The sequence below is a fragment of the Homo sapiens genome, chromosome 9 (assembly GCF_000001405.40).
Source record: "Homo sapiens chromosome 9, GRCh38.p14 Primary Assembly".
NCBI lineage: Eukaryota > Metazoa > Chordata > Mammalia > Primates > Hominidae > Homo > Homo sapiens.
The window spans coordinates 62,577,395-62,649,483 of NC_000009.12; the positions used below are offsets into that span (position 1 = coordinate 62,577,395).

Consider the following 72,089-nt stretch of genomic DNA (forward strand, 5'->3'; position numbering starts at 1 on the left):
GATATTATGTTTAGATTTTTAATCCATTTGGGTTGATTTTTGTATGTGGTATAAAATATGGATCTGATTTCATTCTCCTTCATGTGGATAGCTAGTTTTCCCCACACTATTTTTTGAAGATATTGTCCTTTCCCCATTGTGTGTTCTTGGCACCTTGGTCAAAAATCAATTGATCATACATGCATGGGTTGATTTCTGGGCTTTCTATCCTGTTTCATCAGTCAGCTTATTTTTATGCCAGTGTCATGCTATTTTCATTACAATAACTTCATAAGATTTTTGAAATTAGGGAGTGTAATGACACCAGCTTTTTTCCTTTTGCCCAAGATCGTTTTGACTCTTTAGGGTCTTTTGAATTCCACATAAATTTAAGGATATTTTATATTGCTGTGAAAAATGACATTGGAATTTTGAGAGAGATTACATTGACACTGTAGATCATTTTGGGTTGTATGGACATTTTTGAAAGAGCGGTGTTGAGGTTCCATAATATTGTAGTATTGCCATTTATTTATCCCTTCATGTCATTTAATAATTGCTTTACGTATTTAGGTGCTCTGATGTTGGGTGCATATATAATTACAACTGTTATGCCCTCTTGGTGAACTGACCCCTTTCTCATTATTTAATGACCTTCTTTATCTCTTTTTACAGTTTTTGATTTAAAGACGATTTTGATTGATATAAATATAGATACTCCTGGTCTCTGTTGGTGTCTATTTGCAATGAGTATCTTTTTCCATACCTTCAGTTTCAGTCTGTATGTGTCCTCACTAGTAGAGTGAGTCTCTTGTAGGCAGCATATGGTTCTTTAAAAAGAAAATTTATTCAGCTGTCCTGAGTCTCTTGGTTGGAGAATTTAATCTGTTTACATTCAAAGTAATTACTGATAGGTAAGCACTTGCTACTGCTGTTTTGTCATTCATTTTCTGAATTTTTTGTAAGTCCCTCTTTCTTTATTTCTCTCTTGTTGTTTTCTTTTTGCTTTGTGGTTACCATGAGGCTTACATAAAATATCTGAGCTTTATAACATGCTACATTAAGCTGATAATAATTGAACTTTAATCTCATACTCTCACTCCCCCCTTTTATAATTTTGATGTAAAATTTTTAATTTGTTTTTGTAATTTGTATTCCTTAACAATTGCAGCTACAGTTGCTTTTAATAGTTTTTCCTTTTAATCATCACAGTAAGGATACGATTGCTTTATGTATCACCCATACAGTGTTAGAGAATGAGTTTGATTATGTATTACTTAATACCATTGAGTTATTGAGATTTTTACATGCATTTTTTTTTGTTATTAAGTAGAAACCTTCCATTTCAGCTTAAAGAACTGCCTTTAGCCATTCCTGTAAAGCAGGGATAATGTAATAGACTCCCTTAGGATTTGTTTGTCTGGGGAAGTTGGAATTCTCTCTTATTTCTTTTTTTATCTTTTTTTTTTTTTGAGATGGAGTCTTGCTCTGCTGCTGCAATCTTGGCTCACTGCAACCTCTCCCTCCCAAGTTCAAGTGATTCTCCTGCCTCAGGCTCCCAAGTAGCTGGGAATACAGGTGCATGCCACCACACCCAGCTAATTTTTGTATTTTTAGTAGAGATGGGGTTTCACCGTGTTGGCCAGAATGGTCTTGATCTCCTCACCTCGTGATCTGCCCACCTAGGCCTCCCAAAGTGCTGGGATTACAGGCGTGAACCACCCTGCCCAGCCAATTCTCTCTTATTTTTTAAGGACAACTTTGCCAAGTAAAAAATTCCTGGTTGGCAGTTCTTTTTCTTCAGCACTTTGAATATATCACCCCAATCTCTCTTGGCCTGCCGAGTTTTTGCTAAGAAGTCAACTGAAAGTCATATTGTGGTTTCTTGAATGTGATATGTTTCTTATCTCTTGCTGCTTTCAGTTTTGTTTCTTTGTCTTTGATTTTTGATAAATTGATTATGTTTTATCTTGGTAAATTCCTTTTTGAGTGGAATTTGATTGGAGACTTTTGAGCTTCCTGTATTTAGATGTTGTCATCTTTCCCCAGATTGGGGAAATGTTCAGCCATTTTCTTAAATATCCTTTTTGGGCCTTCTTCTCTATCTTCTTCTGAATCTCCGATTATGTGAATATTAGTTTGCCTGATGGTATCTCATAATTCCTGTAGGCCTCCTTTATTCTTTTTCTTTTTGCTCTTCAGACTGGATAATTTCAATATACCTATCTTTGAATTCAGTGATCCTTTCTTTTGCTTGATCAAGTCTGCTGTCAAAGCTTTCCATTGACATTTTCAGTTAAACTATTGTATTCTTTATACCTCAGATTTCTATTTGGTTTCTATTTATCATCTCTAGTTCTTTGTCAATTTCTCATTTTGTTCATGAATTGGTTTCAAACTTAATTTAATTTAACTGGAGTTCCCTGAACTTCTTTAAGGGGGTTATCCTGAACTCTTTGTCAGTCATTTTATAGATCACCTTATATTCCAGAGCTATTATCTGATCTTTATTATTTTCTTTTAGTGGTGTCATATTTCCCTGACTTTTCATAATACTTCTGTCTTGCATTGATGCTTCTGTGTTTGAGGAGACGGCCACCTCTTCCAGGCTTTGACAGATCTTTACTACTTCGTAGGAAGGGATTCTGGATGTGTTAGCTGGCAATGACCCTGGACGGGCAGAGCTTGGTGTCAGGTTCTCTAGTTGGGCTGTGTCACTTCCTGAGACCTAAGGTTGAATGGTACTGCTAACTGGACTCTGCAGTTCACTCTGATCCAGCAGGATTGTAGGCTGTCTCCGCTGGTTGGATGGTATTGTTGTTTAGAATCTATAGTTGAGCAGGCCTTTGTGCTGAGCTCTATGGTCTACTAAAGACTCTGGTGTTGTTGCTCAGCTACACAGGGCTGATCAGGGCTAGAAGCCATTATGCCCCACACATATGTGCGGACTTGATCTTGTCTCCTGGCCTAAGGTAGGCTTAAACAAAGCTTAGTGGAGTCCCTGGTCAGCTGCTGGTGCTGGGTGGGGACCAGATGTACCCTCTGCAGAGAAGTGCTGACTTTCACTTGCCTTCTAGCCTGGGCAATGCTGTAGAAAGCACCAGGTCTATGTAGGAAAGCTGGCGAGGGATGCGAGCTGGGTACATCTGTGAGCTGTACTTCCTGCGGTACAATGCTGTTGGCTAGTCTCTCTCATATGATGCCTCCATTAGCCAGAATGCAGACTAACTACATGCTAGTCTCTGTGAGATCTACTCCCATTCTTTGTTTCTAGCTGACTCCAGGTGGTCTAGCCCCGATGGCACTCCTAATGTTTCCTGTGGTATAAGACAAGGATGAGCCTCCTGTGAAGGGTCCTAGAATGGTGGGCAAGCTGAATGTCCACCTCCAACTTTCTTTTCCCACTGTAGAAATTGTGGGTCTGGTGAAATCCTCTGTGTGTCGTGCTGTGCCAGCTTGGTGGAGGGGTGACATGCTCAAAATGAACTGTTCCTCTTACCCTTCAAAGCACAGCTTTTCTTAGTTCTGCAGTACAATTGGGTGTCTCAGTCTCACTCCTGAGTTCTGGGATATTCAGAAAGGTATTCTTGCCTGTGGATAGTTGCTAGTTGGATTTCCGTGTGGGGGTGTGGAGCTGGAGAAATTCTATTCTGCCACCTTGTGAAGTCATTCTCTGGAATAATTTTAGATTTACATAGAGTTGCAAAGATGGTAAAGACAGTTCCTATACACTCTTCACTTAGTTTCTTCTGATGTTAACCTCTTACGTTACCATGGCACATTTATTAAAAACGAGAAATTAACATTGTACAATACTATTACCTAAATGACAGGCTATATTTAACCAGTTTTTCATTTTTGAGAGGAAGTCTCACTCTAATGCCTAGGCTGGAGTGCAGTGGTGCGATCTTGGCTCACTGTAACCTCAACCTCCTGGTTTCAAGTGATTTTCATTCCTCAGCCACCCGAGCAGCTGGGATTACAGGTGCCCAACACCACATCCGGCTAATTTTTGTATTTTTAGTAGAGATGGGATTTCACCACGCTGGCCAGGCTGGTCTCAGACTCCTGACCTCAGGTGATCCACCTGCCTTGCCTCCCAAAGTGCTGGGATTACAGGAGTGAGCCACCGTGCCCGGCCCACATTTCACCAGTTTGTTTTTGTTTTTGTTTTTGTTTTTGTTTTTAACTAATTTCTTCTCTTTGTTCCCAGGTACCATCCAGGATCTCATATTGTGTTTAGTCTTCATGTCTCCTTAGTCTACTTCAATTAGGGACAATCTCTCTGTCTTTCCTGGCTTTGACACCTTGAAGACCACTGACCAGATATTTTTTTAGAATGTGCATCAAATGATTTGAGTTCATCTGATGTTTTCTCTTGATTAAAGTGGGGTTGTAAATTTTGAGGAAGAATTTCACATAGCTGAAGTGACCTTCCCATTGTGTCACGGTGGTGTGAGGTAGCCATATGACTTTTCATTGTTGATGTTAACCTTGATTACTTGGCTGTGTTGGTGACTTGATGGTTTCTTCCACTACAAAACTACAGTTTTTACTTTTCCATATTCCATTTCTTAAAAGTCAGTCATTAAGACCAACCTGCAAGACTGGGCACAGTGGCTCATGTCTGTAATTCCAGGACTTTGAGAGACCAAGGTGGGCAGATTGCTTGAGCCCAGAAGTTCAAAACCAGCCTGGGCAACATGGTGAAACCCCATCTTTACAAAAGTTACAAAAATTAGCCAGGTGTGGTGGAGTGCACCTGTAGTCTCAGCAATGTGGGAGGCTGAGGTGGGAGGATCACTTGAGTCTGGGATGTTGGGGTTGCAGTGAGCTGTGATTGTGCCAATGCACTTCGGCCTGGATGACAGAGGAAGACCTTATCTCAAAAACAAAAACCCAAACCACAAAAACAAGACTAACTTGCAAGCCACATGAGGGGAATTCAACTTCACCTTAATTCAAAGACACCAGAGTAATTAACAAATATTTAAAGAATTTTTCAATGGTTATAGAATTCTGGATTGATAGGTTTTTAAAAATTCTTTTATGACTTCAAAAGTGTCACTTTGTTTCTTGCTTGCATGGTTTCTGATATGAAGTCAGCTCCCATTCTTAACCTTGTTTCTTGTTTGATAATGCCTTTTTTCCTCTAGCTTCCTCAAGATGTTTCTCTTTTGAGAAAAATGAGAGATTTTCAGTTTTTGTGTTGATTTCTCTTTGTCTCTGGTTTTCAGCAATTTGAACACATTCCATATCATTTTAAGAGTTCTTCATCGGGGGTCACTGGACACATGTGTCACAATTAACAAAGGGGAACACATTCTCCAAATGTGTTCTGTTTCCCCAGGAAGCCAGCTGGAAATACAACAAAATGCCTCTCCCTCTCCTTTAGCAAAACACGTGTCAGAGCAATGCAAGATTTGATTGGGACTGCTTTGCTTCGTTAACTATTACAGTGAGCTGTTTTTCTTTCTAGTAACAACCCAGTAATAGTTATTAAATTATTTGGAGCTAAATAAGTGTAATGGTAATTTTCATTTAAATTTTGCTATATGGTAGCTTAGAGCATCTTACCTGTACACAGTTCCAAACGCAGAAAACCTAAATGAAATTAACATATATGTATCATTACAGGTTCTCAAAACCATCATAAATGGCTCTATTTTACATCTCTGAGCTCTTCTATGATGTTTCCTTTAACTATGTCACAAGACCTAAGACTATGGTTTGAAATATATACCTACTATAAAAAAGTAAGCCTTCCTGCTAGTGTCAATAGATAAAAACAAAACAGACAAAACGACAACCAAAAATGCCCAGAAATCCTTTTTTTTTTTTTGAGATGGAGTCTCACTCTGTCACCCAGGCTGGAGTGCAGTGGCATGATCTCAGCTCACTGCAACCTCCACCTCCCAGGTTCAAGCAGTTCTCCTACCTCAGCCTCCTGAGTAGCTGGGACTACAAGTGCCCACCACCATGCCTGGCTATTTTTTGTGTGTATTTTTATAGATACAGGGTTTCACTGTGTTAGCCAGGATGGTCTCGATCTCCTGATCTCGTGATCTTCCCGCCTCGGCCTCCCAAAGTGCTGGAAACCCTATTTTTAAATGCATATTTGCATTCCTAATAACCCGTGAATACATACATCTATTGATCTATGTATTCATGCATCTCTATATGTAAATGTCTGTCCAAAATGCCACTATATATATATTTATATGTTAAACTTTTATTTTAAGTTTGGGTTACATGGGCAGGTTTGTTATATAGGTAAACGCGTGTCATAGGGGTTTGTTGTACAGATTATGTCATCACTCAGGTATTAAGCCTAGTAACCAATAGTTATTTTTTGTACCCCTTTCCCTCCTCCCACCCTCCAATCTCAGGTAGGCCCCAGTGTGTGTCGTTCCCCTCTATGTATCCATGTGTTCTCATCATTTAACTCCCACTTGTAGGTGAGAAGATGCGGTATTTTGTTTTCAGTTCCTCTGTTAGTTTGCTAAGGATAATGGCCTCCAGCTTCATCATGTTCCTGAAAAGGACATGATCTCATTCTTTTTTATAGTTGCATAGTATTCTACTATTCCACGGTGTATATATACCACAATATGTTAAATTTTAGTTTATTACAACTTATATGCAACATACAATGGCAAGATGAATCAGATCAGAAGATAAACAATTGAGTGTGAAAAGACAGCAGATTTTTCCTGTTTTATTCTCTGCAGATGTAATTTTCAACGAGAATACATTTTATTGCATTAGTAGTGCTTTTAGAAGAGACATCTATATGATGCCCAGGCTGGTCTTGAACTCCTGGTCTTAAGCGATGCTCCCTCCTAAGCTTCCCAAAGTGGTAAATTGTACTTCCTGAGGGCATAGAAAAGAGACATAGAAGCAAGTGAAATTGGTATTACCCTTTTTTCTGTTATTCTTTATTAGTAAAACAAATTAGGTTTTTCTTTCCTTGGTTTTCATGTGTCCAAGCTCCTTTCTCTTTCATTTCACATGTGCACAAATATAATAGCATACTTTTGAACATCAAAAGTTGAATGATGAAAGATCATTCCTTAGCCCAAATCAACCTGCAGATGACTTTTTTTTTATTCCTCTGAGAGTTAGCCTGTGGAAAGGTGGCAGGGTTTCACTGCATTGTCCCCTGCAGATGGAAAGGTCAATGACAACATGTGTAATTGCTTCAGTCCTGATTTTCTACCTACACTTACTGCTGTGGGGTTGTTTCACCTGACCAAGGCAGTTTCTGTGGCAGCAGGTCCTAGCTCTCTCGACCAGGTCCACTGACAAAGCCACTTTGCTGAGTGGCCAATTTACTGATGACTATTTTGTTAAATTTGTTTCTGCTAACTATTTAAGGTTGACTAATTTTCTTGTGTCATAGTCTCAGCAAATGTGAAGGGATGGCTGGTCTATCTCTGACCTGGCTTTCTGCTTTGACAGATGGAAGCTAAAAGAAAAAAGGAAAAACTGATGGTGCAAAAGATAAACATATTTATATGAGTTTATTCTTGAATAAAATGATTTATTTTTAAAATATATTCTTGATATGATTTGGCTGTGTCCCCACCCAAATCTCATCTTAACTTGTAGTTCCCATAATCCCCATGTGTTGTGGGAAGGACCCAGTAGGAGGTAATTGAATCATGGGGGCGGTTACTTCCATGCTGCTGTTCTCATAATAGTGAGTGAGTTCTCATGAGAACTGATGGTTTTATAAGGGGCTTTTCCCCCGTTTGCTCAGCACTTCTCCTTTCTGCCATCATGTGAAGGAGGACATGTTTGCTTCCCCTTCTGCCATGATTTTAAGTTTCCTGAGGCCTCCCCAGCCATGCTGAACTGTGAGTCAATTAAACCTCCCTTTTACAAATTACCCAGTCTCGGGTATGCCTTTATTAGCAGCGTGAGAACGGACTAATACAATTCTTCCGATGAATATATTCTTCTCATTGATAAATGCTTGATGTAAATGCTTAATTTTTCCTCTAGCTGCCTTCGAGATTTTTCTCATTGTCTGTGGTTTTCAGCAGTTCGGATACCTTACATATCGTTTTTATGAATCTTCCACAGAAATCAGTGGACACATGTGGCACAAAGAACATGTGAATTAAGAACGCACTCCTGAATAACATATTTTACATATATGTTATTGAGTATATTCTTAAATATAAATAATTTCTTGTGAATATATTTGGATTAATAAAAATATATTAATAAATATTAACTCATGCATATTCTTCTTACTCAAAAATATGTTCTTATAAATATATTAATTACTCCCTCTCTCTTCCCCCTAGTCTCCAAAGGTAACATCAGGGGCCAGAACAGAGACACAGAAATGTTCCTTAAAATGTCAAAATGAAATATTATCTATTAAAACAGAAGAATTAAAATAAACAAGAGAAGTTAGGTATTGGTCATCTGATGTTTGTAACCTCCAGCTTTCCCAGGAAACTTGGTTGGACCCTTTTCTTGTGTTCAGCTGTCAGAAGCTAAATGTTCCCTTCCTCTCTCTCTTTGCAGTCTGTTCGTGACATTTGGTATTCCTAATATGCCCACTTGGAGGAAATTGCCAGCTTAGGCCAACCAGGGTGAAATGCATGCGCTTATAAACTCATAAGCCCAATAATAATTTTCAGAAGGAGGCACTCATTCACTTCGGCTTATAAACTTGCAAATCTGTAGATTCATTAGTCTATCACTTACATGGAAAGACAAAATTTATATTTAATTGTTGAGACTTGACTTGAAAATTTTCAAGAATATCAACATTTGTTTTTGTTGTGCACCTCTCTGTCAAAAGATAAATACGTAGTACAGAATCATTATTTATTTATTAATAATATACTCTGCATGGTCTTACATTTCATAGTTCATGCATTGTTTATTCATTAATATAACCTGTTAACGTTAATATGCACCACATTACCAAGAGCCCTTGTCAACTCCTCAGAAGCCACTAACTCCCAAGGTAACTATGACAACAAATCTCTTAATGCTTAAAGTGTAACAAAAAGATTGTGTGATTTGGATGTTAATTCAAATATTTCCCATACAACCCCATACAGCCACTTTGGAAGGGAAGTGGTTTCTCACAAAACTAAGTATACTGTCACTATAAGATCCAGTAATTGTGTCTTGGCATTTAACCAAAGGTATGGAAAACTGAGGTCAACACAAAAATCTGCACATTGATGTTTATAGGAGTTTTATTCATAATTGCGCAAAGGTGGAAGCAACTTCAGTAAGTGAATGGATAAACAAACTCTGGTACACTCATACAATAGAATGTTATTAAGTGATAAAAAGGTACACACTATTTAACTATGAGAAGACATGGAAAAAAAAAAAAAACCTTAAAAGCCCATCGCTAAGTGAAAGAAGCCGATCTGAAAAGACTACATACTGTGTAAGCCGAACTATATGACATTCTTTAAAAGGCAGAACGATGAAGACAATGAAAAGTACAGTTGTTGCCAGGGATTTGCAGGGAGAAGGAGGGATCAATAGGTGGAGCACAGGGGACTTTTAAGGCAGTGAAACCATTCTGTAAAATGTCATGGTGGATATATGACATTACACATTTTCCAAACCCATAGAATATACAACACAAACAGTGCACCTTAATGAAACTGTTAATTTTAGTTAATAATAATAATGTATCAATATTGGCTCATTAATTGTAACAAATACACCAGACGAATGCAAGATATCTTAATAATAGGCATGATGAGCTAAGGAGGGTTTAAGGAACTCTCTGTATTGTCTGCTCAATTTTCTTGTAAATGTAAAACTGCCTCCCAAAATAATGTCTTTTTATTAAAGGAAAACATGCTGCTACCACTATGTGCTTAGTGTCCTATGCATTTCAAGTCTGGGTGGTATGTCTAGCAGAAATATATTAACATGTCCCAGGCTGATGGTACTGAATAAAGGATTTAGATGGCCATAAAAAGTGGATTTTGTATAATGGATTTCTGAGTTGATAAGAAAGCAGTATGAGTATATCACCATAATACAAAACTTAGTGATTTGAAATAAGGCAAACATATCATCCATTTTGCCAGTGTAATGATAACACACACGTTGTATAAACAGATATTGGAACATCAGTTTGTCACTGGGTGTTCAGGATGTAGAATATACATCAACTTAAATTTTCACATTTAGTAAAGCTCTAGCTTCCTCTTATGCTAGCTCCATAAATAAGACAAATTTTTTCTCTCATCCTCTCTGATGGCCAATGCCGGCCTAAACTCTTGCCTGTTAGGAATTAGTACACATCTCCTAGCTCAGAGACACCTACACGAGTGACTCTTGGCCAGTGGAACCTGGTTCACTGTGCCCTCCAGTGTGGGGCCAGGCATTGTTCGTGATCTGCCCGTCTCGGCCTCTCAAAGTGTTGGGATTACAGGCGTGAGCCACCGCGTCCGGCCCCATCTGTTATTATTCAAGGTATTTTAGTGCATCACCGCACACACGATTTTGGGTCTTGCCATTATTTTGTTATCCCAGTACTTGAAAAAGAGAGACATTCTGACTGGCATTAACTCAACATTTTGTGTGATGGACTATTACATATGGCTCGGAACGCATTTTTGTTTGCTATATAGAAATGATCTTCTCTTCCGTGTGATAAATAATACAGCTAAAAGTCTCAGAATTAATCAAACTTACCATCAATTAATTTCAAATTTTTGACTAGCTTCCTTAAGTATTTAAATTATTATGATTTGCAAAATAACCTTGAAAGTCATTCAGTCAAAATGGCTTTGAAATAAAATCATCATATGTTAAAGTAAGAAATTATATCCTACATAATAAGGACAATAGATACATTAAAATAGTCTCATCAAGTATTTGTCTTTAGTTAGTAGTTATTTCTCCAAGAAAGTATTAACTTCAATTTTGAACAAAGTTTTCTTTCTTTTTCTGGCAGTATCAGCCTTTTGCCAAGCTGAACACAAGAGGATGAAAAGAAAATCTGGGCTCGAATGTGCAATTTCATATTTTCTGTTAAGGCAATTTACAACATATCATAAAGCTGCATTAATAAACAGATGTTCCACAGTCTGCAGAATATAAAATAAATGTCTTGAATAAGCTACGAAGACCAAGGCACTTTTTGGAGCAGATTTTTTTGTCTTAAAGTTTTATCTCATGCAAACACTGCATATAATATGAACTTATATAATCAATGCTTTTAGCAATATGTCATAGTAGAACTGAGGCCCAGTTGTTAGCTGAAATCTATATAAATATAGGTATGTAGAATAGTTAGGAAATATAAATGTTAGCATATGCTCTTTATTGTTGATGATATCAATAATTCTTTCATGAACTCAGAAAAGTTTTTTCTCTTTATATTCAAAATGAAGTTTTCTAATTACTCTCTTTTTCACAGGGTTCTCCCCCTCTGCAAATTATACCCATTACAGCTATTTCTTTTAAGTAAATATCTCCTTCAAGTCAGTCTTAGTTTCTCCAACACCTAGACAATGCCTGGCACATGTAAAGGCATTCAGAATACAAGTAAATGCATGCATAAAATGAATAAATATATTTAGAAGATATTTATAGACATGTCATAGGAATTTGGGGGCCAAGAAGAGGGATTCTAGCTTTTGGGTAGATACAATTGCAGATAATAACAATAACTTACAAGGTGCCTAAAATATCAAGTTACCGTTCTAAATGTGTTAGATCTATTGGTTCATATAGTGCTTGCAAAAGCCCTTGAAGTATACTTTTATTATACTTACCATTATATAAATAGAGAAACTAAGGCAGGGAGAGGTTATGTTGTTCCAGGTTCACGTGACAATTCAATGGCAGAGCTTGATTCAAATTTCATACTTTTAACTTACGTACAATTTTGCCTACCATCAAGACATTCTTCTTGCTGAATGGAACAAGGCCCTCAAAGGGAATTTATGGAGTACTGTTACACATAAATAACTCTGAATATAAGTAATTCTTCTGTGGAATGATTTCATCTTATATTCTCAGAGAATGACACATTTTATGTCAAATAAGTACAGGAGAAAGAAAATGATTTTATAAATGTTACTAACACTATCCTAACAAATGGAAGAGATATGATAAACTTTACATTCTAATTTGAAATTTATGAAAATCATACACAAAACACTGTTTTGAGTAGACTCTATCTCTTATTTTTGTGAGGCCAAAATATCTAATACATTTATTTTATGAAATAAATACTTAGGAATTATTTTATTTGTTGTTGTAAGGAATTATGCCTGCTGAAATGGACAAAGCATTGTGATTAGTGTTGGGTGTTTTGGCTCAGACTAACCTAAAGGGAACAAAGAGGAACAACCAGATGGTGAAACGGAGGTTCCTCCATCCTCTGATAGCTTCACTACCATTGCATTTTAGTAAATCCTTAAATCATATACTATGATTATGACAACTTAATTTTTTTTTGTAATTGATGATGGAGTTGATAAGTTCTTGTATACCGTTGCTTGTTAGATCAGGAGAGACTCAGGACAGACATCAGGAAGAATTTTCTAGCTGGGGTGTTGTTAATCACTTGCCCACAGTAAAAAAAGCCTGCAGAACAGTCTTTTTTTGATGAGAGTTAAGGCAATAAGACAATTAATAGTCTAACCCAGTAACAGCTGAATTGGCCAGATATCCTTTAAGGCTTCTCAGAAGCCTCCTCAGCACATGAACTTGAGCTCTTACATAATTTTCTCATTCATAGTGACTGCATTGTGCTTGCAATCTCATGTCCTATTATTTAAGGTACTTAGTGCATCACTGCATACATGACCTTAGGTCTTGCCATTATTTTGTAATCCCTGTACTGGAAGAAGAGAGACATTCTGACTGGCATTAACTCAACATTTTGTGTGATGAACTATTACATGTGGCTCAGAATGCATTTTTGCCTGCTATACAGAAATGATCTGTTAATTCTATGTGATAAACAATACTGCTAAAAATCTCAGAATTAATCAAACTTACCATCAATTAATTTCAAATGTTCACTAATTATTAGCGAGAGAGGAGTGTTGAATTATCTAATCATAATTGTACATTTGTTTATTTCTTCTTTTAGTTCAATTAATGTTTGCCTTTTGCCAAATTTGGGTAATTTTTCCTGTTAGGTTTTCAAAATTTTTTCAGCACTGCACTCCTTTTCCTTTTCTCCTTCTGAGACTCAGATGACATGTATGTTGGAACTTTAGTTATTGTTCCTCAAGTCTCTAAGGCTCTAATCAAGACTTTTTCATCTTTCTTTCTCTCTATTGTTCAGATTAGATAATTTCTGTTGATTTATAGTCGTGATAACAGATCCTTACCTCTTTAGTTTTATTGTAATAAAAAGCTTACTTAGAATTTTGTATGTCAGTTATTGGATTTTTTGGTCCTAATATATTCATTTTGTTCCTTTTTACATCTTCTATTTATTTTCTGATACTTCTAGTTTTCCATTGGTATAAAAGTGTTTGCGGCCGGGCATGGTGGCTCACGTCTGTAATCCCGGCACTTTGGGAGGCCGAGGAGGGCAGATCATGGGGTCAAGAGATCGAGACCATCTTGGCCAACATGGTGAAACCCCTTCTCTACTAAAAATACAGAAATTAGCTGGACGTGGTGGCGCATGCCTGTAGTTCTAGCTACTTGGGAGGCTGAGGCAGGAGAATCGTTTGAACCCGGGAGGCCGAGGTTGCAGTGAGCCTAGATTGCGCCACTGCACTGTAGCCTGGGTGACAGAGTGAGACGCGGTCTCAAGAAAAAAAAAAAGTGTTTGCGACCACTTGTTGGAACATTTTTATAAAAGCTGCTTTAAAATCCTTGTGATGTAATTCAAATTTATTTTTCTTCTCAGTATTGGTAGCTACTTAGTACTGACTGTCTTTTCTCATGTGGGGTGCAGTTTATCTGGTTTTTTTTGTAATTTTGGATTGTGTCATGGACATTAAGTTTTGAGGCTCTGGGTCTTCATAAAATATTAGGCGGATTGATGCTATTTTTGTTTTAGAAGCAATTGACCTTGTCATATTCAAGCTGCAAGTTCCAATCTCTGTTTTGTGAGCTGTGGTTCCAACAATCAGTTGAGTTTTCAAAGCCTTTCCAGTTTGCTTCAGATATGTCCTGGTGGTCAGTGTGGAACTCGGATGATAATCTGCTAGCTTCGTTCTCAAAATCTTTGGTTAACTAATTAGGAGCAGATCCACACACATGCAGCTTGGGGATGCGCTCAGTCCATTAAAAACTTTATGGTGTCACTTTCTCATACTCCTTCCTCTCCACAGTGTCTCCAATATTTTCTGGTTCCCTGGAGCTCCTCTTTTCTGTTTTCTGGCCAGAATGCTGGGTCTTTGATTACGGTACTCTGCTACAGTGTTTCATGGCTGCACCCATGTTTGGAGCCAGGTGACAGGTGGCAAAATGAGAAAAGACTTCAAAAAGTTTGCATCACCCTCTTGGGATCATAACTGCACCAACTGGAGAGGAAGATGCCCTCGCCTCAGGGTTTTGTTTCTCCTAGGCACCGCCTGCTGCTGCCACCACAGGAATTCTTGGGGGCCAGATCACAAGGGCTCAGAGAAAACAAACAACAACAAAACGGAGGGATTTCTGCATTCCCTCAGAGTAATAAGAGTCCTCTTTCCCGCCCAAACTTGTAGGGCTTATCCTTGATCTCAGCAATTGCTGAGAAACTGTTTCACCCTTTACATGGAAAACAGACTTTCTTGTTTGCCTCATCCCTACCAGTGTCTTTCTGCCTACACCTAAGTTCAATTACCAGCTGCCCTTTATCATTGAACTTAATGCTTTCTTCTCATAGTAGAATTAAGAGGAAAGTAAAATATTTTTTGTACCTATATCTTTATTATATTTAGACAAATCACAGAGTGAGAGAGTAGGGGTTTCAAGAAAAATAGGAGAGAGACAAAGGAGAGAGAAAGAACTGCTTGTGGAAATACAGAATATCCCACATTTTCAATGTGGAAAGTGTATGAGGGTCTGAAAGAAAATACTCAGTTTTTTTTTGTCCTGTAAGAGGCAGCATTGACAAATGTGTACCAGAGTTTGGGTACATTTGAGCCAGTTCTTCAGAATCGTGGGGTGGGTAATAGAACAAAATTATTTACACCTAATTCTAGGCAGATAAGTGTGCTTCAAGGAAAGGCAAGGGCCTGGCTAGATTCTAGATGTTTTTAAACTGGAGGCCAGAGACAGCTTTAGGGAGTCTATATACAGGCACAGATTTATTTCTTTTATATTCTTCTTGCTCTTTGAAAACGGTCTTTATGCAAATACACACTATATAACCAAAGTTTCTCTTTGTTCCAGGCAGCAGTAGGGCTTATGGGAGCCATTGTACAGTGACAGGAACATACCAGGACACTAAGAATAGCGTCATGTCATAAGGACTCAGAGCAGGTGGACCCTGCTGTGATGCACAAAGGTGAGGGTGCAGCTGCCCAGGACACACTCATGCATGTTTGTGTGGACCATGGAAGATGGCAGGGGAAGAGCTGTCAGGTTGCTGGGGCAGAGGGTGCGCATGAGTACTCGCCTGTAAGTCATGTTGTAGAATCACCTCTCACAGCCGCTGTATCTTCCCACCAGCATCACCAGATAACTCCTTTATCGTCACTTCAGTAATGCTTGATTTTGTCTGACTTTTTTATGTTTACCAGTTCAGATAAAGAGAATTGCACTCTCATCATTGCTATAATGTACACTTTTTTGACTACTAATGAGTCTGAGAATCTTTAGATACATTTGTTAGTCATTAATGTTTTTTCTCTCTCTTTTTTTCTGTTTTTTGAGATGGAGTCTTACTCTGTCGCCAGGCTGGAGTGCAGTGGCATGATCTCGGCTCACTGCAACCTCTGCTTCCTGGGTTTAAGTGATTCTCCTGCCTCAGCCTCCCGAGTAGCTGGGGCTACAGGTGCCCCCCACCACACCCAGCTAATTTTTGTATGTTTAGTAGAGACGGGGTTTCACCATGTTGGCCAGGCTGGTCTCAAACTCCTGACCTCGTGATCTGTCTGCCTCGGCCTCCCAGAGTGCTGGGATTACAGGCGTGAGCCACCGCGCCCGGCCATGTTTTCTCTTCTTAATCTGTTTGTACTTTCATTTACTTTTTCTTTCTTTTTTAATAAGAGGTTTTTATTTTGGATATCAATCTTTATATCTTCAATGATGTTGTGAATATCTTTTTGTTCCCACTAGCTTTTCTTACAAACTTTTATTCCTAGTGTCTTGTTGCACAGAAATTTTATTTTATTATGGTCAATTTTGTCAGCCTTTGTCTTTATAATTTGTATGGGGTTCTTTTCTTGTTTGTTTTTGATTTGTATAAAAGTGATGTTTTTACCCTAAAGTCAAAAGTTAAAATTTAATGTTTTCTTCCTATTTCAGAGGACCATGCAAGATATGATAAAGATCTATGTCACTGAATTTTGTTTCTGTATTTGTATCTCAGCTTCCCAGAAATAAAAAAGAATTCTAACATTCATACTTTCAGTATTTTATGTGAGAGGTTTTGTTGTCAAAATCAAGTCTGAGAGCAATGTTTATTGGGGCCTTTCATTGGAGTCACCAAGCGATAAAGGGGACATTGTCTTCAACAATAACCCTATAATAAACACGTTTTGGACAATAAATATATGACAATTTCTTAAAAGCAATTTCTTGGGCAATCAAGACAATATGGCTTCAGTATGGAGTTATATGATGGTCTGGATTAATCCAGTATTAAATCTCTGGTTATTACAGAAATCAGTGGAGCCTATTCTTCCAAATAATCCTTAAATATTACTTATCTCAACTGAGATTTTGGTGAAAATTTAGCTTTAGAGCTTTTATTGACCTGCCAATGACCTGAAGTTAATATTATTCTTTTCCACTGAATGAAGACAAACCACCTTATAAAAATTAACCCAGAAGGCTGTAGAGGTGATTTGTTTTCTTTATTTCTGATGACAGTTAAATAGCTTGACTAAAACTCTTGGTTCCCTAAATGGCTTTTCTGCTTTTGGATGGTGGTAGCCTGGGGAACGTAAGGAAAGCAGATATCTCCCAAAACTGGGAATAAAATACATGGTTTATTCCAATACATTCCAGGAAACCCCATTTCCAAGCTCTTTAAACTAAAACATTACTGTGAACATGTTGGCCTAAAATTTTTCAGAGCCAGAAATTTTCAGAGCAATAGCTGCCAGTTGCCACCATGATGTTAGGAAATTCTCATTAATTCTTACATGATGGTTGTCTACATAGAGATGAAACACTTGACTAAATTGTCAGCAGCACAATTGTATCCATACAGACAGATAGAACAAATCCAATGCTGTGATGTAGTTTAAATGTGCACATGTTAACTGATTAGAGAGCTAGAAAATGGAGGGTATTTTTAGCAGCATATGATAAATATATTTCTGACTGTTGAATATTGTTTAACTGCTTTGTTCTAGTTACTGGGGATTATATAGTAGGAAGTAATACAGACAGATGTCACGTCCTGATGGGCCTTGTATTTCAGGGAAGAAATGGGATTTTGTTGGCGCCAAGACCTGATTGCTTTGCCAGTTACCCTCACCCCTGGCTCACGAGGAAAGTGTATTAAGGAGATTCTCGAGGAACCACATGAGTTTTAATATCATAAGCTTCTGCCCTGAATTGAAAGGTAATTTTTTGTTGAGGAAGGCTGAGCCACACTTATCCACAATGCCTCCTTTGGCATAGACCCCAGATAACCCAAAGTGTGTTCTCTCAAACAGATGGAGAAAACTAGAGGATAGAAAATATCAAGAGTGTTACTGAGGATGCTGCCAGCTGAACCACCATTTATGTTTTTCATAGAACAAAACTTCAAGGAGTTTAAGTAGTCAGAGTGTGGCCAGCCTTTCCTTGGAAGTATTTATGCAAGGAAGATGTTTTATATTCTGGAAGAGGGCATATGTGAAGGGCATTTCAGAATGATGTAAGGTGTATGCACAGGTCATGTGATGGAGTGGTCTGGGGTAGCAGGACATGTGACAGGCCTCGAAGTTCGCCACTACAAGCATGGAGCCCATATCCACAACATCTTCAAGCGCAGAAGCTGGGCTGTGGGGTGGAGTAGTTCACGCCAAAAATCACAACTTCGTTTGGAAAATGAGAGGGAAGAGAAACTTCCCTAAAGAGAATTAGAAAAAGTAAAACTCGTGAGGTAAAGCTGTATAGATTTGAAATAATAAATCCTTACAATTTTTACTTCCACTGGTCGATGGCAGAGTTTCTTAATCTTAGCAGTGTTAACCTTTTGAGTCAGATAATTTTTAATTCTTCTTGCAGAGGAGAAGGGAGGGTACAGGCTGTTCTGTGCAAGATGGCATGCTTAGCAGCATCCATAGCCTGTACTCTCTAAGTGCCAGTAGCAACCCCCAGTTTTGACAACCCAAGATGTCTCCAGACATTTTCTTCCCTGGAGGCAAAAACAGCCCTGGTTGGGAAGCACTGGTTTATGAATAGAAATAAAACTGTAGTGTTCTCCAGCCAAACAAACAACAACAAAATTAAACAGCATATTTTCAATTTATTGCCTTCCTTGGCTAGTACATAGCTCACTATAATTAAAGCTTCCCATCAGAAATTCTTCCTCGGTTAAAAACAAAAAAAACTATCAAGAGAAGCAATTTAGTAAGCTGGGTTTTAGGAATATGCTCTTAATTTTGCCTAAAATGTGGCATGCAAGGGGAGAGTTATGTAATCATTTTAAGTAAGTGTTTCATTAAAAAAAAAAAACCCTTAAAATGGTTTGATTCAAAAATACTGAAATCTCTTATCATAGAAGCATAAATCTGAATAGTTTGGTTATTTAAATATAAGTTACTGTGAAATCATCAAGGAACATAGCTAATCGAACCTACCATTGTAGCCTACATCATCCTGTGCATTTCACAAAATCCTAATGAAAAACTACATGAAGCTCAAAGTATAGATAAACATATCAGTGTTGACAACCGTGAAACCACGCTATCCAAAGGCTACGAGCTCTGAGGAATTCCTGTTAGCTACAGCACATGTAGGATCAATGAAGGAAGAAAATGAAGGCTCCTGGGAGACAAAATTATGCCAGGACAAAGCTGAAGAAGAGCAACACCTGTCGGAAATGTCCTAAGATAAATTTCGAAAGCTGCCAGGCTTGGAGGTGGGGCAGGCACCGCCGGAAGAGACACCTTCCCTTTGGGGCTTTCTTTGCCTGTGACAAGAACAGCACCTGATGCCCTTAGAATAGTTCCTGGAACATCTGAATAAATATCTGCGAAATGGCTGAATCAGGGGCGGGGACTGGCGTTCAGGTGGGGGCCCCCTCAATAGTATGACCACAACGGAGGCTCCACCTGGCAGGGAGCTGCTGACTCCTGATGCTACAGGAGCTCGTCTTTGTATTAGGAGGTCCTGTTCTACTTCCAGTTGCAAATATTACATATATTTGTGTGTGTGAGTGCATATATATTAATATATATACACCACCGCCCAACAAGTTCCCCTTGCCCCCTGCCTAGACAGAGCTGATTTATCAAGACAGGGGAATTGCAATAGAGAAAGAGTCATTCTTGCACAGCCAGCTGGGCGGGAGACTGGAGTTTTATTATTGCTCAAATCAGTCTCCCCGAGCGTTTGGGATCAGAGTTTTTAAGGGTAATATGGCAGAGGCTCAGGAAGCGGGGAGTGCTGATTGGTCACGTTGGAGATAGAATCACAGGGGGATCAAAGTGAGGTTTTCTTGCTGCCTTCTGTTCCTGGGTGGGATCGCAGAACTGGCTGAGCCACATTACCGGTTTGGGTGGTGTTGATGGCAGTGGCCCATCTGGACAGGCTGCTGCCAAGATGCCGGCTGCAGCAGGGGAGGCGCCGCAGGGCGGCGCACTTTGTGGAGCCGGCGGGAGCCCTGGCCGCTTCTGAGCTGCTGGGGAGGGAGCCCTGCAGTCCCAGGCGCAAGGGCAGCTGCCCAGCCATGGCTTCGGACCCGGGCATCCCTGTCCTCTCGGGAGGGGGTTGGGGGCGGTGGGGAGGGGGCTGGGGGCGGTGGGGAGAGGGGGGTGCATGGGAAGCCTATATTAGACCAAATAAATATCATGATATATTTTGTGTATTTATTTTTTAACCCATACCAATCCAAGCTAGATTTTCTTACTGATTTAGTTACTTTGCTTGTTTATTAATCTCATTATGTAGAATATATTTTGGAAGTTGCCTTAATAGTTTTTAGAGGAAAACAGGTTAAAAATAAATAAATACGTAAAAGATGCCAGTTTTCCTTATATGTATATGTAATGGTGTAAAAAAAGCACTAAATAAAATGATCAGTATAGTGGCTAGGGAAATAATTAAAGTTAGGTTTTTGGGCCAGGCGAGGTGGCTCACGCCTGTAATCCCAGCACTGTGGGAGGCCGAGGCTGGTGGATCACCTGAGGTCAGGAGTTCAAGACCAGCCTGGCCAACATAGTGAAACCCCGTCTCTACTAAAAATACCAAAATTAGCTGGGTGTGGTGGCAGGTGCCTGTAATCCCAGCTACTCAGGAGGCTGAGGCAGGAGAATCGCTTGAACCTGGGAGGCAGAGGTTGCAGTGAGCAGAGATTGCACCATTGCACTCCAGCCTGGGTGACAGAACGAGACTCTGTCTCAAATAAATAAATAAATAAATAAATAAATAAATAAATAAATAAATAAAATAAAGTTAGGTTTTGAAGGAATTGAGATCATAAAAATGTATTTCAGAAAAGGATGCAGCAAATATCTTTTGAAAATGCAAGGGCAGAGGTATTTCTGGCAGAAGTAATGATATGAGACATTTACTACAATATCGCTTCTACTTATGCTCCTGTAGTTTACTAAAGGCAATTATTGTTTCATTGGAAATGTAATTAATGATCATGACCCTCAGTACCACAGATTGGGAACCACGAGGCTGGCCCTGGGCTGACTGTGGTTGGACTCACTCAGGAACCGGCTTGGCTGGTGTCTTTTAAATAACTGCTGCCAGCTACTGCCAGAAGTTGCAGGATGGGAGGAAGGGAAGCTGACTGGCCCAGCTGATCCATAAACAGCCCTTTAATAGCACTGCAGTTGCTTGTGATGCATGCCTGGGATTCTAGGTTTGTGTCTTTCTTTTGTGAGGGGTTTCTATCTCACCCTCAACTCTGTTCTTTGCATCGTTTGGGCTACACATCCCAGTGTGTTCCCATCTCCTGCCCTCTAGTCTGCTGAAGGTTTTGCATCCTGTTCTCAGCATGGACACGTATCTTCTCTTTTGTCCATCACATGGTCATTTCAATAGGATGTTGGTAGAATAGGAAGAAGATGCACATGTGTTTAACTAATCATTTTTAATTAGAAAGCCAGAGGTTGAATTGAAAAACAACTCATATTGAAACTGCATTTGCAATAATTATAACAGTGAGAAAATTATGGCAGTGGGGAAGATCTAATATAGCCAACTTCCCTCTTATATTTTACCTTCATGTTGCCTTAATTATTACCAGGCTTAGGATGGGCTAGCTTTGGGAGACATGTAGTTTACAGTTTAAATGATAATAGTCCTTCTCCAAAACTCAATCACCTTTATAAAGCTAATGAGAGACCACCAGGCTAGGAGGAGAAGAGCCTGAATTCGGCAAAGGGTTAGACATAAAAGACTGCCAGCCATTATTCCAGAGGTCACGAGATATGCAACTTTTCCAATTACTCCTGCAGATAACATCACTACTGTAGAACCCAAGATTGGCCTTTTGAGATAGCCTTTCAGATATTTTGCGTGTTTGGCACCAATTATGGTGCCTTCTGAACCCACCAACTGCTCATGTGGCCCCATGCAGAAGCAGAAGCCATTCAGCACAGAGCAGGATCTTTTCCCATGTTAAGATTGCACCCCCAAAACAATCAGCAGAAAGCAGCCATTGCCTAGCCACCCTCATCACTTCCCCCAAATTACCTTTGAAAGAACCCTAACCTACAAGCTTTTGATGAGTTTGATTTAATAACTCCACCTCCTGTGTGGTGTGGCTGGCTTCACATCAATTAAATTCTTCCTTTACTGCAATGCCCTGGTCTCTGTGAATTGATTTTTTTTGTGCAGCAGGCGGGAAGAACCCATCAGGAGGTTACAGTATGGTTGTTGAACTTTTCGATTTATGGAGTTTTAAAATATAATTACCAATATGTGTCTTCATAAAATACTTTTACACTATGACACTATACAATATTTTTATTAGATCTTATTTGTTATTCATGATTTTTCATCCTAATTTTTAAAACTATGATTTTTATTAGACTTTTATTTACAATTTTTATTATGAAAATTTTCAAACATACATGGAAGTAGAGACAAAAGTAATAAAACCCAATGTATTCCTTACACTCTACTTCAATAATTATAAATATATGGAGTAGTCTTAAAATTTCATATATATCCCTCCCACAAACACACACTCAAGCATAATTTTAGCACAAACCCCAGACATCATATTATATCATTTTAAAATATATAGCTATGTATCTTTAAGGGAAAGGACTTTTAAAATACATGATAGTAGTACCATTAACACAACTAAATAAATTAACAGTAATTCCTTAATATCATCTAATGTTTGGTGTTCAGGTTTTCATGATTGTCTCACAGATCTCTTTTTCAGTGAGAATCCAAACAAGTCCACGCACACTGCATTTGGTTGACAGAGGTTTTTGACAGAGCAGGAGCATCGCCATCATGGACAAGTACCACCATTCTAAAGTTCCCCTTGATCCACCTAAAAACCACCTAAATCCAAAGGGCATCAGCCTAATGGCTAAGGTCAGCATGACCATAAACCACAAATGACATGTCCAACCAGAAACATTCCAACCATAGGATAAACCCCTCCCTGACCAGAGACATGCCAGCCCCCAGATAACCTCCCCTCCAGCTGGAGAGATGTCAGCCCCAAGAAAACCTCCCCTCTGACCATAGACATTCCAAACCCGCCATGAGCTTCTCCCCCATACAGAAACATTCCAAGCCTGTGATAAGCTCTCTCACCAATAAATACTCTTACTCTGGAAGAGAGAGTGTTCCTAACCGAAATCGGCCAGAAGCCCCTCTCAGGTTTATTCTCCAAAATAAACCTGTCTTTGACTCTTAAGCCACTTTTCATGTTTCTTTCCTCTTTCTTTAACTTTAACAGTTTTAATTGATCACAATATCTTCTTCCCACCTGACTCCATGTATTTGCAGAAAAAACTAGGTCATTCGCCTGTAGAATTTCCCACATTTTGTGTTTGGCTTAGTGCAGCCTTATGGTATAATTTAACACATATAAACTGATAGTTAGAACAAGAGGTTGATTTAAGTTCTTTTAGTTTTATATTCTTTTGGCAAGAATACTTCAAAGGTGGTGCAGTGTGCTTCCTATTGAATCATATTCAGAGGCATGTAATGTTGGATTTTCTTTCTCTTATCAGACTTCTTAATTTTAGTTGTTCCAGTACATAAAAATTAGTATGTTATCATGGTCTGTGATTACTAATCATTTAAGAGTTTATGGGGATGTAAGTTACTTGCTCCTGCTTTGCTGTCTGCCACGAGTAAAAGCCCCCTGAAGACTCCCCAGAAGCAGATGCTGCCATGCTTCCTGTACAGCCTGTGGAACGTCATTGAAATTATAAGACTATCATTCAAATGGAAGCATTACAGTTCTTTGGAAACATTATTATTTCAAAATGAAGGAGAATGATACAGATACACTGGCTGAGGTGTTTTGAGGTGCATTGAAAAGTTCCAAGCTGTTACTTACCTTAACATGTTCTTGAGGTACCATGGCATGGATTAAAAGGAAATTTGGTAAGTGGCCTCCATTTAAACGACTTACTAGGGAAGCTATGTGAAATTATTTAAAAGGGTAAGGGGATCAAATAGTACTTAGCCTTCATGCAAAAGTTGTACAGAAGTCATATGGAAATGAAAAAAGGTTTTTTTTGCCCTCCCCCTTGTGTATATCTTATGGGCAGTGGATGGAAGAAAATAAAATAACAAATGAAATGCGATGGTTGTTCTGAACAAGGGTCTCAACCAAGTGCATTTATTGGCATAGGAAATAGTGACCAAGAAATGCAGCAGCTAAACTTGGAAGGAAAGAACTATTGCACAGCCAAAACATTGTACATATCTGATTTAGACAAGCAAAAGCACTTCATGTTGTCTGTAAAGGTGTTCTATGGCAACAGTGATGACATTGGTGTGTTCCTCAGCAAGTCGTCCAAACCTTCCAAAAAGAAGCAGTCATTGAAAAATGCTGACTTATGCATTGCCTCAGGAAAAAAGGTGGCTCTGTTTAATCGACTACTATCCCAGACAGTTAGTACCAGATACTTGCACGTAGAAAGAGGTAATTTTCATGCTAGTTCACAGCAATGGGGAGCATTTTACATTATTCTTGGATGATGATGGATCAGAAGGAGAAGAATTCACAGTCTGAGATGGCTACATTCATTATGGACAAACAGTCAAACTTGTGTGCTCAGTTACTGGCATGGCACTCCCAAGATTGATAATTAGGAAAGTTGATAAGCAGACCACATTATTGGATGCAGATGATCCTGTGTCACAACTCCATAAATGTGCATTTGACCTTGAGGATACAGAAAGAAAGTACTTATGCCTTTCTCAAGAAAGAATAATTCAATTTCAGGCCACTCCATGCCCAAAAGAACCAAATAAAGAGAAGATAAATGATGGTGCTTCCTGGGCAATCATTAGCACACATAAGGCGAAGCATACATTTTATGAGAGAGTGGGCCCTGTCCTTGCCCTGGTCATGCCTCCGCCTGTCGTAGAGAGCCTTAAGTTGAATGGCGGTGGGGACGAACCAATGCTTGAACTTACAGGACAGAATTTCACTCCAAATTTACAAGTGTGGTTTGGGGATGTAGAAGCTGAAGCTATGTACAGGTGTGGAGAGAGTATGCTCGTGTTGTCCCAGACGTTTCTGCATTCTGAGAAGGTTGGAGATAGGTCCAGCAACCAATACAGGTTTCAGTAACTTTGGTCCGAAATGATGGAATCATATATTCCACCAGCCTTACCTTTACCTACACACCAGAAGCAGGGCCGCGGCCACATTGCAGTGTAGCAGGTGCCATCCTTCAAGCCAGTTCAAGCCACGTGCCCCCTAATGAATTAAACACAAACAGCGACGGAAGTTACACAAACGCCAGCACAAATTCAACCAGTGTCACATCATCTACACCAACAGTGGTATCCTAACTACCGTCTTTTTGCTAAGACTTAAACGGACTTGAGTGCAGCAAAAAGTTGACAAAAAAGGAGAAAAAAATGAACAGTCTTTTGTGGTTTATTGGGAAAACTTTTCACACCAGGTGATACTATTCTAAAACCCCACTATCTATCTGCAAGTGCTGATTTGAAATGCAGAAGCCACAGTAAAACAAAAAAACATCAAAATGTAAAAACTTGGAAATTAATTTTTTCAGCTGTTTTGTTGGTTGGTTGGTTGGTTGGTTGGTTGGTTGGTTGGTTTTTGTTTGGTTTTGTTTAAGTGGGCAAGAAGTAAATAATGTGGCTGGAATACAAGTTGAACAAACTAGAAGACATAAATCTAACATAGTTTTTATGGACCAAGTAACTTGTATATTGTATAAGCTTTAGTAAAAGGTACATTTTCACATATTCACCATACCCTTTTTTATATCATGGTATTATAGTACATCTTGTCACCAAAGAGGTTGTTCTCTTCCCCACTCACCTTTGAGCTTTTGCTTTAAAATACATTCAGGTTCCAAGCCTGGCCATGCTTGCTTAATCTAATTATCATGTTCTTCCAAGTTTTTTTTTGGTCCGAGGCTAGAGCTTTTTTTTTTTTTTCCAGCTGAAGTCTTACGACTTTTCGTGAGTCAAAATTGTTTGGATTTCAGCAAGTCAAATCTTGTGAAGGCCTACATTTTTTTTTAAGATTATGTGAAGTCTGTGCAAAAGCTTTAAAAAGCTGCCTCTGCCTTGCCTGCAACACATGCAATGTATGTTAACTTAGTCTCTCTTCGCAGACACTGTTGGTAGTTATTTCTGCATTTTCCTTTTTTTAAAAAAAAGTATTTCTAGTGGTTATCCAAGAGGTTCTAACATTCACATGCAATTTGGTGTGGCCATTTTGCCATAAATGAGTTAATAGCGCAAAACATGTTGATATTTGAAGTGTTCTCTCTCCTTTTCCCATAACGTAAATACATTATGTGTGTTCCAGGATTTGTTCAGGTTTTTCCCCGCTCCTGATCTTGTACATAACTTGTATTACGTATAAGTTAAACATTTCATTTTGAACTTGGAATGTTCCCAGTGATTTCATCCAGCAGAGTATTTTCTGCCTTGTTGGCAAGTGACAAAAAATATCATGAGAAGCATCTGCTACCAGTTGGGAGATGGTGCCCTTATGGTAGAATGAGGAAGATCTCAGCAAAAGCATGTTTTATTAACTTTACTTTTTGGGGGTGTTGGAGGGGGTAGCCTAGGCCAGAACATCATTGTAATCTTAAAACATAAGATGCTTTTATTAGATGATCAACTAAAATAGCTGGAAGACAGTACTTTAGAAACAGATAGTTGTAAGATTATGAAATGCAAATGTAACTTGTGTTTTTATTTTTCTTTTCCCTGCCTTTTTTGTTTGTTTTCTCTTCTCCAGTACTGAGCATCTCCACAAATGTCTCCTAACTCAGAAAATGTTTCTTTTCCTTTCAGCTGAGATTTGGTTGCATTCAGGGTTGTACATTGGCCTTGCATGCGAAACTCGGCAGTTGTACCTTGCTTTCATTCCTGAACTTCGCTTAGCTTTTGTTCGGATTCTTCGAAATTGCAGCAGACTCTTTGGGCTACATTTAGTACAAGAACCACGTGCATAATATGATACGGCACAGTCTAGTAATACAATCATCCTTCTTAGAGTAAAAACTACCTCTAGATTGTGGTAAGCTTTTACTGTCCCATAAAACAGGAGCCACGGTAATTTATGAATGCAAAACTGTAACTTCCTGCAGTGTTTCCATACAGAACATTGTCTTTCTGGTTTCCTGGGCTATTTTGAAAAAATTTTCATTAATAGACTTTTCAGAAATTATTATTAGTAGCATTTTTTTCCAGCTTTGCTGTTTTCATCACTCATTCTTTGCTCAGACTCCAGCATTCAGTACCGTGTTGGTCCAGATGTAGGTTTATATGCTCATTTTTAGCTTATTTCTTGTACCTTGCAGCACACTCTACGCACTCAGCCCTTAAGGGGTTTACTTTACAAACTGTGTGCCTGTAAGATGTATTAGCAATAAGATAGAAAATTGAGCAAGTTTATACCATAATTTTGTAGAAAAAAAGAATCTGCTCAATTCCATATTTCATCCATGAAAAACTTGCAATACGAGCAGTTTCAAGGAATAAGAAGAAAAAAAAAGAGTTTATAGGTCGGCCAGGTCTGATGGCTCACGCTCGTAATCCCAGCACTTTGGGAGGCCGAGGCCAGCGGATCACTTGAGGTCAGTTCGAGACCAGCCTGGCTGACATGGTGGAACCCCTGTCTCTACTAAAAACAAAAACAAAAACAAAAATTAGCCAGGTGTGGTGGTGTGTGCCTGTAGTCCTAGCTACTCGAGAGCCTGAGGCATGAGAATTGCTTGAACCTGGGAGGTGGAGGTTGCAGTAAGCCGAACTTGTGCCACTGCACTCCAGCCTGGGTGACAGAGTGACACTCGGTCTCAAAAAAAAAAAAATTTTTATGGGTCAATTGTGGTTTATTTATTTCTGCAAAATGTCCATTCCCATCTTTAGCCCACTTTTAATTGGGTGATTTTTTTTAGTAAGAAAAACTTTATATATTAAACATTGATTTTTAAATTATTTACTATATCCAATCAACAGCTTTCTTTAAGAACTCTCTAATGCAAAATAGAAGAGTGGTAGAACCTGAGTACAAAAAGGAAAAAATTCTAATTAATTAAATGTATCTTTGATTAACAGAAAAATAATATAAGCTACAATAATATTGTTATTTCAGAATTCCCCAGTTACAAAGTAACAGTAAGAAGATGGTGATCTACAAAACTTTACTTGTGACATAATTCTAGTGTAGTTTATTTAAGAAATATAAAAGAAAATGATTGGATTACAAATAAGATTAATATAATGATACATCAGTATTATGAATATCTTTCTTACATAAATATTTTCTGAAGACATGGATAATAAAAAAGGTAGCACAATAAAATTATACAGGGACAACTTATTAAAATAAATAAACATGCTCAGTTCATTGTAATGAAATAAAATTTGTTTTCTGAAAACAAATGGAAAGAAAATAATAACCATGTTAGCCCAGAGAAAGGAATACACTTGAATTATAGATGAACAAGGGCATATACTGTATATGACTATCATGTAACCATGAAGAATAGGTCAAGATAAGGGAAAAGCAGCAGAAACATCAGTTCTCAGGCAGTGGTGCCTGAGATTATTACAGTGTGCCCAATTAGTTTATGTCACTTTTAAAAAGTCATTTAAATAAATGTATCTGTGGAAGAAAAAATATCTGAACATCAGGTATGGTCTGATCCACAATGATCCAACGATCTGTCATAACTCATTCTAGGAGTATTCTTATACAGTTTGCAAGAGAAATTACATGTGGAGCTACAGAGGAACATTTATCAAAATTCATAAAGCTATTTAACCTGAATGTTACGTAGTACATAGTGACCATCATACAATAGTAAAAATACAATATCTGATACTATTTTTACAAGCTATGACGTAAACAATTTAGGCTCTTCTTAAAAAAATAAAAGAAATTTGATTACAACTTTATTTCAAGCATTTTCAGTTAGACATAGGTTTATATATTTTCACTCAAAATGGCAAAGGACCTTCTGTAGGTAAAATATATTCTGTGTTTAAATGCTTGCATTCTGAAGTATGATTTGCCATGTACGAGTTCAGGTAGGACAATGAAGCTGCTGTAGCAAAATCCTGGCTGATGATGAAGACTTGGACACTTTTCATCTTTCATGCAGCCATTCAATATTTTGTGTATTTACATGAAGGAGAAAAAAGGGGAGGATACAAAGAGAGCCAGTATTCTTTTTGGATGAAACAGCCTAATTCCAGAGAATGAGCTTTCCATTTTGAACTCAAAGACTGTGGTCCCCAAATTGAATTCTTACCAGTCCAAGGAGCTGCCTTTGGCCTGTGAGGCAACACTTGATGATGAAGTGAGCTAGGAAAGTGTTAACTGAACTACAGAGATGGCTGCGTGCAAAACAAGTTTCCAAACATGCTCAGGCCCACGCAGAGGTGAGGTGCAGCCAGAACTATTAGTTAAAAACAAATGCCCTCACGGATGCAGACATAGAGCTTGTAGGAAGAGTCACCATTCTGGGGGCCTGGTTGTAGTTTCCAATACCTGCCTTCACCACTCTCTGACTCTTCTATTTTTCTGCTTTGTTTAATTTGAGTCCAAGGATTTCATTAGCAACTTTCTGAAAATACAGGAAGACAGTCTCCTGTCTTGGCTGAGATAAAGTGGCTACTAAAACCATTTTCCTGGCAAAACCATAAGTGTTTTTCAGGTTTTACTGTTTCCATGTGCTCCAAATAAATTTTATTGCTCACCAAGGCAACCAGTAGCAAAGCTTCTGACTCTTCGCTCACTTTCTTCAGTACAATGTACCCATCTTTTTTTTTTTTTTTTTTTGAGATGGAGTCTCGCTGTCGCCCAGGCTGGAGTGCAGTGGCGCGATCTCGGCCCACTGCAAGCTCCGCCTCCCGGGGTTCACACCATTCTCCTGCCTCAGCCTCCCGAGTAGCTGGGACTACAGGCCCCCGCCACCACGCCCGGCTAATTTTTTTTTGTATTTTTAGTAGAGACAGGGTTTCACCGTGTTCGCCAGAATGGTCTCGATCTCCTGATCTCGTGATCCGCCCGCCTCGGCCTACCAAAGTGCTGGGATGACAGACATGAGCCACCGCGCCTGGCTGTACCAATCTTTTAAATTCTCCAAGCTTTGCTAATTTGTAACAAGAGGATTCTCTGTGGTCCATAGATAAATGCATCCACCTTCTTGCCGCCTATTGTACGCACCCCCTACATCCCATACTTGAAGAGTAACATTCAAGTTTCCTGGCAATGTTATCCTGCTCAAAAAATATGTATATATATTCATCACTATAGTTTAGTTTTATTGGTTCCCAAAAGTTTCTTGAGCAAAACTCATAGGTCTTCCAGGAGGTGCTGCTTCAAGCATGACAAATTTCAGTTGCCATTCTTGATTTCTTTCTTGGGGTCTGATGGAGTTCAGTGTGGTGCTCAGGCTAGCTCCCCAGGCAGAGGGAGAAGGAAAGGAGAGCGCCTCCGTAGGTGGGGAGAGAAGGAAGGGAGCAGGACCCTGCCCTGGGATCTGGGTGCCCTGGAGAGATCAGGGGAAACTAGTTGATGATACTTATGTTAAATGAACCAGTACTTTCACATGCTTTTAAGTAAAAATGAAATTTAACTGGAAGGACCCAAATCAAACATGGTATCTCTTGAGTTATCTCTCACTATGGATGACAAAGGCTGTTGTCAAAGTTGATTTCACTCAATTAACTTGATGGACATTAAACAACCTGTATAAGCCCAGAAAATGAGGGTTCTGGGAGATCTGTTATTACAGAAATGCAGAGGTGTCCTAACTCGTGTCATGTGAAGGTGGCCATGATGCAGATAAGGACATGGCTATGAATGTGCAGGCTATAGTTTTCCCTGACCTGGGTCCATGACCGTGCCTTGAGGGTGGAAGAAACACCAGAGCGCCCTCAGATAAGATGGCTGGAGAGCATGACAAAAACCATGAAAGTAAGACCAGACCGTGCATGCAAGATGAATGCTGGCATCTGGCTGAATAGAGGAATTTGAACAAACAAAATCATTTTTCTGCAAGCTCTTCACATAATTCTACTCCACCTGGAGCTTCATGACTGAAATGAGTGGTTATCTATATTCAGGTCTAGTCAGACGTGCTGATTAATTATAGTTGATCAGCATACATATATCATGCTTTCTTACATATTTAATCTATCCCATGTATACATAAGATTTTGTAGGATAAATTATTTATTAGCATTAAAGTGTAAAATTTGCTTGATAACTATAAAATGCCTTAAATACACTAGTATGAGTTTTAAAATTATACCAAAATGACCAATGTGAAGGGTAGTGTTACTATGCTGGGTATGTCCTGCCACTGCGTCCTTTAGGAGATTTCTATAGCATCACAATGAAGTCCACCTGTGTGTGAGAGAGAGGCTTGCGCTCACCTTCCTTACCAGCAATGCAAAAGTGCTCAGGGGACCCAGCTTGGTCTGAGTACGAAAACAAACCTAAGAGGCTTCAAAGCCAGCTCTCCTGTAGTATGTGCTCACATCCCTGAAAGAAAAGCAAGAAAATCCCAAACTCCAGATTTTCTAATATAAGCTCTAGTGAAATACTTACCTTTCTTGAGTCAAAGCAGAAGCAACTGCTAACTAGAAATGTCAGCCTGCTGCCTCAGAGAATTTCTATGGCTGTTCTGGGGTGAAGAGGGTGGAGTCTTTGGCTTTCTTACCACAGGTGATCAGGTAAGAAGGAACCACAGCATCCTCTATGAAGAAATGCTGTCCGAGGTGATACCTGGAATCCAAAGCTTTTCTAAAGGAGACCTGGGAGGGGACTCCACACCCATCAACCAATAGCAGCCCAGCCCAAGGGCTGCAAATTTGCTTCTTTCTGACACCCAGTGGAGAAACAATCACCAGCTCTTTTCCAGTGAGTCCAGCACTGTCTGCAATTGGATTTGCTTTAGTTGCAGGGATTGTAAGCCAGTTGATGTGTGTGTGTGTGTGTGTGTGTGTGTGTGTGTGTGTGTGTGTGTGTGAAGCTTGAGGCACCTGGTGTTAGTTTTTCTATCCAGTTGTATTAAAATTGGCATGAAATTTCTTATCTAGAATTTCAAGCCTCCAGCTGTGAGCCTTATTCAGCTATCATTGATTTCATCTCCAAAAAAGATAAAACCAGGAAATAGAATGTGTGTGAGAGAGTCCAAATGATTGTTTCTTTTACCCTTAACTAACTCCCTTTCCTTAGCCCCTCTCCTGCACCTACTGGTTTTCTGAGGTTTATTCCCGCAGTCTTTAGTAAAATAATTTTAAATGTGCGAATGGGGTGACCAGGTTAGAGACTCCCAGGGAAGAACCATGCTATGTATCCCACTAATAAGTTCTCCTTATGGAGCTAAAGTCTTTCACTGGAGCTGTTTCCAGTGTAACTTGATGTAGCATTTGGGATAGTCTCATCGTGGAGCACCACCACTATCCCAGTGGGCCGATACCTGTTTCTTCTAAGAGGACAATCAGGTAAGTTTTCCCAAAGCGCCTTTGGGAAATCGTGCCGTTCAGAGAGCTGCGTTGTGCTCATGCATCTAGAAGGTCTTGCTGTTCATGCACTGACTCTTCTAACTCCATGTCCTCCATTCCTGGGTGTTTGCCAGCAGGTTGGAATGATGGCTCACTGAAAACTGAAGATGACATGGAAGATGAAAAGGGAGATGAGAAAGTCCTGCCCATTAATGAGAGGAAGATGGGCACAATGCGGTGACCTCACAGGTCTCCAGGCCTCAGCTCAGCTCTGATGAAGAGGCTCATGTCATACAGTCTCTTCAGATGATCACAGAGAAAAACGTGGTGACAGAGAGGCAGATGTTTTACTGTTTCCACTTCTGGAACTTGTTGCAGGGTATGAAGAGGGTCAGCACCAGAGAAGATATAGAATATCATGTCCGCAATAGATGAAGCCATCAAAGGATGGCTTCACTTCACCACCAGGCAGCACTGACCAACTTACGGCAATAAATCCCGCAGACCAGAATTACACCCATCAAATGCCTCACTCACCATATGTCAGCCCAGAAGACTCTTGCAGTGGTGAGCCAGTCTCTTTATCCACCAAGCCTGACCCAGCAGGCAGGAGAGGCCCAGTACCAAGATGATCATCCACAATAACCTGCACACTGCATCGAGGACGGAGGCCAGCCCTAACAGCCCGCGGCCCTCAGGAGGGAGAGGCAGTAAAGGGCTCCTTCTCTCTTTGTCCTGATGAATGGGCATTGCACTAGAAAGATGAACATTAGGAGCAGATTATCAGAGCCTTGGTCCAGCCACCATCTCCTCTATGATGACCCAGATGGGCAAACCTTCTGAGGGCAAAGGTCCAACCAACATCCTGGGTGGCTGGCATTTTCTGAATTTCTATAGCTCATCACAAAGTGCAGCAAGAATGGGAGTATTTGGTGCACTTTGATTTTGCAGTTGCCTCTGATGGCCAAGAGACTTAGGGCCAAAGATTTCTCCCGACCCACGATCCAGGTCATATTTCTGCGGCACAGCTGTGACCCTCATCCCAACTACAGCCACTGGCACAATATCCAGTAATATTTGCAAATGATTATGCTAACATCAGGTTATAAAAGCTTGTTGTTTTTAATTTGAGTTATATTTTTAAAATACAAAATGTCTTGTTTTTTATGTTTGTGTTCATGTGGTACATTTTCCAGGATAAGATGGGCTGTGCGGTAATGGCAAATAAACCCTCCAAGTCTCAGTGGCTGGCCTCCTCTAAGTTTATTTCTTGCTCACAGGGTCTGCCGTGAGACCAGAGATTCTACAGAGCAACTCCCCTTCCACCCCTGCCCAGGAAATAGAACATGTGCGTAACTGAGAGACAAATCATGTAGAAAAACAAGGTGATTTTCCTAGAGAAGGACTGAAGTGCTTTGCTAGTATTAGTCACTATGACAAAAAGTAGAGAAGAACTATTCTGTTTCTTTAATCATCTAAGAGACAGACCATTCACTTGGAGTGAAATATTTAAACTATTTCTTCATCTCTTGAATTAAAAGACCTTAATAATATGAATTCATAACTCGAATATAGATAATAAACCCAGCACAGTTTGGCACAACAATTTTTATTTCCTCTTGAAATACCAAGGCTATTTTCTCATGTAAATTATATACGTTTCTATATACATATTTTCAAGGACTGAAATTAATTTTAACATCTTTAAAACACCAAATAGTATCATATTTCCTGTAAAATGGCTGGTTACCTCAAAGGCAGCATTTTAACATCCTTAGCTGCTTTAAAAGATTATCAGCAGTCTATAGTAAATATTACATGAGACATTTAAAGAATGGTGCTTCATTTCATCATTTAAAAATCTTAGTCAAGAAGAGACAAGAACAATTTCTTAGAATCAAAGCTCCTTCACTGGGAAATCATTCATCTTGGAAAAAGCAGAAATATTTTGGCTAATAAAAAACATTTTATTACTAAATTAACATTGAAGAAGTTGTAAAAATCTCATTTTGCTTTAATTTGTTAAAGTCAAAGCCTTATATGCACCTTTGATTTCTATAAAATTTTAACTATTTGAAAATAAAGTATTAAGCATCAAAAGTAAATAGAAAAAATTAAAAATAAAATGAAAACCAATGAAATGGAACACAGACCAATAATAAAATCTGTGCTGCCAAAAGCTGATGCTTTGAAAAGATTATTAAAAACTGCAAAACACCTAGCAAAAGGAAAACATCACCAATATCAAGAATATAAAATGGGACATTATTATAGACCCTAGAGATACTACAAGGATTATAATAATATGTATGCTGAACAACTTTAAGGCAAGAAATTTGACAATTTAAATGAAAAGCATGAATTTCAATTTCTTATGGTATAGTTACTTGCAACTCTGGAGAGCCCACATAATTCATCTAGTAGCCATCTTCTAGCTTTGTGGGTTCTCTGTAAAAAAGAAACTGGAAGAGTCACAGTAAACAAACGACATATACTTTCCACCCTTACATGAGTAGAGAATAATCTGCTAGAGCAAATGGGCTGGGTGTGGTGGCTCACACCTATATTCCCAGCACTTTGGGAGTCTGAGGCGGGTGGATCACCTGAGGTCAGGAGTTCGAGATCAGCCTGTTCAATATGGTGAACCCCCATCTCTACGAAAAATACAAAAATTAGCCTGGCGTGGTGGCAGGCACCTGTAATCCCAGCTACTCGGGAGGCTGAGGCAGGAGAATTGCTTGAACCCAGGAGGCAGAAGTTGCAGTGAGCCGAGATGGACCCATTGCAATCCAGCCTGCAAAACAAGAGGGAAACTCTGTTTCAAAAGAAAGAAAAAAAGAAAAGAAAAGAGAAAAGAAAACAAAAAGAATCTCCAAATGCTCAAATAAACTCTATATAATTTAAATGTGTTTTAATTTTCTCTTACTGTTAGGAAATTGATATTTTAAGAGAAAACAACTAGTCAGTGATTGTTTCCAGGAGAACTCCATTTTGTGGAAGCTCCTCTGAGACGCATCTAAACCCTTTAGGGGAGCTCCTGGGAGAGCCTGAGCTTCTCCTGATTCAGGTCCCCTTTGTGTGTTCACTAAGAGTCTTCTCTTTGCCGAGTTTTGTAACAAGGTTGTTGAAAATGGAAGAGTATTTTCAGCCGTGAGCTTACTTTGCAACATTCAGCTTTCTTTAGAGTTTCAGGAAGTTCGTAATTGTCTTATAATGAACAAGAACTTTCCTATAAGAAGAACTACAAAGCATGCCATTCAGAAAATAGGTAATAGACATTAATCTCAGGAATACTAAATATTTTAGGAAGTCTCTAGGTTCAGAAAAACCCAGGAGCCCTGTGGACTGAATGCCAACCTCCCCTCCCTCCCCCCTGCCCCCCCCGACCCCCAACCCCTCTCACATCCGCAGTGAGCTCCCTGCTTTCAGGCTCAACCTTCTAAAGTTCTCTTTCCTGGCTGGATGAGTCTCCCATGAAGCCCCTTCCATCTCTCCACTGCTCAGAGCTCTCCAGAACTCACACTGTGAGATCTCCAGAACTCACATTGTGATTTAAATCCAGGGTTTACTTACTAGTCTTTACTTACTAGTCAAAGCCCCACATGCTTGCCCTGAAATCCCTCTAGTTATTTAGTGTTGGAAACTCACCACTAGGACCATTATTTTGCTATTAGATCTATTTTTGGGGGAAATGCCTAATGTCAGGATTTTTTTTTTTTTTGAAACAGAGTCTCGCTCAGTCACCAGGCTGGAGTGCAGTGGCGCGATCTCGGCTCACTGCAACCTTCACCTCCCGGGTTCAAGTGATTCTCCTGCCTCAGCCTCCCGAGTAGCTAGGACTACAGGCACGTGCCACTATGCCCAACTGATTATTGTATTTTTAGTAGAGACGGGGTTTCACCATGTTGGCCAGGATGGTCTCGATTTCTTGACCTCGTGATCCGCCCGCTTCAGCCTCCCAAAGTGCTGGGATTATAGGCGTGAGCCCCTGTGCCAGACCAATGTCAGGATTTTTTGGCTTACCTTTACTGACCTGGTCTAATCCCCACAGATGAATATTTATTGATTTATTTATTTCTCTTTTTGGAGGAAGGAAGCCCTGTTGTCAGCATCCTAAAAGCTAGAAATGAGAAAAGCTGCGAATCTCAATTTTCAGTGTGTACTTTGTTTTCAATATTGTACCCTTTCCTCAATTGGTCTCCGTGGTCTCCAGTCCAGAGACTCTCTGTTTTATCCTCTATGGAAAATGAACATTTTGTCCTTTATACAGAAATGGACATGTGGGGCCGTCTTCAACCACTCCTAAAACACTAAAACAGACATTCAATAAATCCTCCTGTTTCCAGCCCCACTTAATCCTCCAAGTTACATAACTGCAGATTGCAGCGCTCACATAGGAAACCCTGTGAGCAGCCTCCTTTGAAGCTGGTCATCCCTCCGGCCTTATTCCCCCACACTCTCAACGGTATTGTAACTAAGGACCTCAGTTTTAAAAATATACTTCAGTCATCCACTCGCTTTATCTTCCTTCCTGCCGCTCTCACACCTTGATTAAAACCATTTTTTCCTTCCACCCATCCATGTCTTGACTCTGGCTTTTAGGTGGCAAGCTGCTGGACTTAGGACCAGATACAGTATCGTATGTCATGAGCCTTTGGGGAGCTCTTCAGTTTACAACTTGGTGGCTCAAAGATTTCCTTTCTACTGCTTTAGACAGCTTTTTGGGGGGATGTGTTTTCCGAAATCAGCTGCTCTTTCCGTATAGAACCATACATTGAGATTACATGAGTGGCTGTGATGTCTAATGTAACAGAACATTTGATTCTCTTTGTCTATATTGTTTATAGAAAAACATCTCATTGATATGTTTCTTTCCCCTTCCATCTCTGTTACTGTACTAACCATTACCAGATCTTTAACAATAAATTTAGGATTTTAAAATATATTTGTGGCAGGAATTACTGTCTGCCTCTAGAGGTAACATTTGAGTGAACTGTCTTATTGTCATTGGCAACTTCCTTCAGATCATGCCACTGCATTACAGACTGGTCGACAAGAGTAAGACTGTCTTAAGAAAAAAATTAAAAAGATTAAAAAAAAAAAGAAACCTTTCTAAGGTAATAATTGGAGACACTGGCAAAGACATGTGACAGTGTTTTCACTTTCTTTTATTACAATGTCAAAGTATAGAAATACCTAAATATTGAACCTTGGAGAGATGATTGAATTGTACAATATTCCTATGTATGGCTGATTGATTCAGTTAGAACTTTACTCACATATTGAACTTCAAAATTTTCACTCCCCCGACCAATGCTTTTTAGCCTTCTATTTTACTTTGCTTCTTAACACTCATCACTGTCTAATATACTATATTTTTCTTGTTTATGGTCTGCCTTTCCCAGAATAGAATCTTCATGAAGGCAGAGATTTTTGTTTTTATTTCGTTCATTCATCTAGCTCCAGTAATTAGAAAACTATACTGCACATGGTAACAACTCGCTAAATATATGTTGAATGAGTCATCAATGCTTTTCTCTTAACTTAATGACATGGGAAAATGTCCATAAAGTATACAATAAAATATGCAGACTCAGAACATAAAAAATATACACACATTCTCACACACACATACACACGACAAAATCTTGACTTCAGGGTGTTCTGCTGAACTTCAGTTGTTCTTGACTTCCACATGTGGAGGTGGAGCATCTTTGTTAAGTTTATAAGTAATATGATTTTCTTTGTTTATGAAATGCCAGGTTATATGTTTCCTTTGTCCAGTTTTGTATTCGTTTCTCTTCTGATTTGTATGAATTCTTCATATTCCATAAACACTACTCCTTTTTCATAGGTGTTGCAAATCATCTTCTTTCCGCTAATGGCTTCTATTCCCTTTTTATAAAGTCTTTTGATAAACTAAAATGTTAATATTATTGTTGTAAAATGAACCAATGTTTTACTTCATAGTTTTGTGTTTTGGGTATGAAATCCTTGTCCACTGGAAGGTATAAACTATTTCTTCATATTTTCTGAATTTTAAAGTTTTTTATTTTTTATTTTAACTCATTAGAACTTACATTTGTTTTTTTGTGTCCAGTGACAGGTAGGGGTCCAATTTTATATTTTTTCTCATCTGTAACTAATGTCCCAGTACCATTAATATTTAGAGTTGCCCATTCTTTCCCAATGGACCTGAAGCAGAACATCTCATGCACTGGGTTCCCTTATAATTTGGCTATTTCTACATTTTGAGCTGTTTGTCTTTCTTATATAACTCTGTAGTCATGTAAGTAGTCTTATGTATGGAGTCTCCCTTCTGATGGAGTTACCTACCCCACTGATATTTTTTTAGGCTTTCTCTTTACTAATAAATATATTTACAAATACAAACCACCTTCTAAAGAATGCTTTAGTTGCACCAAACATATACAAGCTTTGATATGTAGTGTTTTTATTGCCATTCTGTTCTAAACATAACTTCATTTTCTTATTTCAAATGTATTTTTAAATTTCACAAAGTATAGTATATTGTGATCTTCTGGTTAACAAAATCTATGTTGTCAAATTGTGGTCTAAGAATATGATCATATTAATTATTATTATTACTTTTTTTTTTTTGAGATGGAGTCTCACTCTATTGCCAGGCTGGAGTGCAATGGCACCATCTCAGCTCACTGCAACCTCTCCCTCCTGGGTTCAAGCAATTCTCCTGCCTCAGCCTCCTGAGTAGCTGGGATTACAGGCACGTGTCACCACACCCAGCTAATTTTTGTATTTTTAGTAGAGACAGGGTTTCACCATGTTGGCCAGGATGGTCTCGATTTCCTGACCTCGTGTTCTGACCACCTAGCCCTCCCAAAGTTCTGGGATTACAGGCGTGAGCCACTGCGCCTGGCCCGATGATTATTATTTATTGATACTTGCTGTGGCCTAGTACACTGCAATTTTTATAAGTGTTTCATATCAACTTGAAAGGAAAGCATTTTTTGTCATTTTTGAGTATTATGGTCTGTTAATACCCTTTTCATAAAATTTTCATAAATAGTGTTTTCAAATATCCTTATTTTGAGATTTTGTTTTTGGTTTATTGCTCAACCAGTATCTGAGGGAAGTATTATTTAATTGTGGCAAAATACAACATAAAATGACAATTTTAACCATTTTTAAATACAATTCAGTAGTGTTAAGTGTATTCGCATTCAGAACACAACCAGTCTCCACAAGTTTTTCATCTTGTGAAACAGAAACTACATCCATTAAATAACTTGTCCCCTCCCCACAGTGAGTGAGGTATTTTAAACTGTCTCTCTGGAATATCTGTTCACTTATCATGATTTTGTCAACTTTTACATCATATGTATTGAGGCTTTTTATATGCATAAAGGTGAATTTTATTATTACTTCTTACTTTATAATAATGTATTATTTTAAGCATTTTAAGTACTTACAAAGCTGATTATGTATATTTAGTCTCTAAATACCTGCAAGGAATAAGTATAGTGCTTTATTTCTAAGGAGAAATTTCTGTTTTCACCTAGAGAATAGCAAAGTTCCCTATCCTTTCTCTCTTTAAAAAAATCAGTCTACTGTTTGAATGTGCCCTATTTTCTATGTGCTGGCTGGGTGCAGGCATCTGTATTCCCATTCATTATATCACAAAGGTCAAAGGCTTTATCTCTGATATCTGCAATGCTATCAACACCCAACTCTAAATACAGAGAATGGAAAGGAGAATTGTTATGTATTTTCTAGTGTCTCTAGGTGTTTCTAATTACAAAAGTTGGGTGTTGTTGTTAAGTTATCTTAGCCAGCCACCTTGATGAATTGGGATGTCTCCATGTCATAATATTAACCTGAAAAAATACAGTTTGTCGATAGCATTTACTCAGTGATTCCAGAAATGTGTACTGTGAGCCCACCATGCACATGCTTATGGAAGTCCATAAATCATTCTGTCCACTTGAAGAATCATGGTTCATATATTTGGGAAGAGGGCTATATTTCTAAAGCAGGTTACCACAACCCGCAGGCAGGACGCAGAAACTCTGAACCTCTGAACTGAGCAGAAAATAAGTGCTTCCAGGGAGGGAGGAATAAGAAAGGCTAACATGTATGTAACATGTGTCCCATGTTCACTTTGGGGTGGAGACATAGCATTTAAGTGTATTTCAGTTAGGCCTTGTACATCAAAAGGTGAAGTGGAGGATACGAAGGCACTTAGTACACAGCCTTTGTAGACCAGCCAGAGCCATGCTGTGGTGGGTGGTCTCTTATTGGGAAGGAATGCTGGTCAGTTTCTGTGTTAAAGCTGCAAGAGGGAGGACAAGTGTCAGGCAGTTGGCTGAAATCACTGGGCAAGACTTTTGAAAGGGCTGGTTTCTGCCTTCACCCTTAGGGAAGAAAGCCTAATGGTCGTTAGCCATTCTCTAGAGAAACCTTAAAAACCTCTGGTCCCTTTGACCAAGAGGAAGTCTGTTCAGTCAAGTGGGGGGCTTAGGATTCTCTTTATTTCTCAATATATAAGTCCTTCACTCATGGCCTAGCATGATCTAGCAAGGATTCAGTGTGATTCCACTAGTGACAATTTATTTAGTCCTAAGTCCATGTGTATGGACATGTAAATACATGGAAGGCTGCTCAGCAAAATATTGGTTCTGTTTATCTTTGATATCTTGGTGGTAGTTTCTTGGTGGTAGGTAGCATCTTCTTCATGTCTTTCCAAATTATTTTTATTTTGGGGGTTGTATATAAAGAGAATATTATAAGCAAACCAAAAAATGCAAATAGTATATATATAAAATGAAAAATAATTCAAAATATTTAATTGCTCATGATATCATAAAATGGTAGACTTTCTCAGCGAGTGCATATATTTCCTTAACATGAAGTTATTAACATATGGTCAGCATTTTCATTTCAACTTAATGTAGTTTATAGTTCTCACTATCTAAATTGACATTTACTTTAAAATATAGAAAAAGACTTCTCAGATGATAATAATGGTAAGGTTAATTATACATAATGGTCCCATCCTTTTTTTCCGTGAACCAATATGTGAAATCAATGACTATCTTCTCTATGAAAGTTTTAGGTGGCTTAGACAATGTTCATGCTTTATTAGAGTCTCATCTCGAATGGGCAAGAGCCTGCATTGCTTAGGTTAGTACTGGACATAGTGAAGTGATCCATGCCACATAGATGCATAAATCATTTCGAACAGCTGGGCAGTTTCAGGAGGCCAATTAATCAAGTGGAAACCAGGTGTAGAGGCCAATGAAAAGCTTCCCCTTTGCCCTCTGAAGGTTTGCTGAAAAATCAACTCAAAAAAGGTAAATTAACAGGAGAAATGGCATGCAAATTTATTAGTGTGCACAAAGAGAATCACAGAGTGATTGTCAATACCTTAGTGGGGTTCAGAAGCCTGTATACCATGCTGCAGAAGGGGAATCTCAGAGAAAGCCTGGCTGTTTATTTCACCTATATAGATTTTCTGCACAGATGCAAATCTACTCCACGAAAGTCAGCTTTTCTGCACTATTCCTGTCTGCTGGCCCTCTGAATAGCCACCTCAAGACACATCAAAGAACTATGTTTTGGGGTGAAATATTTTTGATTTCCTTTAGCAAAGGAAAGGTTTGTATACCTTTACTCCTTTTGTATATCAGGCACCCAGCCACTCGCTATTGCTTACCTGCACCCCATCCTCATTCCAGAGAGTTATTTCCTGCTTGTATATGTTTCCTTGAACTGCCATAACAAAGTACCATAGACTAGGTGGCCTAAACCACAGAAATTTATTTTCTCACGGTTCAGCAGGCTGGGAAGTCCAAAGTTATGTTGTTTTGGCCAGTTGGTTTCTGGTGAGGGATCTCTTCCTGGCTTGTAGATGGTCACCTTCTAGCTGTGTTCTCACATGGCCTTCTTTAACTGTATGTATAAGGAGAGAGAAAGAGAGAGAGAGGGAGAGAGAACTTCAACCATCTGACCCCTGCTTTGAGCCTCATACTTTGCATATGAGTCCCAAATCCATATGCACATTAATAAATGGATATGCCTTTAAAAAATCTGCCTATAATCAGTTTGTTTTATAGGCTTCATAAAAAGCCACCAATCCTATCAGATTAGGGGCCCAACCTAATCTGATGGGGTGTAACTTTAATTACCTAATGTCACTTTAATTACTTCCAAATGTAGTCTAAATGAATTCAGGTCATAGCAATTCAGTCCATAGCTTGGCTTAACCTGGTCCGCAGTCACAGGTGAAGCTGAGCTATGGACTGAATTGCGGCTCGTCCGAATTCATAGGTTAAATCCCTAACCTACAATTTGACTGTATCTCCAATGTAGCCAAATTGGCAGCTAGGGATTTAACCTATGAATTGGGACGGGCTGCAATTCAGTCCATAGCTCGGCTTCACCTGTGACTGCAGGCCCGCTCTGACCCAGGTAAACAGATAGACTTCTCTGTAATTCAGTAGGATAAAACACCTTCTCCAATAAAGTCTTAACTACAGCTTTGGGGAAGGGCTTCTCTTTCCAAGTTCGTTCTTCCTTGAGTATCTTCCCTCAGCTCTAGATTAACTTATAGAGTTCACTTATATCCTATAGTTAATCTTTTATCATGGTATAATTCTTTATATTAAATTTCTGTTGAAATCACTCTATGGTTTTTATCTTCTGATTTGACCTACACTGCTACAAGAACAGACAAGCTGAGAAGCATGAGCTTGAAATATAACTGCCCCTGGTGTTAATCATTACATTTTTGTGGAATGTATCTGTTATAGGACTAGGTATTCACTTTAATTATACTTGTACTTTAGTTTTATTTAATTATACTTTATTATGATTCTGCCATGTAAAATGTATGCCTGTGAAGAAAATCAAAACATTTCACCCCCAAATATCCTTCTTTGACATCTTTTGAGATGGCTGTTCAGAGGGTCTGCAAATAGAAGTAGCCCTGAAAAGCTGTCTTTCCTCAGGAGGGAGGTTTGCATCCATAGAGAATCTGCCTTGATACAGCCAGGTTTCTCTGGGGCCCTTCCTCATCTGAGTCTAGTCTGACACCTTTAAACTTCTCAAAGAAACATTTACCATCTATTTTCTGTGATGGCTGCTACCTGTGAGGTTTCAGCTACATAACAAGACCAGCTTTGCTGCTAGGCCTCCTCTTCTCTCCCTCCCATAACATGTCCCACCACCATAACTTGATTCACCACCATAACCTGGTTTTGGCCATGCTCTGAGCTGCCATTCTTTCTGTAGCCTCGAGATGGCATACAAACTTCAACCATCTGACCCTCGCTCTGAGTTTATTAATACTTTGTATGTGATACCCAAGCCCATATGCATGTTAATAAATTTGTATGCCTTTTCTTCTGTTAATCTGCCTATTTTCAGTTTGTTTCATAGGCTTACATTATCAAAACTTCAGTGGGAAAATGTAAACTTCCCTGCAATGCCAGTGCAGCACAAAGCTTAGAGCATATGGTAACCCTGAGAGGAGGGCCGCTGCATCGGGGGGACCTCACAAGACAAGTCTGGAAGGTAGGGACAAGCAGGCAGAGGGAATCAGGGTGGCAGTGTGGGCAAGAGACCTGGACCACATAGCGTCTCTCTCAAGAGGGCTGCATGAAAGTGGTCACTAGGACAGGCTAGGACTGAGGGGTGGTGTATTTTGAACATGTCACTGGGGCAGAATGACACCAGATGTTCTCATACCCACACTGCTGGCACACCATGCAGCAGCTGGAAAGAGCAGAACAGCCTTCTTTCTGCTTACTGGTATCCTTACTGGTAAGCAGAAATGCTTAAAGATGTCCATTAGTACAGAACATGTATTGAAGACTGCATTTGGAGATCAGAGGCAATAAATTGAAAACTAGCATGATTCTCTTAGTCACTTTTTACATAATAGATTCTAATAATTTAAGACTTTTTTTTGTATGTGATTTATTGTAGCCCATGTGTTACAAAGGATCTGAGAATTAGACACTTTAATTGTAATATATTACTAACTTTAATATGGACTGTTGTTACCCCATTTATGGGAGTGAAATATGCTTAAAGAAACATTACAATGTGTCTAAAGTAACTTCTTAAACTTGCAAAAATCAGAGTGGATATGCCACATCATTGCACTCTAGTGTGAAAATCCAGACATACAAGAGCAGGTCAGACACCACCTGGGATAAGCTTTCACCTATCCTCCTTTTATGATCAGAAATTATTTTGCAAATTTTGCATTTCTACAAAATTATCTTAGGTTATTATCTAAATTCACCATTTAAGATTCACCATTAAAAAAAATTTCTGGGCTGGGCGCAATGGCTCACAGCTGTAATCCCAGCACTTTGGGAGGCTGAGACGGGCAGATCACGAGGTCAAGAGATCGAGACCATCCTGGCTAACACGGTGAAACCCCGTCTCTACTAAAAATACAAAAAAATTTAGCCGGGCGTGGTGGCGGGCGCCTGTAGTCCCAGCTACATGGGAGGCTGAGGCAGGAGAATGGCGTGAACCTGGGAGGCGGAGCTTGCAGTGAGCCCAGATGGCGCCACTGCACTCCAGCCTGGGTGACAGAACTAGAGTCCGTCTTAAAATATAATATAATATAATATAATATAATATAATATAATATAATAATATAATACAATATAATAATATAATATAATATAATATAATACAATATAATAATAATATAATATAATATAATACAATATAATATAAAAATTAAAAATTCTGATACCTTCTAAGGGAGGAGGATGTACTATTTGTTCTTTAAATTCTCACGGTATTTCCACATTAGAGTCCCCAAATACAAGAGCTCTAATGAGAAAGTGACTGCTCAGAAATTTGAGCAGACGTTTTATCCTTATGCCTTCATTTCTTTCATTGCTTAATAAACTCTAATGGATAATAGTGAACACATTTCTATATAGTTTCCGATCAAACGATTCTGTGAAAATTTAGTCAAGGAATCAAGAGAAAGTACAGTCATTTCTCCAAAGGAGCATTTCAACAGACATTTCATCAAAAACAAAATTTAAAATGGCAACCTGTGTGAAACACTTTGGCAGAATAATAATAATAAATAATTTGGATGCAAGCTGAATACATGAATTATTTTACTGGGGTGGAGGATATGGGCATTGCATGCTTATTACATTTTTGGTTTGTATTGCCCTACATGTTATTTAATGTCCTAGTGTTTTGACAAAGACAGGCATAAAATGAGCACTAATATTTTAGTTTCTGTCTTCTTTTTTTTTTTTTTTTTTTTTGAGACGGAGTTTCGTTGTCTCACCCAGGCTGGAGTGCAGTGGCGCAATCTTGGCTCACTGCAAACTCTGCCTCCCGGGTTCATGCCATTCTCCTGCCTCAGCCTCCCGAGTAGCTGGGACTACAGGCGCCTGCCACGACACCCAGCTAATTTTTTGTATTTTTAGTAGAGACAGGGTTTCACCGTGTTAGCCAGGATGGTCTCGATCTCCTGACCTCGTGATCCGCCCGCCTCGGCCTCCCAAAGTGCTGGGATTACAGGCGTGAGCCACCGCGCCCGGCCTAGTTTCTGTTTTCTTAAGGAAATAGACCAGTCCTTTGCAAACACATGTTTTATTTCCTAGTAAACTCATCTATTGCTACAACTGTGCAATTTAAGGGACAAATCATTCCTCCTTAATCTCCGTTGATGGCAATTCCATCTGGTGCCCAAGCTAATGACTTTGGGATCACCACTCTTCTCTCACACTCTACATCCAGTCTAGAAAGAAATCTTATTGGTTCTATCACACTTACAAAACCTATCAAAAACCCTACCACTGATTAAGAACTCCATTGTCACCACCCTGATCAAAGCCATATTTTTCTCTTTCCTGGACCAATTTAACGGCCTCTGGAGGAGGACTGGCCCCTAGATGGCCTCAGCGGACCCAGCTTTCTTCTCCCCTTCCCCATTTCCTGGCTTACAGTTTTAGAATAACTGTAGAATGTGCTAAGAATGCAGTATCTTGATATATAGAGGAACTTTCTAGAAAAGCCTGGGCTTTGTCCTCATTCTTTGTAGAACGGGATGTCCTATAATGCTTTTGCTCAGTGACCCACCCACGGGATGCCCTGGAGCTAAAACCCAGAGCGGTGTGCTTTCAGAGTCCTTCAGCTGTAGTGCAAAGTGGAGCATGTGTAGATGAGAGTATATATTCTCTTTATACCAGAAGTAAGTATAGTTTCATTCAGTGAAAGTCACTGTCCCTAATCTATACAATACTCAAAGTTTAAAAAAAATACTCTATGTTAAAAACTGTGAGCATTGAAAGCTGACTTATCTATTCAGAGATCACATATAGTAAAGGGTATTACAGTATAAAATACCAAGAAAGCAGATCAGCTGATGAAAATTACTGATTTTGAACGTCTTTTTAATCATTATATGACATCCTGATAAGTTTTCCTGAGGAATTAAATGCTTCTGGGATCTTAAAGTACATTTTCTACAAAGAAGTCATAGTGTTTTCTTAAAATAAGCTACCAATTAAAGCAAGAATGTGGAGTAGATGGCATTGGTAGATACAATCAACTAAAAGATTGTTTTTATTTTCACTCCAGAGTACGGTGAGCTTATATTCACAATTAGTAAAAGGAAGCAGAGTTGATTTTCTACAACTTCTTCTGTTTCTTCTCTCAAAACCTTCAGAGAGAGGAAAAGGCAAAGGAATGCAGTATTCTCCCATTTAAGTCAACATTACAAATGCAGTTAAAGGGAATATAATATTGCTAAATAAGACCTCATCATGATGTGTATTCTATGACAGTTTATTTTGACTCCTTTAACTGAGCGTTGTGTGAGTTTCTTTAGTTTATTTGTTAGCCACTCGGTTACGAAGATCAGGATGTTTTTAGCTTTTTAGACACAATATTTGTCGAAGCTCTTCTTCTCATACTATACTTTTCTAAAATGAATTTGAAAGTAGTGAGATGTCTTATCAACTTTCCATAAAATTCTCATTTCCTTCAGCCTGTGTAAACAGCTGACTAAACACATGGCTATTCACTGTCAGGACTTGCTCCTCAGCATCTGCCACGGAAAAGATTCGATTGCACACATACGAACCCAATGCCAGCACCCCAAGGGACAGGGCAATAGAAATGGGAGGGAAATGATCAAGTCAATGAATGATACACTCCATTAATCTTAATGTTAGGACATTAATATTGCTTGGCAACTGCCTAAAATCAACAATAAGCGATCAACCAATTTGTTGCCTAAAAGTTATTGATTTAACCATCAATAACTTAACAGCATAACCATAACAATAACTTTAATTTACTAACTTTAAATAACTAAAGTTCTTTAACAATAACGATAACAGCATATATGTACATCAGTTACGCATTAAAAGATGGATATTTTTTGTGTACATCTGAATGGAGAATATTAGATAATGTAGAAAGACATGAGATGAAGTTGATAATACAACCCCTTAGAGCTTTAATAAATGAGCTCTCTCAGTCAAGCCACAGTAACGACCTTTTCTCTGTGATATGAGCCAGGACTCTGCAGGTGTACAGAGGAGATAAACTGCAATTATAAAGTACAATTAACAGGTAGTAGCGGTCTCATTTATTATACACACCTACGCATGTTTCCAAACCAGATGATCACTAAGTATTCACAGCAAGTAATCACCCACTGGACAAAACAGCATTACTTCACCTTCTGAAAAAGTAGTTTCTACTACTTTGAAAAGCTTGTTGGTGATGAGACGAAAACTGAAATAGGTTACAATTCTAATACACACACAGTACAGGTAACACAAAGAGTCTTTCATTATTTAACATTCTTAAGCATCACCCAAAATGCCAAAAAGAAATACGGTAAGTTTCAAGGTTTTGCATAAAGTACTACACTGAGCTTTTAAAGTGAAGGGCTTAGTCACCCAAATACCGTCTTAGGCCTTATAGTATCTCTCCTGAGTTCCCAGTATATAATTTATTATACCAAACAGATCATTCTCCAGAGTTCTTTTGATATTTCTAGATCTCTCTCAACTTATAACCTAATCAGCTCCCTCAATCCCACATAGGCCTCAAGCTAATCTCAATCACTTTTCTTCCATTCATTTTTCATTCACTTATTTACAAATATGTATTTTGCATGAATTGTCTGCCAGCACTGTTTTAGGGGCAGAAAGAATATGATAGTACCTAAGAAAGGCCCTCATTCTTATATCTCTTTAAAGGAAGATAAAAACTTTTAACAAGGTAAATATTTAAAAATACTTTAAAGGAGACCAGGCGTGGTGACTCATGCCTGTAATCCTAACACTTTGGGAGGGAGAAGTGGGTGGATTGCTTGAGGTCAGGAGTTTGAGACCAGCCTGGGCAAAATGGTGAAACCCTGTCTGGACTAGACATACCCGCCCCTAAAAAAATTAGCCGGGTGTGGTGGCACGTGCCTGTAATCCCAGCTACTTGGGAGGCTGAGGCAGGAGACTCACTTGAACCTGGGAGGCAGAGGTTGCAGTGAGTGGAGATCATGCCACTGCACTCCAGCCTAGTCAACACAGCAAGACTCCATCTCAAAAACAAAAAACAAAGAAACTTTAAAAGACACAAAATGCTATAATAGCAGAGAGTGATAATTGCTACAAGGAAAATAAAATATGATTATGGAAAACAAATGAACTGGTTGATCCAACTCCTGTCTGTGTCCACTGCTACCATTTTGGAGTGAGCTCTTGTTAGGTCGCCACTCAACCAGGCTCCAGTGATACCCTAATTGGTTTCCTTCTGTTAATGGCCTTCATTGCTTTTTCTGCAGCACAGTCAATCTGTCAGGTAGGGCTCTCTAGAAGCAGAGCCTGCAATAGCAATTATTGAGCAACTTTTCTTGAGAGAATAACCTTATGAGAGGGGAATAGTAAGTAGGGTGAGACAAAGATGAGATCTACCTAAGCCAGGATGATCTCAGCACAAGACTGGCTCAGCCTGACACCCAGAGTTTTGGAGCATGGATTGCATTACAGAGTTGGCCTGACGTTGAGGCTAGAGGAATAGCCCTTTATACCATGTGTCAGTCAGTCACTGGCTACAGGTTGTCCAGGCGAGGCAGCTCCCTTAAGTCTGAAGAAGTGCTCAGGAGAGAACAGGGCACTTGTGAGCCCTTAGCTACCAACAATAGTATGCGGGGGTGCAATGCAGAGGCCTAGTAAAGTGGGACTGAATGGAGCAGCACCCTTTAATTTAAAAGAAGAAGAAAATGGATATTGATTAGAAACACAGCAGCATCTGCCACAGTTAGAAAAAGCATGACTATGTGGTGTTTCTGTAAGAACATGAGAGAATGTCAGTGAAGCACATCATAACAGTGATTGGAGCATGAGTTCTCAGTCAATGGCAGTTATTTTGATTGTGACAGATTGAGATGTTTATAACTTGAATAGCTGGCACTAGAATTCCTATTACAGAAGAATTCCTAATGTTGAAGTACTAGTTTGATGAGCTGCTTGGGATAAAATTGAAACTTCAAAGTTATGCCCATTGGCAGGAGTTAAAGCAGCAAAGGGGGCACCAAAACTATCTTGTGTGAGAAAAGGAGACCAATTTAGTTTTTGCTCCTGAGAAGAGAAAAGACAGAAGAGAAGGGAGGGGAAGGAGGGAGATGCGGGAAGGAGGGAGATGCAGGAAGGAGAGCCAGGATCATGCTAGAGAAGCTCAGAGGGAATTAGCTGGCCAAGCAGTGGGGAATTAACTTTTAAAGAATATAAGGCTTGGCCTGGGTGCAGTGGCTCACACCTGTAATCCCGGCACTTTGGGAGGCCAAGGCGGGTGGATCACCTGAGGTCGGGAGTTCGAGACCAGCCTGACCAACGTGGAGAAACCCATCTCTACTAAAAATACAAAATTAGCCAGATGTAATGGCACATGCTTGTAATCCCGGCTACTCAGGAGGCTGAGGCAGGAGAATAGCTTCAACCCGGGAGGTGGAGGTTGTGGTGAGCCAAGATTGCGCCACTGCACTCCAGCCTGGGCAACAAGAGTGAAACTCCATCTCAAACAAAACAAAACAAAACAAAACAAAAAGAAAGAATATAAGGCTTATGTTTACAGTAATTTTTGTTACACCTCCATATCTTCTGTAAGGTTATTGAAAATAAACTAATGGGTTACATGTATATGTGTCTTTTTTTGGTGAAAATTGAGGGAGAAAATAAATCTTATTTATGAGATAGGATGTTTGAATCATAGAGAAAGAATAATCTATAAAGTGAAGAAGTTGGAATTCTCAGCCAGAGGTGACTGTACTATCTGGAATATCCTGAGAAACAGAACCAATAGCAGAGACAGAGGGAGAGTGAGAAAGACTTACTATAGGTAATTAGCTTATGTAATTCTGGAGGCTGAGAAGTCAAGTTCGCAGTTGGCAAGCTGGAGACCCAGGAGAGCCAATGGGAGAGTTCCAGTCTGAGTCTGAAGGCCTGAGCACCACGAGAGTCAATGGTGGAAGTTCCAGTCTGAAAACTGGCAGGCTCAAAATCCAAGAAGAGCCAATATTTCAGTTTAGTCTGAAGACAAGAAAAAAGTCATGACCCAGTTCAAACAGTCAGGCAGGAGTTTTCTCTTTCTTACTGGAAGGTCAGAGTAATTTTAGTTCTATTCAGGCCTTCAACTGATGGAGTAAGGACTACTCACATTAGGGAGAGAAGCTCGCTTTACTCAGTCTACTGATTCAAATGTTAATTTCATCCAAAAGCACCATCACAGACATAGCTGGGATAATGTTTCATCAAACATCTGGGCACCTCATGACATAGTCAAATTTCCACATGAAATTATTCATCGCAAGTCCACCTCTTGTCAACTTGGCATCCATACACATCTCCTTAAACTATACTTAATCTCCAAATAAAGAAAATAGCAAGGCCATGCTTCTGTCTAATATATCATCATCCCATGTACCACTGAAGACACACCTACCCCTTCCCCAGAAAAGGAGGTATAATCCTCGAATGGTGTTTATTTTTCTCCTTGATATCCTGCAACTTAAATGTTATAATATAAAATCAACAACACTTAAATGCAATGATATAGTCAATACATCCCTTATAAGGGAATAAGACAGCAGAAAAACAATAATATTTGCTTAATGCACCCACACACATTTGTATGTATTCATAACAAAAAAGGAGGAAATGCTGATAACAATTTCAATCTTGATTTCTGTAACTGGTCATGTGGTCATAGCTGGTATTTATAGCTACCTTCTTCCACTAAGCACCTCACTTCTTCCACTAAGCACCTCAGCTGGTCGTGATTATTTCCTTGTTGGGATGACCCAAGGCTTCATTCCTGAAGGGTCTGGGCCATTAGTTGTCCTGCCTGGATTAGGTGGTTGTCATTTTCCATTGACCATAATTACAGAATATTATAATCCCAAGGACACCCTAAGGGTATATATATTGCAGACACACCCTTCCTTATCTCCATTTGGAAGTACGAGTCCAAGTTCCCCTTGCCAGTTAAGATCAATAACCAGAACTAGCCCAGTAACTCTCTTCCTTGCCTGTTGATTTACAGGCATGAGGAATCCAAAGCCACTGGGTAACAGTTTTAATTTCCAGTTCTATAAAGGCATTGTTGTGTCTCTTGGTGGAAGCAATCCTTCATTTGAAACAGACTTCTAGGCCAGCAGATCATAAAGTTGTAGGATCAAGAGGCAAACATTTTGCTAGTAGGTCACTAGGAATAACGGTGAGTGAGACCACTCCCACTTTCTTCCCTTGATTCCTGGACCTGTGAATTCTGCCTTTTGGAGAAACAGCATCATATTTTCGATGCTGATTTAAAGCATGCAGACTCCTGAGGAATCTTTCCCCAGCTCAGTACTGCCACCTGGCTGACACTGTAACTGAGTCTGCAAAAGGCCATTCCATCATTCTACCAAACCAGCTACTTCAGGATGGTAGGAAACATAGTAAAGTCGATGAATTCCATGAACATGGACCCATTGCTGCACTTCTTTTCCTGTTAACTGAATTCCCTGATCAGAAGCACTGCTGTATGGAAAACAATGACTGTGGTTAAAGCATTCTGTAAGCCCATGGATGGTAGCTTGGGTAGAAACATTGCATGTAGGGAAGGCAATTCTATATCCAGAGTGTCTGTTCCAGTAAGAATAAAACACTGCCCTTTCCATGATGAAAGTGGCCCAATGTAATCAATCTGTCACCAGGTAGCTGGCTTATTACCCCAGGTGCATATCAAGGATTCAGAGTTGGTCTGCGTTGCAAGCATACTGGACCGTCACAGTGGCCATGGCCAGGTTGACCTTGGTGAGTGGGAGTCCATGTAGGCTAAGTCTCCATCCTGCCACTATGGATACTTTGTTCCTAAGTCTACTGGGAGATGACAGAAGTGGCTGGCAAAAGAGGCTGATAGGTATCCACAGAATGGGTCATCCTATCCACTTGATTTTTAAAATTCTTCTCTGCTGAGGTCATCCTTTGGTGAGCATCCACATGGGACACAAATATCACCATGGTTTTGTCACTCATTCAGAGAGGTCCACCCACACATACCTCTTTCCCAGGTTTCCTTGTCACCAATCTTCTAATTATGTTTACACATTATGCCATTTGTTCTTTCCAAGCAAAGTGAACAACCTGGTGCACTATTTGAAGTTGAGTCCACTGGGACAACTTCTCTTCACCACTGTCCAGGGATGTCCCAGAGAGGGGCTACAGTGCTGTAGCTATCCACTTTCAGATGATTCCTGAATATTATGCAAAACCCTCTGTAATCCAGGCCCAAGTCTTCTCTTCTTTAGTCAACTGATAATGGGGAGCTCCCCATGGGACCATAAGTGCAGGCTGCGAGAGAAAGGTCAGTGTAGCAGATGTGGGGACCATGGGCTTTTGGGTCACTTTTTCATGTAACTTACTTGTGCCTCAGAGCCTGCTCAGACCTAATCATGTGTATACCACTTCCATTAAATGCTGGAGTGCTCCTCTGCATGCCTAGCTTCATAGCTTGGTGAATCAGATAACACCCAGCTCATCACATGCAGCTCAGATCACATGGCAACTTGGTGGCCCAGGGTTACGAGTTCTGTATCTACTAAGGTCTAGTAGCAGGCCAAGAGTTGTTTCTCAAAAGGAGAGGAGTTATTCACAGAAGATGGCAGGACTTTGCTCCAATATTCTAAGGCCCTGTGCTGTTACTCACTTATAGGGCTTGTCAAAGTCTCCAAACACCATCCTATCTGCCACTGGCACTTCAAGCACCATTGGATCTGCTAGATCATACGGCCCAAGCAGCAGAGAAGCTTGCACAGCAGCCTGGACTGCTACAGAGCCTTCTCTTATTCTGGGTCCCACTCAAAAGCAGCAGTTTTCTAGGTCACTCAGTAGATGGGTCAGAGTAACACACGCAAATGAGGAGTATGATGCCTCCAAAATCCAAAGAGGTCCACAGAGTGTTGAGTCTCTTTTTTTCGTTGTAGGAGAGACCAGAAGCAACATCACCTTAAAAGGAATATCTTGATGTGCCCAACATCACTAGACCTCTCGAAATTGTACTGAGGTAGAAGGCCCCAGCATTTTAGTTGGATTTATTAACCACTCCCTGACATGTATGTCTTACCAGTAATGCCATCAGTGTAACGGACCAGTAATATCTTGTGGAAGTAAAAGGTAATCAAGATCCCTGCCAACTAAATTTTAACATCGGCCTAGAAAGTTGACATATCTGTGAGGCAGGATAGCGAAGATGGATTGCTGGCCTTGTCTGCTGAAAGAAAATTGCTTGTAATGAGACTTATGAACAGATACAGAGGAAAAAAAGCATTTGTCATGTCAATGGCTGCATATCAGAGGATGTGTTAATTTATTCAATGAAACCACATCTGATACAGCAGCTGCAATTGGAGTTACTATCTAGTTAAGCTTACTGTAATCTGTCATTCTCCAAAATTCATTTGTTTTCTGCACAGTTCAAATAGGTGAATTGAATGGGGGATGTGGTGGGAATCACCACCCTTGCATATTTCAAAACCTTAATGGTAGCATTAATGTTTGCAACCTCTCCAGGAATGCAGTACTAACTTTGATTTACTACTTTCCAAGGCAGAGACAGTTCTAGCGGCTTCCATTTAGCCTATCTCACCATAATAACCCTTGTCCCTTACACAAGTTAAGGAACCAATGTAGGGTTCTTCCAGCTTCTGAGTATATCTATTCTAATCATGCATTCTGGAAACAAGAAATAACCACAGGATGGATTTCGGGACTCACTGGGACCACTGTGAGACAGACATGGGATAAAACTCCCTGAATCACCTGATCTCCATAAGTCCTTACTTTGACTGGTGACCCACAGAGGGGGTTTAGGTCTCCTGGAATTAGTGTCAGTTCAGGGCCAGTGTCCAGTAGTTTCTAATAGGTCTGATTATTTCCTTTTCCCCGTTGCATAGTTACCCTGCTAAATGGTACCTTACTTTTGGGGAAGTTGTGAGGAAGTTTAACAGTGTAATTATTTTTGCAGTGTATGGTGCTCCTTCCTCAAGAGTACTTGGCCTCCCCTCCAGGGGGTTCTGGGGCTATAAACTGGCTCTAATATGGGAATTGATTGAGGAGTTGTGACTCTGGCCTAGGTTAAACTTATATTCACTTGACCTAGGAATTTTCTGCTTACCCAGTGATACAGTTTGGATATATATCCCCAGCCAAATCTCAGGTTGAACTGTAATCCCCAGTATTGGAGGTGGGGCCTGGTGGAAGATGACTGGATCATGGGGGTGGAGTTCTCATGAATGGTTTGGCACCATTCCCTTGGTGCTGTTCTCATGACAGTGGGTGCCTTCTCATGAGATCTGGCTGTTTAAAAGTGTGGCACCTAACTCTCTCTCTTTTGCTCCAGCTTTCACCATGTGACATGGAAGCTCCTGCTTTGCCTTCCACCATGATCCTGAGGCCTCCCCAGAAACAGATGTCAGTGCTAATGCTTCCTTGTAGAACCATGAGCTAATTAAACTTCTTTCCTTATAAATTACCCAGTCTCAACTATTTCTTTATAGCAATGCAAGAACAGCCTTATGTATACAGAGAAAGTAAGAATTTAGTAGTCTTCCAGAGTATTTCACCTCTAGAACCATCATGCTCAACTAACCAACACCATAAATATGCACAAGTGAGATGATTCTGATTGCTGTCTTGAGTCTGCCTCCCTTACAGGAACCACACCCACTCTCACTTTGGTACCACCCCTTGGCTCCTGCCATCCTGGGATCCAATTACTCCCATTGTCTAGATTTTCCAAACAGTGACTGCATTCTCCACTGTAAGGTCTGGCAATCACAAAGCTCTTCAGAGACACTTAGGCTCTCCTTACAAATTGATTTCTCACAATAGCAGTGAAAAGAAGTACATCTTCTGTTTTCTCCCAATGAGGGTGGTTAGATCTGAAATGGCAAATCTATTCTAACATTCCGATCTCCCTAAGCCTTTGAATGCTTTCCTCTACAGATGGTCCCCTTTAAGATGGTTCCTGTTGCAATGGTGTGAAAGTGATGCACATTTAGTAGAAACCACACTTTGAATTTTGAATCTTGATCTTTTCCCAGGTTAGATCTGCTGTATGACACTCTGTTGCAATGCTGGGCAGCTGCAGGGAGCCACAGATCCCAGCCACCCACACCATCACAAGGGTAAATGACCAATACTCAGCTGCGTACTGTGAGTGTGCTGTGTTGCCAGTGGTTTTTATTTTTTATACTTTTAATGTTTTAATTTTTTCTTATTTTTCATAAGTTATTGGGGGTACAGGTGGTATTTGGTTACATGAGTAAGTTCCTTAGTGGTGATTCGTGAGATGTTGGTGCACACATCACCCAAGCAGTGTACACTGTACCATATTTGTAGTCTTTCATCCCTTGCCCCCCTCCCACTTTTCCCCCCAAGTCCCCAAAGTCCATTGTATCATTTTGCATTCTCAAGCTTCATCAGAAGAGAGAGAAACCAATGACCCTGTCACTATAACCTCTCCATCAGCCAGCAATTAATTTTAGTTCAATGTTTCAAATTTTCTTCAGGCTCCGCGCACTTTCAGCTGTGTACATTAATGGTTAGTACCCATACAAGTATTCTGTTTTTCACTTTCAGTATGGTATTCAATAAATTAGGTCAGCTATTCATTACTTTATTATAAAATAGGCTTTGTGTTAGGTGATTTTGCTCAACTATAGAATAAAGTAAGTGTTCTGAGCATGTTTAAAGTAGGATAGGCTAAGCTATGATGTTTGGTAGGTTAAGTGTATTAAATGCAGTTTGACTTGCAATATTTTCAAGTTATGGTAGCTTTATTGGGATGTAACCTTATAGTAACTAGAGGGGTATCTATACATTCAACCAAGGCAGGTCTGGCATTTCCAACTTACTCACTGTAGGCCACCTTTTGGTCTAGGCTTTAGTCAACCACAGAAAGTGTTAGAGCCCTTTCTGACTCCTGAGACGCACATTAACTGTATAATCTATGCTTAGTAAAAGTAATTTCAGCCTGAGGTAAGTTGGTGTTCCTCCACCAATATCTCTCACACTTAATATCCATTCTCACATGTTTCCTAGGTTTCTGTCTGTATAATTTTAAAAACTCAAACAATTATTGTAGAGTGTAGCACACCTCCTCATGGGCCACACTTTATACCTCACCTTTAGGGGCCCGCTGAGATGAGTCTAGTTCTAGATCCAGAAGCAAAGAAAGATGGTAGACATGGTTCCTGAGAATATTCAGCATTTTCTTGATGGCAGCTTCCTCAGGGGAGGCCACTAAAATTTCATCAGTCACTAAGAGGTTACTCTCTTCAAATGGGGGTAGAGAGGCTGCTCCCCCTGGGGCTGGGGAGACATCTTCCAGCAGAAAAGAACTTAGTGGTTCAGTGTTTCCAGCTTCATCCAGGTCTTCCCTCACATCACATCCCCACTCCAATATTCAGATTCCATTCCTTCCCAATCAATGCCCTCACTTTCCCCATAAATACTCTACAAGGCTGGGAGTTCAAACTTACATTGTAATTCAGCCAGTCACAGGATGAGTTTCTGGGCTTCATTTTCAGCAATCTTAGACCTGAAATTACAGGAGATAAATGTCTCCTTCAGGGCACACATAGAAGCTTTCAGATCATTTAGGTAGCATTTGAGCTGGGAATTTTAATCGTTAAGCTCATCTTTCTCTTTCTATACTTTGTCCAGCACCATTAGGAACAATCAGTCCTGAACTGTTATATTCAATAGCTTGTCGGAAATGTTTGAAAGTACCATATACACAGTCATCCATATCCATGCTTTTTGTAAGTAGTTGATTAGGACTATCCAAGGGTGATATTTTGCATATTTCTATTGCCAAATCACGCCAGGTACTGTGAGTGCTTTCTTTACCACTGGAAACAGAACCACTAGCATCTTTAATTCTAATCAGATTAGAAAGCCAATTCTGGAAACTTCAGAACAAATTCAAGAAATTTATTCTTAAAATTTTGTTTCTCTAGAACCACTGTTAGTACTAAATCACGCTAATCTCAGTACTAATCTGTATTAGTCACGTACCTTCCAAAAGAAAAAAACCCAGAACCCACTAGATGCTTAGATGGATATGTGGACACATAGGTACATTTATTGTAAGAAATTGGTTTATGTGATTACAGAGACTGAGGAGTCCAAAATTTGCAGTTGGCAAGCTAGAGACCCAGGGAAGTTGGTAATGTAGGTCCACCCCAATTCCAAAGGCCTGAATACCAGGAAAGCTGATGGTGTAAGTTCCAGTCCCAGTCTGAGTCCAAAGGCAGAAGGACACTGATATCCTGTTCAAAGACTATCATAGAGAAACAATTATTTATTACTCAAACTTTCATTCCATTCAGGCCTTCAAGGAACGATATGAGGTCCACCTACAATGTGGAGAGCAATCTGCTTTACTCAGTCGTACCTGGGAGGCTTCAAGACTTCCGAGGAGGGTGTTAAACTTCCTTCAGACATGGAATTAAATTTTGATTCAATTTTATCCAACTGTCTTGGGAAAAGGGGAATGCTTCACCTACTGGATGGTTTAAATTATTTTGTTGTAATCATTATAAAAATGTGTACATCTGTGGACAAAAAGAAACAATGAATGAGCCAAATACATACTTGGAAATTCACAAAAATGTTAGTTTTATATAGACATAATCTGATAAGCTTGGAAATTTTAAAAAAATGCTTTTCGAATAAGCTCAGTGTTTACAATAGTCTTGTTTCTTTTACTTGTCAAAGGCTCTGCTATCTGAAAATATTCAAACCATGAGTTTCATGGGCCCTGCCTGTGAGAAAATGTGCATTTTCCACATAAAATCCATTTCCTTGTCAGATAATTTACAACTCACCCTGTTTAAACAGACTCTGTATTTAAAGCTAGAAGATTTATCACACAGCAAGTTCAACCTCAGGAATTCCATATAAGTCCACAAGCACATGTGTCTAAAAACTGTTGAGTAAGTAAATTCAATGATGAAAACTGTAATTTATATCAAGGATGAGAAATACTCTCTTTGTAGGTCTATTGTCAATGACTAATATATGAAGAATTAATGCAGTTGATCATCTAAATAATGCTACACATGTCTGTTTCCATTGGCCTGTGGACAAGAACATGTGTCAGTAAAAAAAAGAGTTTTGAAATAAATCTCAGATATTATGATTGTTTCATTTTCTCTAATAAAATGTGAACATTTATTCATTCTTGGAAAATAATTTTGAATAGAGGTATATTCAGGTATATGTGTTATATTCCTTTATTGTTAACTTTATAGGCATTAGTTTCGTTAATTAAATATAATGTGGCTTTGGTGGAATGAAAAAACACTAGCCTGAAGCTGAACTGGTCACTTTTCAGTTTTCTGTTTGGTGGGTGTGGACAGACATGATGTAATTCTTTGGAGAATTGAGACAACTTGGGAGATTTACAGGGCACATATGATTGTATTTCCATTAGTGAAATTGTCACACATTAAAGACAGAGTAGGCATATTAGAGCTAAAATGTATTCAAAGGACCTTTATCAAATAAATGTCAGTTGTGGAAATAAATGTTAAGTTGGAATATGTGAAAGACAAATGGAAAATAAAGGGAGACCATTCATTCACGGACAGGTAGAGAAACATTCAGTGAAAGCTAAAAAGATTGAAATAGGGTCGGCTGGGTGCAGTGGTTCACGCCTGTAATCCCAGCACTTTGGGAGGCCGAGGTGGGTGGATCACGAGGTCAGGAGATTGAGACCATCCTGACTAACATGGTGAAACCCCGTCTCTACTAAAAATACAAAAAAAAAAAAAAAAAAAAAAATTAGCCGGGCGTGGTGGCAGGTGCCTGTAGTCCCAGCTACTCCGGAGGCTGAGGCAGGAGAATGGCGTGAACCCAGGAGGCGGAGCTTGCAGTGAGCCACGATCACACCACTGCACTCCAGCCTGGGTGACTGAGCAAGACTCCGACCGTCTCAAAAAAAAAAAAAAAAAGTTTGAAATAGAGTCATGAAAGGCGTTAGCCGGGCGCGGTGGCGGGCGCCTGTAGTCCCAGCTACTCGGGAGGCTGAGGCAGGAGAATGGCGTGAACCCGGGAAGCGGAGCTTGCAGTGAGCCGAGATTGCGCCACTGCAGTCCGCAGTCCGGCCTGGGCGACAGAGCGAGACTCCGTCTCAAAAAAAAAAAAAAAAAAGAAAGAAAAAGAAAGGCGATTTATTTGTTTTCAGATAAGTGACATTTAGATAACAATTTGAAACGTTGATAGAAAGTTCCAGTAGGATGGGAATTATTGAAAGAACAAGAGAGTAGGGAAATAGTTGACAGGAGATGCCAGGAGGTGGACGGAGAGCACAAGTAGACAGATTTTACTTTCCCGGAGGGATTCCTCAACTGGATTGGAAGGGAAGGCAACAAAAAGTGACTGGGACATAGCGTGATTTTAAAGGCAGAATACATCAAAGTCTGGGGGTAGTTGATGCAGAAGACTTTGAACAAATGTGAATATGTCTTTATGGAATGTTCCCATCCTGCACCAATATAAGTGTGCTGCTAAACCAGAGAGAGCTCTCTGGAAGGGACTTCCTTGCTAGTGTTACAAGAAAGGGGTCCCTATACAGACCCCAAGAGAGGGTTCTTGGATCTCGTGAAAGAAAGAATTCAGGGCCAGTCCACGGTGCAAAGCAAAAGCAAATTTATTAAGAAAGTAAAGTGGCGAAAGAACAGCTACTCCATAGACAGAGCCAGGAGTTCCCAAAAGGAAGAAGAGGAACGCGTCCACCCTAGGTACAACGCTTGTTTATATATAGGATAAATAAAGATCATGGGAAGATGTGCTATGCTACAAGGGTTTGTGATAAAGGATTAATTTTCTTATGTTTTGCAAGGATCGATATTATTATCTTTAAAGCAAAATTAGGAATGCTTCTGTTCTCAAGATATCAGGATATCAAGACAATCCCAAGTCTGGGCCTGTTTAGTAAACATTATCAATCTGTTCTCTTAGCAGTAAACATCTAGAGGCTAGGAATGCCTAACTTTCTATGAATGCAGCCCAGCAAGTCCCAGCCTTATTTTCTTAGCCTTCACTCAAGATGGAATCATTCTGGCTGGAAAGCCTTTGACACTAGGAAAAGCACAAATTGTATAAGTGGAACAATTTGGAAACAAGAGTCAGGTAGTCTTTCTTTAGACACAACACGACTTTGACATAACAATTGCAAATAATGCTTTGCAACCACGTCAATAGTGGTATCTTGAGGGGAACTACAGAATTTGAAAATAAATGTACTCTTTACCTAATTACTAATTTTTTTCATTTATTCTTATGTCTTACAAATATGATTATATTTGTTTAGGAATAAAAATTTGTTTCTTAAGGAATTCATCTATTTTTGTTGTAGTTCCCATTGGAAAACACATTTTTTTTTTGTTAGAATAGTATAATCCCAATAAGTGACCTGTATTCATGAAGGCTAAGAATAGAAACAAGTAATGGTAGCTCAGAGGCTCAGGTTGGAACATAATGGCTCTGCCTCCTGAGAAGACGGAAGGTCTAATATTACATTAGACCACATGTGGCATCTTTATATTTGCTAAGGGATAGCTAGTGCTTGCATTTCTCAAAACAGTCTTACATTATCACAATCTGCTTTCAACTAGTTCAAAATTCAAGCTTAGTGGATTTTTTTCCACAGTAGTCATGCTAATGTAAATAGCACATTTGCAGTGAAAGTGTTCCGGTTTTATTCGTAAGATGTTTTAGGGCAGTGCTTCTCAAATTGTAATGTGCAAGATCCTTATGATCATGTTAAATGCAGATTCCAAGTCAACGTAGGTGTAAGTAGGGAAGTCTGCATTTCAAACAAGCTCCCAAGTGAGGTTGGTGCCTTGCATAGTAAAGTTGTCGTTTGCAGTTAGATACCCGCTTACCAACAGAAAGTGACCAGTTAAGAAGAAACACATGCTCACCAAATGCTTATCTCAATAAATTTCTTTACACAGACTTATTAAAATCAACTTAACATACGATACACATGACACATATAACATACCTGTCTTTAGAAAAATAAATTGATTGTTTTTTTGTCTGCCATATATGCCAAATAAATGGAAAACTGAAGATAATTTTTTTGGTTAAAATGTGGTGTTCGCATTAAAATTAGTTTGAAGGGTATTTTTCTGAAAAAAGAATCTCTCTTTCTCCATATATATAATATTTAACATTTAACTTTAATTTGAAGTAACATTTGCAAGAACCATGCTGTAAGGTAGTTTCCAGGGACCAAATTGTTAAAATAGATGTTTGTAATCAATACTTAACTGATGTGAACGTTTTGTATTATGACATTAAAGAGGGAATTCTTATTTGAACTCTGCATTAGCTGAAAGTTCAGTGCATTCTGTAGCTTTCATATGAATTTATTCCACTACATTAGGTTCTAGATTTTAATATTTGTAGAGTTGGCTGCATGCAGTAGGGAAAATGTCTTTTGCTCTTAGAAGTCATGAGAACTAAGGAGTCACAAGGTGATTTAGTGCATTTAAGCCAGATTTCATCCTGTGAAATCCAGGAGCAGATTTTTTTTTTTTTTTTTTTAGCCAAAATTAGTTACTTTAAGAAACAAAGAATAGAAATTCCTTTAACAAAGAAAATTCTGTCTGGTAATCTAGTTGACATAAAGATAATAAGATATTGAATTTTTTAATGATTTCTTTGAGTCTAGGATGTGCCCAAGGAAACCTGTCCCTTGGCAGGAAAATAGTAGACATTTTCTTGAAACTATCGACTCATGCAACAACTTGGATAAATCTCAGTGGCGTTATGGTGAGTGAACAAAGTCATTCAAAAAGTTCATACTGTATTGATTCCATTATATGACATTCTCAAAAGATAAAACTATAGGGATAGAAAATAGATCGGTGATTGCCAGTGCTTGGTGGCATAAGGGAGGCTTTGATAAAGAGGCAGCATGTGGGAATTTTTTTAGGGTGATAGAAATGTATCTTATTGTGGTGATCGTTATATATATGTCTTAGAATTTATAGAAATGTGCACCACAAAAAGGTCAATTTTACTGTATGATAATTATAAAAACAAAAGAAAATAGAAAAAAGTGTGAGACAAAAAATATTAATTTACCTCAGAAACTAAATGAGCTTTTCCCATTGTATGGAGCTGAGGATTTATGAAAATTGCTTTCTTCCATATGCAGCCAGGCATGAAGCTGACTTGTGCCTCCATTGCCTGGAAGAATCCATCGGGGAAATGGTGGTAATAGAAGATGCGACTCTGTTTGCTGGATTTAGTTGCCATTACTGCAAGGGCACAGAGGGCTTCATGTAGTTGCAGACAGAAACTATAATGGAAATATTACTTAACAAGGTATCACTTTATATTTCTTCTTTCTTTTTTTTTTCTTTTTTTGAGATGCAGTCTCGCTCTGTCGCCCAGGCTGGGGTGCAGTGGCACAGTCGAAGCTCACTGCAACCTCTGCCTCCCGGTTCAAGTGATTCTCCTGCCTCAGCCTCCTGAGTAGCTGGGATTACAGGCATGTGTCACCACGCCCGGATAATTTTTGTGTTTTTAGTAGAGATGGAGTTTCACCATGTTGGTCAGGATGGTCTCGAACTCCTGACCTCATGATTGGCCCACCTCAGCCTCCCAGAGTGCTGGGATTACAGGCGTGAGCCACCGCGCTCGGCCACTTTATATTTCTTTGAATATAATATCCCAAGTAAGAATTTGGGATTGTGGACCGGGCATGGTGGCTCACGCCTGTAATCCCAGCTACTTGGGAGGCTGAGGCAGGAGAATCGCTTGAACCTGGGAGATGGAGGTTGCTGTGAGCCAAGATAGCGCCACTGCACTCCTCCAGCCTGGGCCACAGAGTGAGACTCGGTCTCAAAACAAAACAAAACAAAACAGAATTTGAGATTGTGTTTAAATATAGTAAGTACATTTGATAATCAACTGCATGGCAGTCAAATCTTAAATTCTAAAACCACTACATCTCTGAGTCAAAAAGTTGTATTTGTGGTAGTAGTCTAAAAGAAAAATTCTCACCAACAACACCTCAGGGCATTGTAAAAAGTGTTGCTGATTCTTTTCATTAGGGTGGTAATTGCTAATTAAAGCCTAATGTATAGTGGGGCTATAAGGGCTTTTTTTCCCTCCATGTTGGAAATAAGCAACTTCCCACATCAGAACGGGCAATGGAAACAACCAGAAGCCGCATGGAGATCTGGCACGGGGGCCAGCGAGGGCAGAACGGGAGTCAGCATTGCGCTCATGGCTCTCCGAGAGGGTCTTGGCGGTGGAGCACCCTGAGGAAATGGGAGAGTTACCCATGAGGCCTGGTACACCAGCATTTCCTCTACCTTTCCTATATGCCAGGGGATTTACGAAAGATTTTTTTTTTATAGGAACAAATAGACTATTTATATCCCCAACAATCACCTTTTTTTTTTAAGACAGAATCTCAAAGTCAGTTTTCAGAAAGTATGTGAGGATTTATTGCGTTCCAGGTAAAAGCAGCTGCCCATTATACGAAATCTTTTTTTTTTTTTTTTTTGAGACAGAGTCTCACTCTGTTGCCCAGGCTGGAGTGCAGTGGTGCGATCTCGGCTCACTGCAACCTCCACCTCCTAGGTTCAAGCGATTCTCCTGCCTCAGCCTCCCGAGTAGCTGGGATTACAGGAGTGCACCACCACGCCCAGCTAATATTTTTGTATTTTTAGTAGAGATGGGGTTTCACCATGTTCGTCAGGCTGGTGGTCTCCAACTCCAGATCTCAATGATCCGCCCACCTCGGCCTCCTGAAGTGCTGGGATTACAGGTGTGAGCCACACCGTGCCTGGTGCAACAATCACCTTTGACACTTCATATTATAGCAGAGAATGTCTTTCCTCTTGATTATTCAAGAAAAAATATATAAATGTATACATTCATTTCTATACAATTATGAGCTAAACAATACTGAATATATCTTATTAGATTTAAATAAAATTTAAGTAACAATTTTATTTCATCATTTCTAATAGTACGAGTTAAATAGATACTATGAGTAGAATTTGTTGTATGGATAAATGGAAGTAAGCATGGATATGTTTGTATATAATAAAATACAGTCAGCATGAATTTTATCCAATTTTTAAATAAACATAGAGTTATAAATTAAAATTAACCAGCCATACCAACCCATTTGAATCTATAGTTTCCTACAAGGGAATGAAAGGCAAAGTAATAGCGAGCCTCCAAATGTTTTAGTCACGCAGTGTAGAGCATCCACAAATCATCTCACCCCTCTGTCGGGGGGCGCTGTGGGGCGCCCCAGCTTCACTAGTAGTGCTTCTCTGAACTCATGCCTGCACCTTTTCTGCTGGAAGCCTGAACAATGATGCAGAGATACTGTTTTCTTTGTTGTAGAAAACAGCAGAAGGTCTGTGCTCACGAGGGCAATATTAGGTCCTCATCAGCTGTGGCTTGCTATCTCCAGCACATCAATGAATGGAGAAAATAAGATTTAAACAAAGATCAGTGTCTCCATTCTCTAACATTTTACTCAAAATATTGGTTAGGTTAGACTCCACACCCACCAAAACCCAAAACACATTCCGTCTCACAGATGCTCTACATTCTTTCAATACAGAAACCTTACGACAAAGCCTACAACATACACTTGTTTTGGTAAAATAATTGGTCCAGTTAGTAAAAAATGAGTTGAATTAGTGTTCTCCCTCTCACATATTATAACTTTTTTCAATTACAGAGATGTTTACAGAATTTATCTGAGGTGCTTTCTGTGTATCTCTGAAAACACCTTCGTAATAGTAGGCACACCCTGGTTAGTGGTTCTCGGCCCTGGCTGCTCACTGGCATCACCAGGAGAGCTCTGGACATACTGAGGCCTGAGCCCTTCCCCCAGACACTAATTTAATGGGACTGTGGTGGGGCCTGGGCATGGATGTTTTTAGAAGCATCTGCTGATAGATAAGCAATAAATACGAGTTTATTAACTACACATGGTGATTTGATTTCCTTGGATTCTTCCCTGATTTTCTGATCCATTGGCCCGTATATGAACAGGCTAACTTCTAGTGTGTGAAAAGACTGACAGGATATTAACCTGGCTAAGTGTCTTTGAAAATATAAACGGAGGGACCATGCCTGAAAAGAGTTATGAAAAAAAAAAAAAAAAAACAGAAAATATGCACCTGAGAGGGGCGCAAAGGAAGCAGGCGAATGTGGGGTCTTGGAGAAGTCACTCCTGATCTTGAGTTTCTATGAGTACACATTAAAGGAAGTCATTGCAGTTTTCTATGTACTGTGCATTTGGATATTTTCACAAACCGAAACAATAATTCGCTGTTTCGGGAAGGGGAACAGATAATGTGTTCTAACGTAGCATCTTTACTTTCTCTATTATTAGAAACATTTTAAAAATCTATCTTTCTTTGGCTTGGCATGGTGGCTCACAGCTGTAATCCAGCACTTTGGGAGGCTGAGACTGGCAGATTGCTTGAGGTCAGGAATTTGAGACCAGCCTAGCCAATATAGTGAAACCCTGTCTCTAGTAAAAGTACGAAAAACATTAGCCGGGCGTGGTGGCGCATGCCTGTAGTCCCAGCTGCTTGGGATGCTGAGTCAGGAGAATCGCTTGAACCCCAGAGGCAGAAGTTGCAATGAGCCAAGATCATGCCATTGCACTCCAGACTGAGAGATAGAGCGAGACCCCATATAAAAAGAAAAAGAAAAAAATTATCTTTTTTTGGAGTTTGTCAAATGTATTACCACTTTGATTATTATTAGTGAAACTTGGTGAGTTATATCAAATGATCAGTGATAGGAGATAATATCTACAAGATTTAATGATTGACTATAGGGAAGGAGAAGAGAAAGGAATAGATTTCTAAGTCAAATTCCATTGATAATGATGAGAATCATAGGGGGAGGAGTCAATGGGTAGGAGAAAAAATATTTGGTTTAGGACATGCTGAATGTGAGGAGCCTGTGATAAAGGATAGGATAATATGAAAAGCTTCCAAAAGGAGTACACCAGATTATGAGATCTACCTTTTCCCCAAACTAATAAAGGGAAAAAATATTAACTCCATTGTTAATTCTCCATTGATCCTGATGAAACGTCAGTACTGCTGATGAGATGTAAAAATAAAAAGCAGCAAGACTAAAGTTCTCCAAGATTCCTCTAGGATATGTTTGGTGTCTGCATTTGCATTTACTGTTATTTAATCTACGTTATTCAAGATGCTTTCTATTTAGAACCCCAAAACAAATGGTTGAATGGGCTTGCTCTGACTATCTATTTCCACAGAACAACCACCCAAAATTTAGTGGCTTAAAAAATGACAGCATTTATTTTGTTTATGAATATGCAATAACTCCGCATGGTTTGGGGATGGCTCAAAGACCAGGGGCGAGGATCATCTGCAGGCTCATCCACTCACACATCTAGTGGTTGATACTAGCTGTTGGATTTCCATGTGGCTCTTCAGCTTCCTCTCAGCATAGTAGATGGATCCAATGGTGAGTGTACCAGGAGAGCAGAAGGGAGCCAGGCATAGGTGTCTGGCCTTTCCTAACTGAGCTGAGGAAGTCACATGGTGTCATTTCTACCATATTACAGTCATTAGAAGTGAGCCAGTAAATCTGGCTCATATTCAAAGAGAGGGAAATTAGACTCTATTTTTAAATAAGTGTTAAAGAACTTAAGGGCATATTTTCAAACTGCCAGAGGGATCTCAGAAGGCTCTGCCACCTACAACCAACTATTTCTTTGCATTTTAATAGAATTTTTAAGAGAAATCATAGCTGAAGCTGAGGTTATATTTTGGAGTCGTCACAGTGAAAGAAATAAAGTACATGTAATTTGATATTTCAGAGCATTTTTCCCTTTGTCCAAGACTTTTTAAATTTGAAATATGGTTTTGGCAGTTTTGTAAGAGATATTACGTAAATTGAAAGGAGAAGATGAGTTTTGGGGTCAATCTTAAAAATTCATTTTGGAGAAGCACAGCATTTGCACAGCATCCCTCTGATTTCATGCCATTTGTATAAAAGAGCTGTGCTTTCCCAGGAGTGGAAACTACATTATTGGAAAAATATAGGTTCTTTAGGGTAAATGATAGCACAAAGATAGTAAATGTCTTTTCATTTGAAATAACCTTTGTGGAAATGCTATTATTCTCAATATATTGTAAAAGAGATGAATCAGAACAGTGTTAGAAACTATTTAATGGATCATCTATCTGTGACATATTATAAAGCTAACTGTTGAATTACCACTTGGCTAAAGGAGGCATCATGGCCAGAAAGGGTTCAGCTTTGGAATCCACAACCATGGTTTTGAATCTTGGTTTGACTTTTCTTTGCCGAGAGATCTTGAAGTTTTGTTATGAGGATTAGAGCACAATTCCTGGTATCTGCTCTCTGGCTGACACTCAGAAACTGAGACTTGTCATTAAGATTGTGATGGTGAGATGATGATGAGAAATTGTTTGACTATCTCAGGAATAGTAGAAATTATTAAAATATTGAATTGTACCCATGAGACCATGTGGCCAGGCAAGAAGAATGAGATAGGCCCTTTCTTCAAAGTATATGATTTTTTTTATTATTGAAGAAATTATTCATAAACACTTGAAAACAAAGCATATTCAAAGTTTTAAACTGTACCTAAAAGATAGTGCCATAAGAGTTGTGAGCTTTTGCTAAAAACTTTGACCTTAAAATGGGCAACTCATGAACTATGAATTATTTTAAGGGTCTAATTTATTGCATTTTTTGATTCATATGAATTTCCCTTGACAATGTTAATTCAGTTATCAGGGCAAATGAAAAAATAAGCTCTGTAAATTAAAATACAGAAATATTTACATATTGTGGCTTGTCTCTGGAACTTTTATAATGGGATATTATATTTTAACATAATGTTGGCATAAAATATTATAATCAAGATATCAGCAATATAGTTACAAGTTGTTCTTTCAAAACACAGGGTCATAACTCACAGGTACCTAATTTCAAAATACTTGGCATAATTTACAATTTATAAATCTATAATCTCTTTAAGGCTAATTGTTCTAATGTATAATTAATGCACTAGTGCCATGACTAACTTTTAATAATGCTGCATTTTCCACACCAGTTTATTGATAACCTAAAATATTGCAGTCATTCTTGTAAAAAGTTGTTAAAGATGTCTCTGTAAAATATAATGGCAAATGCTGGCTATTTTATGAATGGGAATTACAATAGTAAATAGTAAAACTGAAAATATTTTCCAAGAATAAATGTGCTTCATGTGGGTTTGATCAGCACATCTGATTGAAGATTTGAGGTGAGATACATTGTCCCCATTAAGTTTAAGGGTTTCAGCGCAAAATTAGCTGATCTACTCTTTGAAACGCAGAGCATTTGTGAAAATGCCAAACGCATCTCTGTTAGAATCTCATCCATGAGCAAATGAGTAATGTAAGTCAGATACAATGGTTAATTCTGTGGTTTGCCAAATCTGTACACTTTCCTGTTACTTTGTAGATTGTAAAATAATGATGCAGCGTTCACCCTAATGATCAATTGTTTTCCTTACTAAAATGTAAGCATTTAAAAGATCTGCCTAATTTTTTCTAAGTGTATGTTAGGCAGATCTATACTTCCAACTCCTAAAGCATTCTTCTAAAGCAGTTTATTAGAGCGCACACTAATGGCTTATCAATTAAGCAAACACGATCAGTATTGAGCACTTGCTCTGCTCCAGGGTGCCGGTGCTAGGTTCACGTGCATCAGGGAGACAGAGTCATTGTCCTCATGAAGCTTACAGGGGGGCAGATTGATTGAACCGACACCTCTGATTCCCTTTTAAGCCTGTAAGCAGCTGCTCCATAAAGCACGTGTTTCAAACACAACCACCTTCAGAGACGAGGTGATTCTGTTGAGTGGGTGAAGCAGGCCAGGCATGAGGCCGCAAGCAGTGGTTTAGACCAGTTCATTGGAGAATCCCTGCCTTATTAAAAGTATTTCCTTCCAAAAATGTGAAAGGAAGACTTGTCTTTTCCCCCAAATCATTTAGAAAGCTTGCTTTGTCACCTCTGCTTCTAAGGAGTCCTGGTTGGTCTCCAAAAGGAAGCTTTCTCTAAAGAACAGTGTAGTACAAAGTAAGATGGGACAAGACTAAGGGGGCCCACTCCTGAGCTGCTCAGCCACTTGCCCACCTCAGGTAAACACTGAGCCCGGTGGTCTTTCAGTCATTCCAGGTCTGATGTTCTACAGTTTTGTCAGGTTATCTGGGAGAAATTTTGATGCTGAAGACTCCCGAAAGTAGGAGAAGCATTTCAAACTGAGGCCTAAGATGTTTTCAAGTTGTGGCAGAGTTGCCTTGAAGAAGGTAACTCGGGCTTTGCCCTTTGCCCTTTTGCCCTTTGCCCTTTGCCCTCACCTGCAGCCAGCACATCCATACCTCACCTCTAATACAGCAACCCCTGTTTGACATGTTGTATATATTAAGCTTTTACTTAAGATGTCATTTAATGAAAAAGATTTTGCTGCTTAAAAAGCAGTGGAGAATAATAGCTAGCCTCTTGAGTACACAGTCCTGTAAGATTTGAGCACATGATTTTTAGAAAAAGAATAGAAAATAAGAGAAAATTATAACCTCACTTTACCTGTCGGGATATTGACATCCCTGTCAGATTTCACAAAGCCACATGTGCATCTGGTGAAATCCCAGATCCACCCTTTCTAACTGTATGCTCTTAGGTAGCCAATTAATCTTTCTAGGACTCAGTTTTCCATTCATTAAATGGGAAACTTAACACATAGGGCTTTTGAGAGGGTTACATGAGTCAATACAAGCAGAGAACTTAGTACTTCCTCTGTCACGTAGTAAGCACTCCTTGTTATCCTTGGATTTTGTGGTACTTTGGAGGAGAATGGCACTCGGATCTCTGTTGGTATAATTTTTACCAAAGTAAAATCTGGTTGAAATAGCATTCAGATTTAGGCTTAAGGAGAGGATATTTCTTAGAAAGGAAGGCTAAGCTTAATGGGGGAAAAGAGTTATCAGTGAGGCCTTGGGGCAGGGGACTGACTCCACTGGGCATTACTTGTGCAAAAGGGATAAAATGTAGAGAGAGTTTTTTTTTTCTGGTATATTATTTTATTCCATTAAAGTCAGTGTTCTACTTTTATTTTGTAAAATCATATTTCTGAGTCCTGAACAAAAGACTTTCAAGATAGATTTTACTGACAGAGAAATGGAGTGCCACATTCCATAGCTTTGCATATAGAGCTTCACATGCAAAGCTCTTTGCATCTCAAGGGCTAAAACAGGCTGACTTACAGCAAGTAGCTTTCCTGTAAACTGTAAAGTAGAAGAGAACGGAGACAGCTATGAAGGTGGGAAAAATGCCTCCTGCAGAAGAAGAGCAGACATAGGGGAGCATAAATAGTATACCCTGCCTGGACCCTGAGAAGGACCCAGACCCGCATGGTGCATATTGAGAGAGACATGGCTGTGGATGCTCATTACTTGGGATTCTCAGTGATGCCTCAATCCACAATTTTGTATTAATAAAAAAGTCTTTAAAATATTTGCATCTAGGAATCAAAGTGTCATTCAATGACTTATTGGTCCTCAAATGACAGCTTGGGGTTATACCTTATTTTCTATATCATGGAGTAACTCCTGCACTATATTCATTCTAGGAGAATTAACTATGTCAATTCTTATGTTCATCTCTTCCTTGGCTGATTATTTGTTAGGGAAAAAGCTTTTGCTTGTTTATTAACTTGTCTCCTTCCTACTCTTCTGATTATTATTTTGTAATTAAAACAGGATTTTAAAATTCATAGACACTAAAATATTCTAGACTTTTAGCACTGGTTTCTAATATTTTGGGAGGAGAAGCTTCATTTTTTCTTGAAAATGAAGGTGTAAAGATACTAAATTCCTTGAGTGGAACATCTGGGCTTCATAGAAACTTTGGAGCTATATGATAGTTAGAGAGAATGTAGACAGGGTTCCTCATTGTATAGATAATGAAACAGGACCAGAGAGGCTGAGTGACTTGTAGAAGGTCCCCCAGTGAG

General features: G+C 39.3%; 2 pseudogenes; one reads left to right on the plus strand and one right to left on the minus strand.

The window, feature by feature from the left end:
• RBPJP7 (RBPJ pseudogene 7) lies at nucleotides 23,658-26,133 on the plus strand (annotated as a pseudogene).
• Nucleotides 28,567-29,744, minus strand: RAB28P2 (RAB28, member RAS oncogene family pseudogene 2; annotated as a pseudogene).